Source organism: Mesitornis unicolor, unplaced genomic scaffold (assembly GCF_000695765.1).
Source record: "Mesitornis unicolor isolate BGI_N332 unplaced genomic scaffold, ASM69576v1 scaffold8503, whole genome shotgun sequence".
In the NCBI taxonomy this organism is placed as follows: Eukaryota; Metazoa; Chordata; class Aves; order Mesitornithiformes; family Mesitornithidae; genus Mesitornis; species Mesitornis unicolor.
In genome coordinates, this window is record NW_010172533.1 from 1 (window position 1) to 53,569 (window position 53,569).

The 53,569-nt window shown below is 36.7% G+C and overlaps 1 protein-coding gene across 1 annotated transcript; it reads left to right on the plus strand.

Annotated features, from left to right (window-relative positions):
* Positions 1 to 3,294: 3,294 nt before the first annotated feature.
* On the plus strand, positions 3,295 to 38,508 carry LOC104537511 (A disintegrin and metalloproteinase with thrombospondin motifs 6; the record flags this gene model as incomplete). The annotated part of the gene is made up of 11 exons (XM_010180414.1): positions 3,295 to 3,397; positions 4,538 to 4,671; positions 6,622 to 6,745; positions 8,340 to 8,420; positions 12,737 to 12,900; positions 14,615 to 14,753; positions 23,158 to 23,287; positions 26,767 to 26,971; positions 29,902 to 30,078; positions 32,372 to 32,528; positions 37,853 to 38,508. Coding segments are annotated over 11 exons (1,524 nt in total), but the record flags the coding sequence as incomplete, so codon positions are not given.
* Positions 38,509 to 53,569: the final 15,061 nt, after the last annotated feature.

Here is a 53,569-nt window from a genome sequence, read left to right on the forward strand (position 1 = left end):
CCACACATCAACCAAGCAGGTTACTTTGTCAAAGGTGGCAATCAGGTTTATCAAGCATGATTTTGAAAGCATTTCTTGAAGTCATAGGCTTTAGTTTTATTTCCTCTCAGTTACTGCTGAGATACTAAAAAAGATGGGAAAATTGTGCAACAACAACCAACAATTTACAAGTTGCATTTTATGCTTCCGATTAGAGAATGTTGTAGGTTTTAAGCTATAATTTTCTAACTGCAGTCTTCAAGACTGCCTGAAAGCTTTACTGCAGCCACCTGAAAGCTGGATTCAAACTAATGATTTGGACAAAGAACAAGATCCTGAAATGAAGCCTAGTACTTATCAGTATGAACTGAGAGGACTTAGGAACTGAAATGGAAACTTATTTTATTGCAGAGGTCACCAAATCTGCCTATGAGTTTATGGATTTGCATTTTAGAGACAAAGACACCATGTTATTGAAAAGCTTTGATATCATCGGTGTGTTAGTTTGTGAAATTAATTTAACTGTACTTGCAATATAGGAAACCAGGTCTTAATCTGCAGGACTGCCAAAACCAGATAATATATCAAGAAAGCAGAACATTTGTATGAGGGTGTTTGCTCCCACAGTTCCTTTAGCTGTTCCCAGGTATTATCTGCTGTTCTTGCCAGCGATGAGAGTGCAGGCCATGCATACTTGTGTGAAGCTGGTTTTCTGCCAGACTGCCAGAGTGGTGTTCAAGATGAAAAGAGGATACAAACCGTAATTTTAGCAGTTTAAATTATGAAAAATAATTGAATTTATATTTAATAGGGTAAAAGAAGAGCTTTGCTTTGCTTTGCTTACAAGAGGACCTCTGGATGTCACCTTGTACAGCTCCTCTTGCTCAAACCTCAGCCACGTTGCCCAGGACCATGTCTAGATGGGTTTTGAATATCATGAAGGAGGGAGATTCCACTGCCCCTTGGCAACCTGTACAAGTGCTCAGTCACCCTCACGGTAAAATAATGTTTTATGATACTCAGAAGGAACCAGTTTCCATTTGTGCCTATTGGCTCTGTTCCCATCACTGGACATGACTGCAGAGAGCCTGAGTTCATCCTTTTCACACCCTCCCTTCAAATATTCCCTTCTCTTCTCCAGGCTGAACAGTCCCAGCTCTCTCAGCCTTTCCTCATATGGGAGATGCTCCAGGCCCTTTGTGGCCCTTTGTTGGACTCTCTCCAGTATGGCCATGTCTCTCTTGTACTGAAGAGCCCAGAACTGAACACTGTAGGTGAGACCTCACCCTTGCTGAGTAGAGTAGATCACCTCCTTGGACTTGCTGTTGACACTCCTATTGCAGCCCAGAATACCATTAGCCTTCTTTGCCATAAGAGCACGTTCCTGGCTGATGTTCAATGTCATGCCTGCCAGTGCCCCCAGGGCCTTTTCTGCAAAGCTCCTTTACAGCTGCTTGGCCTTCAGAATGTATTGAGACGTGGGGTTAATCCTCCTCAGGATCAGGACCTTGCACTTCTTTTTTCATGAAGTTCTTGTGAGCCCATTTTCCGAGTCTGTCAGTGTCCCTCTGGATGACAGCACAACTCTGTGGTATATCAACCACTCCATCCTGTTTTGTTATCAGCAAAGATGTTAAGGGTCTACTCTTCCTCGTTATGCAGGTTGTTTATAAAGTGATACTGTTACCTCAAAATACATCCAAGATCACTATCAAACAGGAGAAGTAAGACTAAATTTCAAGGATCAGATTGTGAGAATTTTTTTAAGATTATAAATATGGAAGTCTTAATCTTTATTTACTAATCTTCATATTTTATTGTTTTTTCCTTGTATAACTATTTAGAAAAAGGATATTGTTAGGGCGAGTGATTTAATTAGCTAGTAAGATTAACTTGGTGCAGTTAAAATACCAGCCATGTAAATTAGTACATAAGGAAGTGGGACTGAGGAACAGGGTATCAGATTTGGACTCAGACTTTGAGAAGGGTCAAGACTGATCCTTCGACTGATTGGAAAATATGATGCAAAGAGACAAATTTAATTAAAATACTTCTTCGATTTTTTTATTGTTAATTAGAGGGCTATAATAGAGTGCTTTATAAAGAAAATTTAATTTTTAAATACTTTTTAATGTCCAGTATTGTAGTATATGTCATAGCAGCTTCAAAACTGGAGAAAAATTTTCTTGTTTCTGAATCATACCGCAATGAGCTGGCTATTATAAGGACTTGATTAATGTATACTGAGAGCCATCATTGTTATGTTAATGTTTGCATTGTGCAGTAAATTTTTATCATCTTTGTCTATAGAGACCCTGTGACTTTAATGCATTTCAGGTTCTTGAACAGTGCTAAGTGGCTTAGGTACTTAGGAAAGCAAGTAAAACTACCATAAAACAGGCTTTTCTGTTGCTCATAAATTAGTAGAATTTATTAACACCTCTGCTTTCTGTCAAACAAATTATTTTCTCTTTTAGTCTAAAAATGATTTTAATCTGTATTTCAAATACTTTGTCTGATGAAGCTTGCCATATCAGCAGGTACTTAAACGTTGATAACAGTATTTAATGTGCTGTCTAAATTCTGGATTAGCTGTCATTATTATTTTGAGCCTGCTGATGAGAAATGTGAGAAACAGCAAAGAATTCTGTTTTCCTATAATTCTTTCTGAGACTAATTTCACTGACATCTACTCTTATTCTAAGTGAAAAACTTACTTTACAGTTTTGTAATTGGTAAGGCAAAGTAATGAAAATTTAAATAAAAACAGTTTTCATTTCTTCACATTTGGATGGTGAAAATCAGAGCCAAACATGATATCTATTCTCAATCTCAGCCTTATCACAATGCATTTTTCAAGGCTACAAGTAAGCAAAGGTGATATAGCTCTCTAGAAAGTGTTTTATTTTTTTCCTGGATGTTTAATAACATATTTCAGCACAGCTGCTTAGTACAATATAACTGAGCCTATAGTTCTTACTGAAATGATTTTAATTTTTTTTCAGCTTTTTTAAAATGTGTATTTTAAGGACGTAGCTGGTAGATTGATGATGAAGCATAGTTTGACTTGAAACTGTTATGTAACACTTATCTTTGTTTAAATTACTTCAGTTATGTCATGCCAGCCTAAGATTGCAAAACAGGCACTTCAACTGTAAAGTAATAAAGCAAGTTTCACAATCAGAGCCATGAGATAAAGCAGAGAATCACTTCCTAGTCTCTTTTGCGATTATGTTCGCAATGTAAGCTTATAAGCATTTCATTTTATCTTGACATTTGGAAGAAATGAACCCTTTTTTGTCTTCATTATTTTAGCCATGTCCTTCAGGAACTCGTGACTTTCGAGAGAAGCAATGTGCAGATTTTGACAATATGCCTTTCCGGGGAAAGTATTATAACTGGAAACCCTACACTGGAGGTAATGGTTAGCTTTGGAAAAATGCTATAATATGTGAAGTCTTAAAAATTACATGAATGTTACATAGAGAGTAATGTTTGTAAATAGAATGTTTTGATTACAATATAATGAACTAAATTTGCTAAGCTTGTACTTTTTGTCAGTTGCTGAAAATGTTGCAGAAAAGCCATCTCTATTCTGGTAGAGTTTTGTTTTACTGCGAAGGGCAGTGAGCATCATTGTAGGGATTGTAGTTTAAAAAAGTGGACCCCTTCTCTACCTGCAGTTGCAATAGAATTAGAGATTGCATAGGTGATCTGTGGCTTTCATGCTACAGTGATGAGTTCAGTATGAAAAAAGTCTCACAATGATTGTTCCTTTATTAAGGTCAGAATATTAGGAAAAGGAGAAAGAAGTAAAAGCTTTTATAAAAGTCTCTAAAGACTGCTTCAGTAATTGAATTACAAATAACTGTGCTCTGCAATAAGAGGCTATTTTGCAGCAGGGAAGAGGGTGTAATTTCTTTTTCTCTTTGAGACAGTTTAATCAAGATTAGTTATGTTTCTGTTGTTCAAATTTTGTAGGTTGACCTTTTATTATTTTGGGTTTTTTTCCTGTTCTAACCCTGAGTGAGTAAGTCCATGTTTCCTCTTGTGGTTTTGTGTTTTATTGACTTGAATGGTTTTAGTCTTAGTTTTATAGATTAAAAGCCTAAGAGAGGTCATAATGATCATGTGGTCTGAGCTGTAGTGTAATTTAATAGGACTAAATTCCTAATTGAAATAGTCTGATTTTGGTTTTGAAATTTACCCTAATATACTTCTAGCACTACATTCTTTTGTTATTCTTGTTTTTCAAATGGTGAAGTGGTATCCTTATTGTTTTAAATTGTTCAATAATCATTAGGGTTGTGTTAACATAATGGAATCGTTATGGAGCCAGCCAACCTTGCCATATCTTACTATGCGAAATAATCTTTTTTGCAAGAAGGAAGCGTCAAGTAGAGAAATCAATAAAGGGAAGTTAAATAAAGTGTGTACATTATATGTGTCAGGTATGAGATAAGATTATAAATTTCAGATTGTTTATGCATATACATTTTAAACTAATTGTTAACTTTTCAAGATTTCTGTTGGTTTTTTTAAATTTGTTTTTGTTCAGGTGGGGTTAAACCATGTGCATTAAACTGCTTGGCTGAAGGTTATAATTTTTACACTGAACGTGCTCCTGCAGTGATAGATGGGACTCAGTGCAATGCTGATTCACTGGATATCTGTATCAATGGAGAATGCAAGGTTACAAATGTTTTATAAAGTACTTATGAATTATTTTTTTGTGTCTGCTGTCTCCTACATTTAGTTACAGTACTTGTTTGTTACTTATATGTAATGAAAGTGTTGACAGATTGAGTTGTTAATGAAAGAGTAAGATTGAGACAAAAAGATAAAAAAGGTATTGCATATATTAGATAAATCATTTGAATTTTGGTTGCTTCACAGACACTCACAGAATCCTTCATTTTGTCGTCTTTTTTCTTGCTTATGGTTTCTGTTGAAGAATCGGTGGAAAGGGCAACAGGAGATGAACAGATTCCTTGCACTGTTCCAAGGCCTGTTCCGTCATTCCACACTGGCTGAAAAACAGTAAATGTGAACACATTAATCTGTTTAACTAGTTCATCCTTTTGTAAACTATTCTGCTGTTAATGTAACTGAAACAGAAAGTTACTATAGAAATCTGGAGTTCTAGGAAAAAGTGTATAATGATGCAATTAGTTGCCATTTACGAAAAATCTGATTATCTTGTAAGATTTCAATAGAACTACATTACATGACTTTAGAATTGGAGGTCTGCACTTTTTTTTTATATATATACATCCCACTACTTCTTCAGTTTAGCAAAGTGTTTTATTATGTATTTAAGCCTAGACATCTGAACAGTGCTGGTGACTCTAAAATTATTTGATTTCACTAAAACCACCGACATAACTATAGCTTAATCCAGTGCTTAAGTTCAATTTGCTAAATTGAGGGCTGAAGATGTATGTTTATTGAATGAGCTCAATAAGGTATATATTACTTATGAGCTCAAAAGCGTTTTCCATGTATTAGTAAACTCACAAAGAAAAGCACACAAGAAATAACTTGTGGAATTCTAGTGTACTTTCTACATAAGATTTTAGTAGTTTTGAGAAATCTTTTAAAACTAATAATCAGAGTAAATATCAAGTTGAGAATGAGCTATGTAACAAAGTTGAGCTTCTCTCTTCTTGGTGAATCAGAAAGTTGAAATGTAACTGGTTAAAATAATACTATTTTATCAGTTGTTTAAAGTATTTTGACTTCTCTTTTGACCTATGTATTAACTGTTTACAAGATGGTAGATAATATTGCTAGACAGTAAACAAAGTTATGTAGCTGCCTCCTTTTTCCTATAAATGCCAGCAAAAATTGGCAAGCTGCAATGTTCGTTCTGTTTGCATCCTACTTTTTCATTCTCTTTTATTTTTTTAAGGATCCAGCTGTCACTATTTTCATTAGGTTTGTAATATGAATAAATCAATAAATTATAGGGAGTTATTTATTGTTCACTGTACATAGATTGCTCAAGTAGATAATCAGAAATGTACTTCTTATGGTCAGTTGTAGACACTTCTTTTTTCCAAAGGCTTTTAAAGCCTATCATGTACAGCATATAATTCAGTCTTTCACTAGGTTTCATTATGCATTCATTCTTACAATGAAGTCACTTACATTTTACAATCAAACTTGGGAAAATGATTGCAAGTTTTGCCTGGAAGATGTGGAATTATAGTCTATGAAGCTGTAAATGCCTTTGGGAACAATAATACTGTATGTATGATGTATAAATGTCTATGGAACACACAGCAAATATTTACCTTAACAAAGCAGTACCGATGGAATACATTTGGGTGTTGTAATATTAAATGAAAACATCACTTATCATTTACTGATAACTAACAATTACATTGTTTGTAAAACACTGTGAGATCCCTTCCTGAAAGTCACAGTAGAAATACAAAGTACTTATTAATCAAGATGTGGTAACAACCCAAAATGTGGGTTGTTCTCCTTTTTTTTCTTTCTCTGGTAAGTGAAAACCCACTTAGTGTAGGTAAAAAGAACTGAAGGTCTCAAACTTGAGGGAAACACTTTTAAAAACCTGTGAAGGTAGTGGTGCAAGACCATAATCTTGTCAAAATATTTGTTCTTACCTGTTCTCAGCATGTAGGTTGTGATAATATTTTGGGGTCAGATGCTAAGGAAGATAGATGCCGTGTTTGTGGAGGAGATGGAAGTACATGTGAAGCCATTGAAGGTTTCTTCAATGATTCATTGCCTAGAGGAGGTATGCACGTATGTGTTCATTCTACTGCACAGTGCATTTAGATGACTTTAACAATTTACAGTGCTGCATTGGTTTCCAACATGGTATTGTTGCTGGTCATTCACTTTGACTCCTTTTGCCTCGTTGTTTCCTTTTTCTGTATGAGTTTGGATTTATTTCTAACACAGCGTACTTCATTACTAAATATTTCATTCTCATGGTCTTTAATGCACTTTTTAAAAAGTAGGTGGGGGAGTTTATTAATAATTAGTTATGGTGGTATAGTAAGAGTAATATTGTGTATGATTTTAATGTGTATGGTAGAATCTGGTATTTCGTCATGCATGAAATTTTAGAATAGATAACCCAGAAATGTCTCTTGAGTTCATTTTACTAAGAACACAGGAAGTGTTTATGGGCAATTAGTTTAAATCTTAGCTCAAAAAAGACAGTAATAGTGTTGCAGTCTTACTGTTATCAATTTGAGGCTCCTGAATATAGGAAAAGTATTGGTGCACTGGAATGAGTTCAGAACAGTGAGGGACCACTAAGATTACTGGGATCCCTCTGTTGCAATTTGAAAGGCTGAGAGAACTGGGTTTATTCAGCCTGGAGGAAAGGAGGTTTCTAGGGGCCTAGTTGCAGCCTTCCAATAGCTATGAGGAGGTTATGGAGAAGACAGAGCCAGGCTCTTCACAGTGGTGTGCACATGGTGGGAGAAGAGACAATGACTATAAATTGAAACATGACAGGTGCTGACTCAATGGAAGAAATATTTATTTCCCTGGAAGGACAGTCCAGCAGTGGATCAGGCTGACCAGAAAGGTTGTACAATTTCCATCTTTGGAGTTTTTCACAACCCAGCAGGATAAAACAGAGTAACTTGGTCTGATCTCCTAGCAGCCCCCTAGGTGTTTGTCAGCAGCCGGCTGAACATGAGCCAGCAGTGTGCCCAGGTGGCTAAGAAGGCCAATGGCATCTTGTCTTGTATCAGAAACAGTGTGGCCAGCAGAACTAGCAAAGTGATCGTTCCCCTGTACTTGGCACTGGTGAGGCTGCACCTCGAATGCTGTGTGCAGTTTTGGGCCCCACACTACAGGAAGGACACTGAGGCACTGGAGCTTGTCCATAGAAAAGCAAGGAGGCTTGTGCAGAGTCTAGAGAACAAGTTTTATGAGGAGTAACTAAGGGAACTGGGATTGTTTAGTCTGCAGAACAGGAGGCTGAGGAGAGAGCTTACTGCTCTTTCCAGCTGCCTTAAAGGAGGTTGTAGTGAGGTGAAGGTTGATCTCTTCTTCTGAGTAACAAGTGATAGGACAAGAGGGAAAGGCCTCAAGTTGCATCAGGGGAGGTTTAAATTGGTTATTAGGAAAACTCTAAAGGATTGTGAAGCATTAGAACAGGCTTCCCAGGGAAGTGGTGGAGTCACCATCCCTTGAGGGTATTTAAAATACATGTAGATGTGGCACTTAGGGACATGGTTTAGTGGTTGACTTGGCAGTGCTAGGTTAATTGTTGGACTTGGTGATCCTAAAGTTCTTTTCCAACCCAAGCAATTCTGTGATTCTATGATTAATGCGGACAATGACAAATAAAATTTACCTTTGTCTTATAGGCTATCTGGAAGTGATTCAAATTCCAAGAGGTTCTGTGCACATTGAAATAAGAGAAGTGGCAACGTCAAAGAACTACATCGGTAAGAGCATGGTTTAAATAGCAGACTGATACTAAATCAGAGTTTATGTTGTGGTTTGAAGGTACATTTTCTGGTTTGGCTAAATAATGTACGTAGTAGATTCAGCAGAGGAAGTTGTTAGCTGTTAATATTAGGTTGTGATTGGAGAGTTGCAGCAGTTGGTTAGGATGCATTCTCTTGAATGGAGCTAAAGAAATACATCATGTGATTCCTCTTTGTCCAGTCAGTGCAAAATCAAGTCAACTTCACTATAGTTATAGTGTTAGATTTCAGCTGAAATGGATGAGGAACACTCAAATGATCTACTGTCCCATGCTGAGGTAGTGTCTTCCACCTGAGAGGTCTCTCATCTTGGAGAATTATACTGTTATAAAACAGAGTTTTATTCTTGGAATGATTATTCATCATCAGCCATAGATGCTTAAATGCTAACAATACTGTCTTCTTATCTTAAGACAGTTTAATGTATTAATTCCACAGTGCTTCTGTGTTGTAGAGACTAGATACCATCCCTGTTTTATAGATAACAGAAACAAGGTGTGGAAAAACTAGGTGCTCAATTCAGGTCATTCAGAAAACCTGTTGTAAAGCACAGAATTAAATTCAAATTCCCAGATTATTATTCTTTTCCTTAAAGACTGTGTTAAATTTGCTTTCTGATTTTTAATACTCATATGTACAAATCTGGCTTTGTCTAACTCCAGACAGCATGCATTTCTGAAAGTTTCTGTACCCTGATTTGCATAACAGACAGTTCACAGTAGTCCAAGAACACACATTTCTTAGTCAGAAATAGATTAGAGAGCTGAGTAGTTGCACAGCAAAATAATAGATTAACACAACCAAAAGCCAAAACCTGTTAGGCTCAGCAGCAGCTGACTAGACTTTTGTTAGTCTTTACTCCACGTGTTGATACATGTAATACTAACTTGTTGGAAAGGATTATGATGCCTCTAAGTCTGAGTTAAAAGGGCAATTGCCCTCCTAGGTATATTAATTCCTTAATTGATTATATTGATAATAAAGGTATCTTTTACTGTTGGATGCCTACTTTTCTTTCTGCCTGCCCCCACCCTTCTGTAATTCAGCAAATAATCAATCTCCCTCCATTCTGCAGGAATAGTAACACCTCTACTCCAGCAGGAGAGTGATTCTTGCAGCATCACACTCCCTGTGGCCCATACCCCATGTCAAAATATACTGCGGGTGAGGTTGCTCATATGTCCAATACTGACATTTCAAACAGAGGTGGTGGGAGAGAGATACATACATCCTATAATGGTCAATTTCTGCTATGAACTATTCCATGCACAGCTGAAAACCTGAATAAATAACTCTTAGCTACTACAAATAATTTTGTTATTCTGTTATTTTATATGCAGAGGAAAGTGGTCTAGAAGACCATTTAGTTTGGTACTGTCTGTATAAAATGAAAAAAAAAAGGCTATACAAGCACAATGGTAGTTAAAAATGAGTTGGTTACATTAAAATATGTACATCAAGAGTTTTGTTTTATGGATATTTCTTTAGTGACAGTGTCAGCTTCACAGCTTCTTCTCTGTTTTTATGGAGTTCCTTCTGTTGATCCAGGACAGCTGTTTGTGTGGCCACACCACAAACCAGATTAGAAAACTGATTCAGCTGAAAATAATGATTTAGACATATTACTATATTTTATATTATGTGCACTGCCAAATGTGTGACCACAGTCTAAGAAATAGATTTCTCCATCTGGAGTATACAAAAAAAGGACAACAAAAAAGCCTCTTCCTCTGTAGCTGTCACACTGGCTTCAAAGTTTCTTCTTGGTTAATTTTAATTAGCGTGCTTTCAAACTAACTTGCAACAAACTTCTCATGGTTCCTTAAAATAAGATCCAGTTCTTCTGCAAGCCATGGCCTCAAATTTAGGCTGCAATTAGACATGTGGCAATTCAGTTAGCTCAGTCAGCACCTGTCCTCCCTCCCCTCTCTGACTGATGATTTCTGCACCAATATCGCTCCTAGTGTTGTCACAGCAAAAGCACATTTCTGCAGCTGTGTAAATAATTGAGTATTTTAAACTGATCTGTCCAACAAATAACCCAGCAGCAATAAAATTGCCTGGTTTTGGAGTTGCTGAAATAAAACTGTGTTTAGTAATGCTGTTATCTTCCCTTAAATGGTTTGATTCAGGAGTACTTCTTCCCTTATTTTCCCCTTATGCAGTGGGGTGTTCTGTGCTAATTTTCTGTGGACTTCTTGCATTCTCAAGTTCTCATAAATTATTTGGTTAGAACATTAACTTGTTCCTTCTGTCTCATGTGCAAAAACATTATGTTAGTGCATCATCATTGCCATGTAATTATATTATTGGAATGCTATTCACAGCTGTGTGGCCTTCACCTATGCATAACAACTGGCATTAGGCAAATCTGTTTACAGAATGCAAAGGTACTTTTTTTTTGGCAGACAGGTAAAAAATGAACTGCTTTAATTCTGGATATACATTAGTTTAGGGATATATAGCATGCATACAATTGATAGCATATAATTCCAGAATTATTAATTATGTAAACATGTATGAGAACCTTTGTTCTGCTCATATATATTTCTTATTTGTTGTTGTTCATATGTCTCAAATAATCATTATTTGCTTTTAGTAGATAGTAGACATACTGACAAGAAAATGTTTGGGTTTGAGTGGCACAGTAAGACAGACTTTAATGTCTCCATAGCTTTTGGAGACCCTATGGCCTTCTTTTAATTAAGCTAGATTTTGTAAAAGCAGGGTGGATAGAAATTTTGGCTACGTGGAGATAGGACCACTGGTGAAACAAAATAGTGATGTTCGGTTGTACTGATGTTCAGTTACTTAATATACCCACATAAAATAGGTAAATAATAAAGTAGTGTTCCTTTCTTTTAGTAGAGTACTGCTTGCAATTTGTCTTGTTCACCGTACTCACTTCTTTTATTGTCTCTTTCTTCTACTACAAAACCTATATAGACAATAAGAAATCCGAATTACTTTGATAATTTCAGATAAGTGAATGTGTCATAGCTAGTTTCTTCACTTAAAGCGCATGAGTGTTTTCAAAGAAAATCCAGGGAAGTCAATGGAATAAGACTTATGCTATGGAAAGACATTCCTTTTCAGACATTATGATGCTGATGGAAATGGTTACAAATCCCTGTCAAATATGGCTGTCACCAGCAGAACATTACTGCCTCTTCAACTATCTCCTGCTCAAATGAATGCTCTCTGATCTGTTTTTGAAAATTTGAGCATCATTGAGACATTTTCCCCTAACTGTTTAAAGTAAACCATCTATCCACACAGATGTAGTTGAGAATAAAAGTTGATCGTAAGTTGTCTTACTCCTTATGATTGTGATCTGAGTTTGTTCCTTACCTAGTAAAGTCAGTTATTTTTCACAACAAAAAATGAAATGGCTGTTTGATCATGTATTCCCAACCATCATTTTTCCTTAAAGAACATGGTTTATTTAAAGTAAATATGAATGCTGAATAACTTGGTAATCTTCAGCTTAAGTCAAGAATCTAATTAACAAAATATTCACCTTAAAATACAAAGTAAGTTTCATGTTTAGAAACCTAAACTAAATATCAAATATAAATCCCTGAATAATATGTGTCTGTCCGGCCTAATTGGTTGGTTAGCTAAGAAATTTATTCTCTATAGTAGTTTTATGGTTTATGGCTGTAAATTAGGAATATTAAAGTATCTTATCATTTAGTAGGGTTTGTAGGAAAAATATCCTGAATTTATTCTTTAAGAAGAACAAAAAAAGCCACCAGTGGACAAAGACAACAGAGCAAGGGCTTATATGGTGATATGGTGAGCTCACCATATGTCAGGCTCAATGCTCCTTCTGTTTTTTAACTCTGCACATTATCTAAAATGCCTATCCCATGCCTCAAATTCTTCATCTTAAATTAGGCTGATAATTGATTATACATTTGAGACCTACATGTATCTTATGTAGAACAGCATATGTTGTACATGGGCTCAGTTTTAAAGTTGAAGGTACATTGCAAGTTGCATGAGGCATTCTGTTTTGTTCCATATAGAATCATACTTTGAAATCTGCAAAGTATGCCTGGACATTGAAGTTTATTGCAGAGGCAATACTGTCAAACTGCCTGAAAGGTGTTTTGACCAAGGCTGAAGAAAAGGCTTTATATTGCTTTAAAAAAATAGTGATATTTAGCTGAAGCTAACATACTTCTAACAGATTAGTAGATTAATTTGCAATGGCTTCTCCATTATAAATGCTGCTTCCAATTTTTAGGTGGCTTGTATTTTTTTTTAAGCTTTAAAATCAGAAGAGGATGACTACTATATTAATGGTGCCTGGACTATTGACTGGCCAAGAAAGTTTGATATTGCTGGAACAGCTTTCCATTACAGGAGGCCAACAGATGAACCAGAGTCTTTGGAAGCACTCGGCCCTACTTCAGAAAATCTCATAGTCATGGTAAAGTTATAATTAATATATTTCTGAATTTTGAAATATGTATTTGTGTTCTGAGAAAAGACAAGGCTTATGAATGAAATCAAAGCAGGTTTTGTTTTCAAAGAGTATAAAGCTTGCCAAGATGGGACTTTGCATTTGTGTTTTGACACAGCTTTCTTTACTTTCAAAACTGACTGGAAACATTATGATGAAACAGAATTAAAGCCAGAAGAGTCCCAGGAAATCTCACAGAAAATGCCTCATCTCTGTTAAATGTAGTTCAGAATAATAGTAATGAAAATCGTAAGTGGGGCATACATTGTATCTCTGCATATTACTGATACGTGGGAAGTGTTGGGAGATAGCATGAGTTCCTGACTGTTCTGTAGATGTCAGTGGTTTTAAGCCTGGTCTGACTGTCAAGTATACAGTTACCACAGCAAAAGTATCATGATTTGACCCATGTTAAAGTAGGTTGTTGTGACATAAGTTGCTCTGAACAGTTTGTACAAAATATGAGAGTGTAACAGGAGATGTGACCAGGATCCTGATGCCCTGTCTCTGACCACAGGCAGTAGTAAGCCTACTGTTGTGCTGCTATGTGGAGGTGGAGTGTAAGAACAAGGTGATATTTGCCCGCTATAATCTGTCAGCTATCAGATTTACAGTTCAGGCATTGCTTGAGCCATATGGGATATTTTTGTCTATAGAATATTTGCCTGAATTTTCACATTTTAGGCAGCATTTTCAAACACCTGAATCCTGGTTTTTCTGCTGTAGGTGTGGATAAGCTAGGGAGTCCATATAGAATGAGTTACACAATTATTATAGTGGCTTTTCTCATTCAGTGCCACTGATCTTCTTACTGAAAGTTCTCTGCTCTTTTGTCCTATGGTGATAGGCAGATACACCTCTGCAAAGTATCACAGAAGGTAAAAGAAGATGAGAACTAGCTCTAAGATGCGTCAGATTGCTACATCTAACATGATATATGTCATTAGCAACAGAAAGAAGTTTGATAGAGAGTCAAAGGCTAGTGTTGGAAAAGGATATGTGAAAGTGCAGTTCAACAGTGAGGGTCAACAAAAACTCATGGAGATTGTTGCACTTCTGTTTATATCACCTCCAGTGATACGGCTGCAGCAAGAGTTTTGATATTCCTTTAAAGGAATCACAGGTGTGATTCCATCAAGATAATGCAGTTGTCTGTTGCATTCGGGGAAAACAATGAACTCGGCAGCAGTGTGTTGCTGTTACTATTATTACTATTATAGTAGTCACTAGAAGTGCAAACAAGAACAGAGCTGGTTTCTTAACTGCTATGTGGGTAGCTCCTCACAAGACTTCAGTGAGGGCTGCTGCATGTTTGCACAGTAATGTCCTTAGCCAACTTTGACCTCACATAATTATTCAGCTGTCAAGTTAATTTCCATTAAGACATTAATTTTGTGAAAACCGCTTTTAAAAACATTTATGTCAAGAATAAGGAACTGACAGGAGTTATAAAGTTGCATTAAGGTGGGGGGGAAGACAAAGTTCACCGTAGACAATAATACTTTTGTGTATGTTTAAAAGTTAATCCAGATTCTTTTGGGAATACCTAAAATTAGTACTATGGCTTCCTTTATTACTTTTTTTCCTTCCACAGGACATAGCGCATACCTAGATTAAATGTCACTGTAGTTGCCCACTGCTTGCCTGTTTTAATGGTATAACCAGTTGTTTTCAACTACAGATTCTGCTACAGGAACAAAATTTGGGTATAAGGTATAAATTCAGTGTTCCCATCTCTCGCACTGGCAGTGGAGACAATGAAGCTGGCTTTGCATGGAATCATCTGCCTTGGTCAGAATGTTCTGCCACTTGTGCTGGAGGTAAGACACCATGCAGTCAAGCTACAGGCTAAACTGAATTACAAGATACACCTTATTATATAATTATCAAAGTAACTTGTTGAAAACATTTCTTTCAGATATGCCTAAAACCCTAATTTAGTGAAAGAACATTTATTTTATCAGAAAGTATTTTGTTATTTCCAAGTACATTTAATAAGTTCAGATGTTTTTGTTAAATACAGTGTGTCTTGGCACAGTGTGTCTGCTGATGCTTCTTCTGAGATCCTCTTGAAGCTGGTGTGTTTGCTTTTCACAGGAGCTTTCTTGATAAAGGACATTAGAAGTTTTAAGTAAAGAGATTAAAAACCAGAAGGCAGATAAGGAAACAGTAAATAAAGGGACGTGTCTTTGTGTGTTTGTAGGTATGCTTCGCATGGTCCTAGTCAGCCCTCCTGTCATCCAGCCGCCAAAGTTTAGGATGCATACTGGCAGCTTCTCTGTAGCAGATGATAACAACTGAATTATGCTTCCCAGCCCATAGCACTATCTAAGCATTGTTGCCCTTTGGCAGCGGTGGGGGATTTGTAGGTTGTCCCATGTGGATTGACATGGGTGCCTTTTGCCCACAGTTTACTATATTCCTAATCCTCCCTCTAGTGGCCACCAATGCAATTCTTTACCTCTGGCTGGGAGAGCAGGACAGTTGGCTTCCTTCAAAGCCAGCACCATTGCTGCTGCAAGGACTGGTGAGTAGGAGTGCTGTGTGAACAGCATCTTTCTTCTCTCTGGAGACTGAATGCACCGTCTCCCCAGCATACCTCACTTTCAGAAGCTATGAGAGAGCATTTTAAATCTACCACAGAATTTCAGCTTTCTACTGCACTGTGCACTGCCCATAGCAAGAGGAAGACACCATATTTAAAAAAAAACAACACCTTTGGACAAAATATTTGTCCTTTTTCTCTTTTTTCCTGGCAAATGGAGATTTTAATGTTTAGAACCATCTTGACTCATCTTTCTGCTGAGACCTGCTGTGGCTGTTACTAGTTGTTTGCTCTTTAAATACAGCTGTTTGCTTAGCCATATGTAATACACAAAGGGCAGCACAAATTCTCTTCTGTGCTGCTAGATAAAGAAAGTCTTGAAACAAAACAAAGATAGGTGCCAACTTTCTCCAATGTTTTTATTGTACATTCATTGGATTCCTGGGTGACAGGTTGCTTTTTTAACTACTGTCTTAGTAATGGTGAGTCTGGTAGGAAAAGGAAGAATTCAAGTAAGAAGTATAAAGAGGGGAAGTGCCTAGCTCATAGCAGAAGACAGTTCCAAGTATCAGAACCTTAGAAGTACTGCCAAATCCTATCTTTATGATGGGAATGAGTTAATGATCTTTTTGAAGTCTTGAGAGAACACCTATTAATTCAGGTAGAGACATGATTTTAGCCATGGATATTCTGTCTTGCAAGTCATTGTCATTTCACAGATTCAACAATATACAAAGGAAAAATTAATGAAGGAGTAGGCAATTGTCTAGATTTATTTTGATTTATTTAATTAACTTTAAAGGAAAGATTTGTGAATCCCTGAAAACTGCACACATTTATTAATTTGAAACTTTGTGGGTAAAGATTTTCTTAAGTAGCTTATGGTGGCTAAACCAGTCACTTTTCTCTCCTTTTTTTCAGCTTGAAAAATATGAGGATATACTATGGTTACTCATTTCGTGGAGCTCTATGCTATGAGAATAAATATTTCATTGTAGCTATAATTCATGTTTAAAAAACTGTATCTGCTTTCTCCACATGAGTACCTGCTATTTACCCCCAGTTTATGAAACACCTTTTACCATATGCCAAAAGAAGACACAACTCTAAAAGGGACCTGAGTCTGCAAAAATGAAAAGAGAGACAATGGTTGTAGAGACAGAGACTGTAACTGGAAAATTTGACTTAGAAATTAAACCACTTCATGGCTTTGCTTATTTCTATAGGTTTCATTATGAAGCCTGTTACTGAAGTTCTGTTTATATGAACTCTGTCTTTAGAAGAGACATTTTGCTCTACATCAAATGATAAAATATTAGACAGTTAAAATAATTTCTCACTGAAAATAAAAAAGGACCGTATGCGTGTGTGAGGAGTATTAGTACAGAAATGTGTTTTATTTCTAAAGCTAAAAAAAATTATATAGTGACTTTGGGACACACTGTGAACAAGTTAAAGGCTTCAACATTTTCCTACTTCTTATTTTAGTTGCTGTAGCTCACCTGTAATGCATGGACTGATCAAGGTTTGATTATATGATATTCCATCTTGATCCAGGAAGGCTCTAGATGACTTAAAGCCAGGCATACTTTTATATCAAAACATAGGCTTTATATCAAAACTGTAGGAAAATCTAAATTCTAATCAACACATTTAATGTGTGTCCATCTCTGAACATGTCTGTATTTTAATGTTATATCTTTTTGTCTAGGTATATGTAACACTTAAGAAGCTGTCTTAAGAGAACATAAAATTTGCAAGTATTTAGGAGCTAGGAAATGACAGAATTAAGTATGACTATGAAATCTTAAATTGTTTTCTGTAGTTGTGGCTGTTTTGTGAAACAGGGACCAGGTGAGCAGAGACCATGCTTTGCGGCTGTATTTCAGGCTAGCTCATGTTCACTCCACACTACTTAAGCCTAGTTTTCTCTAAATCTGACTGACTGTATCTGCATTACATACAATTTGACGAAGTCTGTGACTCATAAAACATAGTTATTACTTGATACATGTTTTTATTTCAAAGGATGTAAAAAAATAAAAAGTGAGAATTGCATTATAACCCACCAAAGTGACGCTTCTGTATTGTGAACTTGAGGATATGTATTAAATGTCATAAAGTAGAGCGCAAAGGCTAGAGAAACATTTTGTCAGTGCAGAGTTTAACTAGTTTTGGAGTATTGTATATTGCAGAAGTGTCTGATCTTTGTGCTATCTCTTCTTTGTAGTATTTTGAGAACAATCCACTGCATTCAGCTATTCCTAGAGCTGCTTGTAGGCCTTGTCTTGGAGAAGGATAACTAGAACTGTCAGGAGCCAAGGAACAAGCTAACAGCAAGCTAGAAGCAACGTACAATCTTTAATTAGATGGTAACATGCTGGTTTTTCCACTGAACTTCTATATTACTTTCATTTCTGCTGTGCTGATGAGTCACATCTGAACAGTATAAGCACTTTAACTTTTCAAAGAGGGCCTGTCTCATTTTGGCAGAAGAGGAAGAGCATGTTAAATGGAATGGTAGGAAGGAGAAGGCAAGTTTTCTACTTATGGCAGCTCAGTGCAGTGCCATAGTCTGGATTCCATTCCTGCCTTTCTTATGTGGTTCTCATATGATACTGAGCAGCTCAAAGCATACATTACAGTCTCACTTGCTAATGGTCAGTTCAACATTATATGGAAGATAATGGATTGAATGTCTGACTTCTGAAGCATGCAGTGAATTTCATTACTGCATGAAGTGTGTTTAAAGCAAAGTATTCTGAAAACTCAGCCAGGCATCTGAAATCAGCGGACCCTTTCCACAGCAGACATTGTACCTCCTGTCCCCCTGTGTTCCTCATAGAATGGTCTAGGAGATAAATTAGTTTGTGAAGCAGTTACATGTTTATTTAGATTGCCTCTAAAATGCAGAATGAAGTTAATCTTTCTTTCATGAGAGATAATAAACTGTGTATTTAGTAGTGTCATTCATGTTAATGAAGAAAAGAACAAAGTATTCCATAGTTTCTCTGCCAGTGAGCATTGTGTTCTTTGCAGTGAACCAAGCAGAAACCAACCTTCCAAAGTCTGAGGTTTATTTTAGCGTTTTTTTAAGTTCTTCAGATTTACCAGGTAGTTCATAAAGCTTGCCTGGTAACAGACAACTCTTTTATTTTCCTGGACTCATATACTTATTTTCAGATTGAGAATATAATTTCCTTAATTTTTAATATCTCATAGTATCTGGTCTTAGGCTTGGAAATCCAGAATTGCAGCTTTTATTTTTGTACACTATGTAAGTGTTCAATAAGTGCATACCCACCTTTTAAAAATTTCTTCTATGCTTAGTAAATTCTAACAGTAAATGGAAACAAATGACAGCATTTATTATTTGGAATTTACCGTTTATCCTAAGCATTGTTTTTTGTTTCATTCATTCTATTAGAGTTCATCTCCAGATGAATTAAATGTCTTAGATATTAATGTTTTTTATGAAATAGTCAGCATAGTGATATAAGTAAATTGATTGCTGTCCGGATTTCTTTGCTGCTCACCACTCTAGTAGAGTGGTGCCTACTATATTTTCCTTTCATGCCCTCAGATGAATTATGAAACTATCTTTGGACAAATACAACATACTTGTCCTCATCAAGGAAAATGTTTGGCTTGGTGCTGAACATCTTGTGATCTGATGGGGGAGCTCAGAAAGTATGTCTGAGTTAACCAGCATGCACCAGTTTTAGTGATGCAGGATTCACTAGGTATCACTACTGAAATATTTATAATTAACTGTTGCAATCACAAACCACAATTTTTGGGGTTGCTTTTAAAAATACATATAGAATCTACATGCCAGCAATTTTGATTTAAGAATAAAATGTGATCCATGTAATTTAAAATTTGGCTGCTGAAAGTCATGCAGACTATTTACGAATTGAAAACTACAAAACATCTCAGTTCTCTGGAGATTACGGTCACTAAACCACTGGAGTTTTGTTTTCTATTAGAATTGCATTGACCAACTGTGAGGACATTTTATGCCTTTTATTATAAACTATAAATGTAGATTTGAAAGCAGAGTGTTTCTGTTTAACTACTTGTAATTATTCCCTCAAGACTTGAAATGAATTTGTTTAGCTGTGCTTTTTAGATTAAGAGAGACCATATACTCAGGGAAGAGTTGATAATTTGAAAGGAATTTTTCAAGGCCCACAAGGCATAACAAAGTTGTAGCTCTTGTCTGGGTAAAAACCTCACTTCTACCTTTTTCCATTATGATGGCAGCTTAAAAAGTAGAAAGCTCTGATGAAATTTGCTAGTAAAATCCCTGTGGAGTACAAGGCACGGATTTTATTGTGGCAGTAATTAACTTGGGTGTGAGCAGATGCACAAAAGCATTGTGAGGTTGACCAACGGAATGGTGTATCTAACAACACAGAGTCTGCAAAAGTTGTCTTGGTTGACACAGTGAAATTACTAAAACTGAAAGACTATGTTTTATTTTAAAAAATAAATTTGCAATTAATGCATCTAGAACGGAAATTGGAATGCTTATAACAGTCACAAGTGTGAATTTCAGAGAAGAAAAGTGTACCTGGACTTAAAGTGGAGCTTGATCTGTTTATGAAACAGGTTATATACATTGGTTCCCAGCAATAAAAGGATATTGCTTCTAGTTGTATGTTCCAAGTTCCTGTGTTCCAAGGTTATTTAATAGCTCTTACAGTGCAAGATCTCACTAAATTTCAGCTTGATATATATTTTTATATATATCGCTTCATATAATTGAAATATTAGGTCCTGAGAATGCTATAAATGGAACATCTTTATGTGAAGCTCTAAAATCTTTGATTCCTGATGGATGAATATCTGTATGGTGATACAGTGAACCAAGAGCTGTGGAGGCATGTACTTCTGGCCCTTGAGGGTCTCCATGCTAATGATTTGAGTTGTTTCTAAGTTCTAACTGGACCTATCTATCTATCAAAATTCCTTTTTCCAACATGTAAAGCACATAAATTGAAAATTAGAAAAAAATATGGAAGTTGAATACTGTTCAAGAATGGTACTTTCTTTTTAGCTTCTTCATGTAGATTTGTGTATGTAGGATACACTTGGAAAACATTCTGACAGCCTTCTGCACTGTTTATTGGTACTTACTGATGTTGTAATGTGGCATCCAGATACATGTAGAAAGAAGTCAAAATGGAAGAAGTTGATTGGTTTACCTGGCTCATATGTAAGATATATGTCTCATATTGAACAGTATCTTTTTCATAAATACAGATTACTTTAAAAAGATTGTGATGTTTATGGATAACCTGAGATGTCAGACATGTATGAAATTATTCATAACCTGATTTAAAGTGCCTACTTTGTGAAGGTTATGTGTAGCTGTAATCAAAAATGAGCTATCTCAGCAGCAAATCTCCAGTTTCTCAATTTAGGTACTACAGTAGAGTGAAGACTTCAGCATTAAACATCTTTGGTCTCATCATGGTTAAAGATTTTGAGTGAGGTGAGGATGCAATTGATTTTGAAGGCTGATACAAAGTTCTCACCTTTTCAGCAGACATCCTGTCAGAAATGTTATGTTGAGTGATGAATCTAAGTCATCTCCTGCTTGCCAGGGATACGGACATAACAGTTGAGGACACAGAAAATTTTATGTGCTTAGGATCCAGACTGCTGGATTTTCCTGACAAGATTTGAAAAGAAGGCTCTATTTTCATGTGAGGGATAATACCCGTATTTTGCAGGATGCCATGACAGTTATCTATTAAATAGCAATTCCCTATTGCAGAATGAAGAGATTTCAGCTGGGAGTACATCTACAGAAGAGTACTCTTAAATGTGTGCTGTAGAAAGTTGAGGAGTATAAGAGGGTAGGAAAGGGGAAGATTTTTTTATTAAGCATTCTGGACCACAGTGCAGCCACAGGATTCATGGACCCCAGAGCAGGAAGAAAAGAAAAGGGTTTAATCTGTAGCCAGAAAATAAGACGTTCATCTAGCGCAGGCAAATATGGGTGTTCATCCTTGCTTTCAAGACGGTTTAGATATTTTACATCATACTGTAATTGATCAAAACCTAGAAGTAATCTAGAGACTTGAAACCACAGTCTTGCCACCTTAGCTAAATTAACTCCTATTTCACAGACGTTACAGTGAGCTTATGGAAATTAGGAATCCCCTCAGGGTGACAAGGGATCATACTTTCTCCTGCATCTGCAGCCTTATGGGGGAGTGCATGCCATCCTCAAGACTCATGAAAAAGGAGGTTACCATTTTCCCCCATGTCCTTTGTACATAATGTCATGAGGACATTGCACATGCCTCTGTCTGTGGACTGGGAGACTTACGTTTCATAGCCAAGCAGGATGCTTTGTGGGCCAAACATCAGGCATCTCAAGGCTAGGCTTGACTTACTGTTGGAATTAAATACCTGAATTCTGTGTAGGTCACATTTTAGTAACCAAAGTAGGAGATTTTATTCTTGTTGATAATGAATAATAAAAGAAGCAATTGCAAGGTAAGTTCTTTAGCTTGTTTAAAGTGAGTATTTGGTGAAAGAAATCTCATGTTTTCAGTTATAGTGTGGTTAGTGTCTGAAAAGCATATTTATATAATTATTTTTATTACTGCATGTCTACCTTCTATAAAAAGCTTGTCTTAAAATGAAGAGAGGGCTGTAAAGTAAAGTTGGCAGATATTTGAAGCCAAGATGCTTTAAACCCTGTTTAATTGTATGCATTTCACATTTTGGAAGAAGTTAAATAATTGCTTCTGTTTTTAAAAATATTCAGTGCTTTTTGCAAATTTTATCATACAAACAGTCATATTATTTCAGTGTTATGACTACTCGTGTTCAGTAAGAACTGCATATGAATGGCAGATCCACGGTCTTTTTATGCTAGCAAACATCATACAGCTTGTTCTAAAAAGTGAAGAGGAGGCTACGCGTACTACTCCTTACAATATTTTGAGCTGTACTGTTGTCATATGAATGGTTCTTTAATGCCTTTCTTTAGATCCTGTCTTTTAAAAATCAGAAAATCTGCTTAATAAGTTACCTTGTAATGTTGCCTTGGCAGTGACACATCATTATGTTTTGGGAATAATAATAAATTCTAAACGGCCCTGTTGATGTTTACCAGTGAAAGAGGAGCTGGGAGTGCCAGACAAAATGAGCATAATACTTCTATTATTTTAATGAAGAAAATGTTTATAAGATGACATGTATAAAAATGCAACACTGTTTCCCAGTATTGCTGATTTATTTTAAACCAGGACACATAAACAATAATTCTGCATTGAAGTGTAACCACATTCTATTTGTTAATGTTTTCTTTGGAAATCTAAGTGTCTTTTGCTAGGAGAGGAGGGTAGACAGAAAATTGATTTTGTGCAATATGCAAATAAAAATACTCTGTTAGCAAATCTATAAATATATTCCCTTTATTTTAGAAAACAACAGCAGTTTAAAATCCTCTCTTAGTGGGGTGGCCTAAAATTAAGGGAAAATGAAAGAATTATTGTGGTCAGGGGTCATTCAGTAAATTGGAATTCATACCTCTGCAGCATTTAGCCAAATAAAGTGGAATGGTAGGATTAATAATCAATAGGTGAAAATACACTTTTACTCAACAAGTGGAAGAGCAAAAACAATTAATTAATGGTGTTTCATTTCATCCCAAGGTGTGCAGAAACAAGAGGTGGTGTGTAAAAGGCTGGATGACAGCTCCATTGTACAAAACAATTACTGTGACCCTGACAGTAAGCCTCCAGAAAACCAAAGAGCCTGCAACACTGAGCCTTGCCCACCTGAGTAAGTAATTAATCACTAAGATGGATGTGTGTTTTACATAGATAGAAAAGACTTTGTAATCTATAATAAATCCTGTTGACCAAATATGTATAAAATTCTTATCTAGTATTGATCATATATATCTTGTCAGACAGGATATTTGGTTTGGGGTTTTTTTGTTATGGTTTCTTGCTCCTCTGAAATCTGTTGTGGAAAATACATACTTTGACCTAGAGGAGGCCTTGAGGAACAGTGGTGTTCTAACTATACAAAACAACTCAGACATTGTAAGTAAAAGGATACTAGCAAAGCAGTTTCTTACAGTGTATAAGACCTGGTGAATAGTGCTCAGAGTAGAACTGGGGACTGTTCTTAAGGCAGCAATGACAGAAGAATCTTGAGGTGAGACTAACTTTGCCGTAGTTATTTATATTATATACTAAATGTTTGCCCTATATTCAAGTAAATTATATTAAAGTTTGTGTTGAAGTGTTCACATGAGAAATTGCAAACATAGAAACTGTTTAGTAGACCAAACCATTTACTGATAATGGTTTTGTCAAACAGCTTTATCTCCAGAATACTCAGTATGGTACAGTAATGCTGTGTGCCTTTAGGATTAGGTGCCTAGTTGCATCTATTTAGTTTTATTTTTAAAAATAGCTGCATGTTATATATTGAAAAGATAATTTAAAACACAACAGCTCATTTGTTCACAATGAGATTTGGCAAGAACCTATAGCAGTTTTACTACAAAAGCTGTTTAGAAACAGTTGTGATATTTTGCACTAGAAAATAATTTCAGCATATGCACAACAATTCCTTCTTATGTTTTGAGACAAATAAAACTTTTGGAAAAAATGGAAGAGATACGATAGTTTATTGATTCACAAGCTCTGGTAAGTTTAAGTTTATTGATAATCTGTAGCTATGTTCTAATTTGGCATGAAAATAATTCATGCTCTTTGAATGTAGATACTGCACAATGAAGAAATATTGTGGGCTCTTTTAAATGTCTCTTAGAAACTGTAAAATTGTAGCATGATAGACAGTAGAAGGAATGAAACAAAGACTACAACGCATTAAAATCCCAACATGTCTTCATGAAGCCAGTTTCTTCCTAGAGTATTAGTTGCTTCCCTGCTGTGTTGACTGGTACAAGATGGCAGAGCAGTGTCTTCTACACTTAATTCCCATGTGCCATATACTATACTCATTTGACATGAACGGAAGTGAAGCCACTACATTGCTGTCACCTTCGGTGTGTTTGAATGTGGAAGTGCTGTCTCACAAACAGGTCTAAAGTAGGTGCAAATCATTGTCACCACAGTCTATGTGTAAATATATGTTTACCCTGCAAGGCTGTGCACTTGGATTCTGTTTGGATGACACTATTTAGCATGTTTATAAGTGTACTAACTGAACTCTTACACCATGCATCTTGAGAGCAGAACTTGGGAAGTGGTCATGTTTGGTCAGTTCCTTTTTGCCAAACGCATCCCTGTCGCTTCCTTTGTGTGGCTTAACTATTGAAAAATTAGCACTTTAAAAAGTAGTGTTAACATAGTTATTTCAAACTAGTTAATTTGGGGGTTTTAGCTCTGATGTTACTTGAAAAACAAAACCAAGAAAATACCCCAGCCCACTAAGCAGGATAGTTCTGCCTTCTCCATCCAGTACAGGAGGGACTTTGATGAAAACAGTGAAACTCATGTTGTCAGAATTCAGAAAGTAGTTCATGTGTATTAATCAGCATCTGCTTGAATATGTCAGAGCAGTCCAGTCCCTATCTGCCTGCATTCTAATGTTCCCCATGGAGTGAATGCAGGGTGTCAAACTCCCAAGGAAGGGTTCTTGACTCCTGATCCTGTAAGCAGTCTAGAAGAAGGCTGTTCAAATAACAGATAGTTACCCAAAGAAATTGGACCTTTTTGTTGAGAGATTTATCACCCAGTAAGACTTAGTCTTTACAAAGAGTGGCCAAATATTTCCTTTTTTAATGAACACAATTCTGCTTTCGTTGTGGTGTATACCAAAAGTTATGAAAACATTACTCTAACTGAATGCCATTTACATTATACTTGATGTCCCTGAACAGCAACAAGGACTATATTCACAGTATTTCATTTGTTATTACAACAAGTAATGGATTTCAAGAATTGATACAGGCAACTCTCATAGTTGTACAAATTAGGAACATTACTATCATGTCATACAGTATAGACATAAAAGGTACCTGAGAATATGCTTGAGCAAATCATAGTACCAACAAAAAATTGGTAGCCTCTCCAAAGCTCTGAAGAGCTTCTAATTCTCCCTACCATTGTAAATGCATAAGTTTGGTGGCGAAGAATCACAAATTAATTCTCTTTTGCTGGGAAATTAATGACAGAATACGGCTTACTTATTTGCATCTCTGCATAGATCTAGGTACATATTAGAATATATTACACATTCTATAACACAAGACTGGATAGTAGCCCATGATTTTTGTCAGAGGCTTCAGAAAATGACAAATCTTGTGAGTCAGCTTGAAATGTACCTCCAGGAACATCCACAGTGACTGATGTGCTTGGCATTTTTGGCATGTTGGCAACATGTCATAGCATACTAGGCTTCATCTTCATCCTTTGCAATCAACTTGTAAAATACTGGAGACCGAATGCGCTTGACAATGTGATGAAATTTCCAGCTAATTGATCTGCATTAACCATTAATCAGTAGAAACAACAACAAATTACAGCCAGATTAGCAGATACTTTAATCTCTGTGGAAACACAGAGTAATCTAAATACACAAGACAACTGACTTTTACTATGTACATGCAAACACTCAAAAGATCCTTCTAGCAGTCTGCATGTAATGCTTTAAATTTTTAAAATATTTGTTGAGGTCTTTTTTTATGTGATGAATTAATGTTTTACTAGTGTTTGCTTTACTTAGTATAATAAGTATTTTGTGTTTCAGTGTAGCCTTTTATAAAAAAATTTAGAAATTTGTATTCTCTGATTCTATGTTTTGTAATCAGATGAGAATTAACTGTCTCAATTTTGAGATCAGGTTATGTTACTGTAATGATACAGAGAGACAACCATCTTTCCTTTTAGCTTGTGATGTAACCTTCAGCAGTGATTCTCAAGCATTTCTAGTTGCAAACTGCTTTCAGAGAAGTAATTTCAGGCAGGTCCAGTACAAATCTACCTAAATAGCTGCAGTTTGTCAGGCTCAACACTCCTTTCTATCTACTACAGCCTAGGCTGGAATTTGCTGCTCTAGAAAAATACAGAGTAGTATTATTATTGGAAGGTATGATTGCAGTGAGGCATGAATTAAAATGCTCAATAAAAAGACTCTTAAGTTTCTACTTTATTTCTCTGTCAATATGTGTATTGTTAACAATGATTTGAGTTTAGTAATTTAAACTATTTGGATTCCAGGTTTGTGCAATTATCCACTGTTTCTGAAGTGCATTAACTGAGTATCCTAACTTTTTCTTGCAGGTGGTTTATAGGGGATTGGTCAGAATGCAGTAAGACCTGTGATGGAGGAACACGTTCACGAACTGTTCTCTGTATCAGAAAGATTGGACCTTCTGAGGAGGAGACACTGGACAATACCAACTGTTTAACACACCAACCTGTTGAAAAAGAGCCCTGTAACAATCAGTCCTGTCCCCCACAATGGGTCGCCTTGGACTGGTCAGAAGTAAGGAAATTTTGTTTTGTTATATCATTGTTAATAGTGGAGGCAGGAGCTCTGACCACTGAACATTAGTACATTTTCTAGTGTTGCTACATAAGTGAAAGTTTAGTAAGAATTCAAAACCTTACAGATGTAGTATTGAAACAGTTCTTTTTTCTTCTGTGTTGTCAGTTCTGGTTTTTTGTCAAACAATTATGACCTGACTTTATTAATCATAGTAGAAAAATAGTAAAATGCATGAAATAGTCAAATACTTTACTGAAGCCCAGCTAGGTTAAAACTGTTCCACTTCCTTTGTCTAGAAAAATGAAAGAAGACTATTAGAATAAATAGGAATGATCTACCATTGATATACCCATGATTCATTGTATCCTATTTTCTGATTTTTTGAAAAGAGTCTTATCAGACAAGCACATTTACTTTGCATTCATGTTACCATTAGTCATGACTTCCACTGTGTGAGTCAAAAATTCCAGAACCGTGTAGTAATGGAAGACACTTTTTCCTGTTTTTGTTTGACTGGGTATTTTGTCTTCTGTTTGTTTTGGACATACACATTTTTGTTAAAGTCTACTGATGCTTTTTATTTTTAGTGATTCAGTATTATTGTAGGCAACCTATTTTCTTACTTCACTTACATTTCAGTTAACAGGGTGTAGTTAATTTAGTGGAATTTTGACTATGGCTCCAAAGAAGTGGTTTTTTAAGGGATGTTGTTTTCTTCTTGAAGCAGTAGCTGAAAGAAGATTTTTCTCAGATGACAGTTCAGACAAAAAGAATGAATCTTCAAGGACTAGAAAAGGGATGCACCTAAACTCAAGTTTTGATCCTCAAACTCTTGCTTATTTGCTAACACATTCTAGAGATTATGAAAATGCACAGGCATGTTGGGTTTTGATGTTTTTGACAAGATCCTTTCAAGCTTGTCTCTTTTCCGTTTGTTTTTGACAGAATGCTTAGTCACAGAGCAAAAGTGATTTTTAAGCACTCAGCTAGGAAGGGGCGCTTGCTTGTAGTTTCTCCTTAGAAGTCATACATTTTGCAGGAAATATTTGTGGGAGAAAATACACATAACATTCCATGGAATTTGAACCAGAACTGAGCAGTAATGATCATGATGCTGAAGACCTCACATATTCATGGTCCTTTTTTTTGGTCTCTATTTCGCATTAATATTATGTTTCTGCAGTTTAGACAGAGAGATGGAGATCTTTCTTCTATTCCTTCCTTACCCTAGTTTTCTAGTAGGCAGGTACTTAGGGTACACAGGACTTGGGGTTAAGCCCTCTTCAGGGTGATTGAACCTGGCTACTCTGCATCAAATTCTGAACACTGAACTACTGCAGTACTTTAATAGGAAAGGATACAATAGGATAGGAAAGGTTGAATTTTAAGAAAAGTTATTATATACCCATTTTGCAGTTCTGGATTATAAACTCCAAATGGAGGACCCATCTCTTTGCAGCCCAGTTTAATGTGAGATTTAGAATAAATGTGTGCATTCTGCACTGACTAGTTTAGGTGAATCCCAATGAGAGATTTTCTTTAAGGTCTTGTTTGGAGGTTTTTATATACACACCTTAGTGTGTACCACACCATATGTGGTGTAGTACCTTACATACCTTACATACCGATACCTATCGATACATAGTGCTGTGGAACTGTTTTAAAATTCAAGTTAGGCAATGATGCTTCAGAATCAGGCATGCAACAGTAAAGTTTGGATCACTCAAGTCTTCTTTTTGAAAATTAACGTTAGAGGTTTTTCTTTTTTCCCCAATTATGTACTGACCTGTTTTGGATATGTGGAAGGCCTTTGGTGTGTGAACTCTTGAGTATCACTTCTGTTCCACATAGTATTATTCCCAGATAATGTTTTGTCTCTACAGATGCTTTCATATGAAAGGCAGTTCCATTCTTGACATGTTTAGCATAATCTGTATGTAAGGTTTATGCTATCAGAAACCGGTTCTGTTCCAAATACAGCAGATATGCTTATGGGATAAAGGTTAACATGCCAATAGGGAATTCTAAAACTATGCTTACAAAATCTCCTGGTCAGATGTTAAAGAAACTATTTGGGGAAGTTATTGAGTTTTAAGTTTGTTAGCACTTCACACTTACCCGTTCTGCAGTTGTGCTAATGTAAATGACAGTAGCAAAAAGAAAGAAGTGGGGAACCAGTATGAAGAAAAAGGAGGAAAAGTAGAGGTCATCAACCTGCCTCTTTTCAAATTACTGTTTTATTATCTGCTTGCTGTTAGAATGAGCAGAGGATTGATAAAAGGAGGAAAAGCAAAATATTAAAAATAGAGTTAAAAAATAGAATTAAGATTTAAATTGGAAAGGAGAGAAAAGCATGCATTATAGGAGAGGGTACCGTATTTCTATCTGAAGAGTCTGGCTGCTATGGAGACCAGTAAAGCATTTTTTCCCCATACATTTATTGAGGAAGTGTGCGTTCATTGTAGCTCAGCAATCTGTAAGTGGAGAGCAGTCTGTAAGGAGAAAGACTGTACTAAGGTCATGTTAAGAATAGAAAGTTCTACTTTTAATTTCTGAAATGCACACTCAACTTTGTTCCACGATAGTGTTACATGTGTCAGACCTTTCTAATTTGCAGCAAAGTGCTTTTCTTAAACCTAATCTAAAGACTCTTACATATAAAAGTAAATAGTAACACCACAGCCTAAATGTAAATAGCAAAGGAAATCTACTTCTATGACATTAAAACTTACAAAAACTTGAACTTAATAAAGCAGTCATAAGTCTGCTTGTTTGTGTTTCTAAATATTTTTAAATTATCATCTTGGGAAAATTGTAATTATAGTTTAATTATAAGACTATAAATATATTATCCTCTTTTCCATAATAACATTTCTGAAATTTTTATTGACTTTTTATTGAGATTATTAATATCAATATTTTTTCAGTGCACACCAAAGTGTGGCCCAGGGTTCAAACACCGAATTGTTCTGTGCAAAAGCAGCGATCTTTTAAAAACTTTTCCAGCTGTACAATGCCAAGAGGAAAGCAAGCCGCCAGTCCGCATCCGCTGTAGTTTAGGCCGATGTCCTCCTCCTCGCTGGGTTACTGGAGACTGGGGACAGGTAAGATAGTTAATATATTTATTGCTGTTAGGCTCCTGCACATCAGCACGTTCTAAGGATAAGATGTTGCTGGAAATGGAGGTATTGGTTCCCATGACTGAAGAAAAAAGCTTCTCCCTTGTTTGCCTCAGACTGACAGCAATCTAGTTTCTACTGGAAAAGTTTATGTATTTTTTAAATAAAAATAAATAGTCCTTATTACAGTTTTTTTGAAATGGGATTTTGGGATAAAGTAATGTTGCATGGTTTAGTATTTTTAAAACACATTTAGCTTCCTTGAGAAACATGATGGAAATACGAAGCCAATTCCTATTTTAGTAAGAGATATCTGCCAAAAAAACTTTCAGATTTGTATAGTTTCACGTAAAATATTGGGCTGGCCAAAAGTAATTGTGGGGGTTTTTTAATAAATGGACATACATGTCTTGAAATATAACTAAATTAATTTTTAACTGCAAATTCATTATGTAACTTGACAGCTGACAGTTCAAACTTGTCTTAGAAAAAGAAAGTGCATGATTTTGCTAACATTTATTTGGTATTGATTTCAAAATGGAAAATCAAAAGGAACATTTTTGTCATACTTTGCTGTATTACTTCCAGAAAGGAAAAAATGCAGTGCAAGCTCATCAAAAGTTATGTGATGTATATGGTGAAGATGCCTTAAAACTATGGCAGCGTCAGAATTGGTTTGCTAAATTTCTGTCTGGAGATTGTGATGTTAAAGATGCACCACACTCAGGAAGGCCAATCAAAGTTGGTAACAACAAAATAAAGGCATTGATTGAATCCAGTCAGCGTTTAACAACACAAGAGATTGCTGATAATGTTAACATATCAAAATTGAGCATTGAAAACCATTTAAAACAATTTGGCTGTGTTAGGAAGCTCAGTATTTCTGTACCACATGAGCTTGAAGAAGTTAATCTCACTAAGCTTGCTGACATCTGTGATTCCCTCTTGAAACGTGAAGAAAATTATCCATTTTTGAAATGTATGATAACAGAGGGTGAAAAATGGGTCGTCTACAACAACAATGAACAAAAAATACCATAGAGCAAGCGTGATGAACAAGCTCAAAGCACTTCGAAAGCAGATATTCACCAAAAGAAGGTGATGCTGTCAGTGTGGTGGTGATTTCACAGGTATTGTGTATTTTGCATTGCTTTCAATGAACCAGACTAATAATTTGGACATGTACTGTCGTCAACTGGGTAAATTGAATGATGCCATCAAACAGAAGCACCCAGAATTGGTGAATCACAAAGGTATTGTGTTTCTCCATGATAACTCTCCATAAAAAGTTTGGTCACTTGTCAAAAATAGTTGCAGCTTGGATGGGATGTGTTACCACATCCACCAGACTCACCAGACCCAGCACCGTCAGACTGCCATTTGTTTTGTTCTTTACAAAATGCCTTGAATGGTAAAACCTTCACAGCTAGTGAGGATATCAAATTGTTCTTGGAACTGTTTTTTGCTGAAAAAGTTAGGAGCATTTGTTAGTGTGGAATCATGAAGTTGCCTGAAAGATGGCAAAAGGTAATTTAACAAAATTGACACTATATTGTTTAATACAGTTTTTGTTTTCCATTAAAAATTCACCTTTCATTTGCTCAGGAAAAAAAATAATGCAATTACTTTTTGGCCAACCCAGTATACACTGAATTACAAGACAGGGAACTAAATTGTTACAGGACAGGCTGAATGGTGCTGCCATTATGCAGTGTTTCTAAATATGATATACTGAATTTCCTTCTTTCTTTATGTTTTTGCATCTCAATTATGACCAGTGTCCTGTTTTAGAAATAAAAAATGGATATTTAATGGATAACTTCTAAGTTTCCTGAGTAATTTGCCACTAATGAAAATATAACACATTACCTTAACTAACTAGGGGACTATAATTTGTGGCTAAGTCTAATTGGCTTTTGTTTTTATTTTCTTCAGGTGTGCATTTATCTTAAATTGAAATTTTACCAAAAGCCAATGTCTATTATAGAAATTTTAGGGTTTTTTTTCTTAAAAAAGTCCTGTAACAAATTTGAATTCTTGTTTGCCTTATTTCTTCTTTATTCTAAAGTGATTATTTCTCTCTTGAAAGCATGCACTTAAACTCAGACATGATATATGAAATAGTGTAAATTATGTTCTTATACCTGAAATCTCTTTAGTTGCCTGTCTTTAAAATTTGTGGATGTGTACTGTTCCTAATTGCTTTCCTGTTATCTTGTTTTATATTTAAAAATTGAATCCAAGTTGTTTTACTTTTTTTATCTTTCTTTTTTTTTAGTGTTCTGCACAGTGTGGTCTTGGGCAACAGATGAGAACGGTACAATGCCTCTCATACACTGGACAAGCATCCAGTGAATGTCCAGAAACGCTTAGACCTCCATCAATGCAGCAGTGTGAAAGTAAATGTGACAGTACTCCTATTTCAAACACGGAAGGTAAGTTTGCCATCTTAATATAACTTATTCTGGAAAGAGTAACGTGACATGGTCAGTATTACTGCATTAATGTATTAGTAAAAGTCTAAGTGACATCATCTCTCGGACTGTAAATGAATTTTTTACTATTATTTTCTAATTAGTTGTAGTTCAATGGTGAAGTCAATAAAAACCTTAATACAGGTTCTTTGTTTAAAAAAACACCCTCAAAATATGTGGCATAAGTTACAGAGAAAATGCTATTTGTTTGTGTCATTAATTTTCCAGTTTCTTTATTGATTCAATGGAATGAAAATGTTCATAATAGCAGGGGTAGCATGGTATCCTTCTCATCCACTAACCTACCTGCTCTAACAGTGGTTAACATAACAGCGTAATGGCAAAAATAGTTAATTACGTGTCCCTTGAAAGACTAGGACCACAGATTTAATGCTACACAGTGCTACAAGCCTGTTCTTATACTCTGACATATTTGTCAGCTTCTTCTAATTAACTTCTAATTTCTTGGATTTATGGTGCCTGTTTGAAATAATTACAGTATTTTCTACATGATACAGTATAATTTAATCATAGTATTACATAGCTTCATCATAACATACTTTTGCTAGAGGATAGATTAGATAATAATGTCAAAATAAGCTTATTAATGTGTATAAAAGGCTGTAGATTTGAACTCATAAATTGTCCAATGAAAAATTAGGAATTGTCCAATGAACTATTAGGAAATTGTGCTTTCAAAGTAGAATTGGAGTGCTAGGCAGTAAAAAAAGTTTCCTCATTGATTGTCAAAATTTAGGATAGCTGCTCACCAGATGAGTACTTTTCATTTTGTGTGGAAGGGGAAAAGAAATAAAAAATTACCAAATGCACAATGTCCAAAAATCAAGAAAGATTGCACAGCTGTAGCAATTATCTTAAAACAGATATTCCCTAAATTTTGAGTACCTGACCTGAAAGTCACTAATACTGCTCTTTTTATCATAGAATCACAGAATGGTTTGGGTTGAAAGGAACCTTAAAGCTCATCCAATCCAACCCCCCTGCTATGGTCAGGGATACCTCCCAACAGACCAAGTTGCCCAAAGCCCTGTCCAACCTGGCCTTTTAGCATAACTAATCTATCAGCAGTATAAAATTGAGTATCTTTTACATGGATTCTCCAACTACATTGGAGGTAATTATCCTATTTATATGGAACAAATACTCTGCTTTACATTTTTTTAAAAGGCAAATTTATGCTACAGTCTACCCTCATTTGGTGTTCATTCAATACCTACTGTATCCATTCAGGTTCCTGTCAAATGGAGATGTGTGTGATGAAAGGACAGCATACTGAAATCTTCCCAGAAATACACTGATAATTCGGTTTTAGTGTTAGAGGCTTATCATCTCATGTTCTCATTTGAAAAACCTCTTCAGTATAGAATTTTCCTTGATTATTTTAATTCCCATTTTTATGTTAAGTACTCTCAAGTACTCTTTATGCAGTAATTATCAATCTAGGAAACTTTCTGCTCTTTAAACCTGAAAGGTTAAATGATATTTTATTTCCAAACACAGGTGTTGACTTTTTCCAAAGCAAGGAAGGTAATAAATTACTTCTAAGTACGCATGATTTAATCTCAGTATCCTCTTAATTTCAAGATGACAAGGTCATGTTATTTATAGTCATTATGTTATTTGTTCTTTAATACTATAATAATAATAATAATAATGTCCTATAGATGAATGCAATCAGGCATTTTCTCTGTGTGATCTGTATACATTGCGTGGCCATGAAATTCTTTACAGTGGAACTATGCAGAATAACTATGAAAAGTAAAACTGTTGGTAATAGTATTTTTCAGAGACCTACACCACTATCCCAAAATTAGACCAGAAAATTTGTCTTCAAGGTATTTTTTCAGTACTTCTGCAAGTATTTCTTAAATATGTATTCAAATTTATGTGCATTTCAGAGCTCCTGTTAAATACTGAATATAAGAAGCACAAACTCTGGATTTGCAGAATCCTGTACATGTATTGCACAATTTCTGCCTTAAAAATAATCTTTGACACAGGAGAAGCTGACCTCTCTGTGTTAGTAAAGTGTTAGTTTTTAAACAGAGAGGTGTATGTTTTTCAGCATTTTGAAGATAACAGAAAGCCAAGAACTGACATCCTAAAAAACACAACAATTTTTGGAAAGATAATACTTTCTAAGAAAGAAATATTTGAGTTCTGGTATTTCCTTGTGAATGTGTTTGTGCTTTGGATTACAGTGTGGGGCAAAAGCAACTTCAGCAACAGGTCATTCATTGGTTTGCAGCAGGGTCAGACTACCTGAGGGGATTCCCTTCCCATTTCAAATCCCAGCAAATCTCCCGATTCTCCTCATTTGCCAATTTAATTTTGTAAGCCAAGATAAGAGCATACATGTTTTTGAGGAAGCTTGAGCCACTCTGCAGTATAATGATGTTGGTAAAGTTTGGAAGCACTTTCTTGGGGAAAGTAGAGGTTGTTTACATAAAATAATAGTCAAAATTTTGAAGATACAGAAATAGTAAAGGAAAGTTGTTATATGTCTTATCACATTTTACGTAAGTGATTTCAAATGTTGCAGATGGGGTTTTGACAGGCTGCCACTGATGAGGCTAACATGACACTTTTTGCTGAAAGTGAACTACAGACAGCATGTACCACGTGATTTGAAATATGTTCAGAATTACTATTTTATTCTTTAAGTTTGTATATATCTGTGGAATCTAGACTGCTAAAGGCCACCTGAGACTTTACCTGAAAAGCTATTTTGTCTATTTTTATGTAATTTCAGAAATTTTCCTTGTATTTTGTGTGGTATGTCTTTGGAGTCTCTTTAGCCGAAGGCACAGTGACATTCTGTGATTCTATTACTGTAACATACTTAATATCATAATATTGTCTGATCTAGCCACAAAGTTCAGGAAAGGAGAGTTTAATACTTGCAGTTTACTGAAAGTTGCTAACAGTAGTTACTTAGGAAAGAAAGGCTCTGCTAAACCTCTTCCATTCAACCACCGTCCTATGAAGAATGAGCTACTTCATAAGCTACCATATCTATTTCAAAACTGATTTTAAAAACAGAAGCTGTGGGCAACTTCCAGAATATTATAATTCACCATCTGTCTCTCCTATATTCCCAGTCTCAACAAACACAAGGACCTGAAATATTTCTGGAAGATATTTGACCTCTTTTGGGAAGAGTTTTTGAAACTCAGTGAAACACAATGACCATGTGCAATTGCTGATAGAGAAATATGTCTGTTTCAACCAGCTGCCCCCAGTGTCTTTTCTCCTAGCATCCAGATCTGTTTCCAAATTGAGAATTAAACAATTAGAAAACTAATACATAAAACATTGGGTAGGTGGAGTAAAAAAAATTACAATGAAAGCTATCTGTGTTAATGAAATTAATCTCAGTCATTTCATGACCTCTACTTGTATAGCTAAAAGCACACATATTACCATTATCAGAAATACCATTCAGCAGAGTCTGAAGTTCAGCCTCACCAAGGCTTTCCTAGGTTCAAATACTAAAAATTCTCATCTGCGCTTAACTTGCTACTACGTTATACTTGCAGCAAGTACGCACTGTCCATAACTACCTGTTGCAGAGCAAAAGTCATGAACTAAGAAACTGAATGTGGAAGGAAGACAAATACGAATAGCTGAATGATTGTATATGCTGACAGTGTTTGTTTCACTATTACTTTTTTCTTTCTTGCCTGTTTGGTGTGTCTGTTGTCTCGTATTTGGCTTACAGAGTTCACAGAGTCAAGGACTGTTGTTCTCAGCCCTTGGAGCAGCAGCATCCTGGCCACCAGTCTTCACTTCTAGATACTAAATCAATATAAAATATGATAATGCTCAAAGTACTACTAGTTCATCTCCTTTTAATTCACCTTTTCTTTATAGCTGTTGTAATTTGAGAAAGATTATAGGAGGAAGCCCATATCTAATGCAGCCTTAAACGAGTTTTTGAGACAAATTATTTTCTGAGAAATTAATGTAATTTTATTCTTCCTATCACTTAATTTTTGTAATTAAAACTTGTGGGGTTTTCTTTTTCTCCATATATATCTCTTTCATCTTCATACACATGAAGCAAGAGTCCTTGCTAAAGTCCTATTTCAGTATCAGTCTGGCAGGAATTGTGCAAATGCTTTTCACTAAAAGTCACCTATCAGGCATCTATTGCAGTATTCACTTCATTGCAAAGGAGATCTGCAGGAGCAACATCTGACCTGTAGAACTTGATTGTACTCCTGAGGTCTCAGATACAGTGCTATTTCCAGCTTTATCAGAATAAGAACTCAGCATGGACCAACCTATTTCATTCCCTGTTCCTACCTTGTTTCTACAGAAAGGAAACTGAGCTAGAGGAAAACCACAGCATACTCCAGCAGTGCTCCTGTAATGTACCCCCACAAGTCACTTCAGATAGTACCTGTGAGGGACAGAAAAGAAGGAATCCTTCCTCTGCATGGTTGAGCTCTTGTTCTCCTTTCCTGAGGGAGTTACCTGCTGCAATGGCAAGGGATGTTGAGGCAGTAAGCCCAGCATACAGGGAAAACAGAACTATGAAAAATCACCAAATCACAGAATGGTTTAGGTTGGAGGGGACCTTAAAGATCATCCAGTCCAACTCCCTGCCATGGGCAGGGACACCTCCCACCAGATCAGGTTTCTCAAAGCCCTGTCCAACCTGGCCTTGAACAATTCTAGGGAGGCATGTCTATTACTGGCATAAAAATGGATTTTCCTCCTGCATAAAAGAAATTGTGAATGTGTGGAACCAAGCCTAAAGTATGACCCACCATTCAGTCCAGTCACTGAACTCAAACTGTCGGTGCCTTTATTCATAAGACTTCACAATTTCTCCATCCCTATTAGCTGCAATGCACTTTCTATTTCAAGGATTCTTACAAATGCAGAGGCATGGTACCAAATAGTGCGAATCATGTTAGATTTTTGGATAATCTGTTATGGATGGATGAAGTAACTCTTGAGAAAGATGCTATAAAAGTACTGTAAGAAAAATGACTCACATTTCCTAGCTGTCTAAAGTGATAATTTACCCCAATAAATTATTATTCTTCTGAGACAAAGTCATCACACTTCTAAATGAAGCCCTGCAAACTTTTTGATGGCTTTTTAAAATGTATTGTGTGCACTAGGCTGAACTGGAAAGAAAAGAGAACAAGGTGGATGGATAGAAGAACAGCATGTTAAATGTCAAATATTCTTTGTGCTTTTAATTTTTGTGCTTTGTGATTTTTTTTCTCTTCATTGATTTTAATTATTAGAGTGCAAAGATGTGAACAAAGTGGCATATTGCCCACTGGTGCTGAAGTTCAAGTTCTGCAGTCGAGCATACTTCAGACAGATGTGCTGCAAGACGTGCCAAGGACACTGACCCAAAGAAAGCACAAGAATGTGCCTTGTTGTTATCATTGTGGAAGAGTGTCCATTGAAGACAGCCACACAGCGGAATGAGATTGACGTCCTTGCAAATGCATTACCCTGTGGAAAACGTAACCACTGGTCAGCCCCAGCTGACAGGATTTCAATATTATTTTAACTTCTGTGAAGTGGGATTTATTAATCCAAAGTGCTGGACACAGTATAAGGAGGGCATGCCAAATTGGAAAGATCCACGCAACACATATAGAATAGCTTACTGTGGAACATTTGTGTTCTTTTGACTAAATCCAATAGTCTGTTTACCTCCTTGGACCATTAAAATAATTTTTATTATGGACTTAGCAATGACACTGAATCCATTTGTATTTAAAACTGTTTAAAATGTAGCTGTTATGACTTGGTCTACTATGGAAGTAAAGAAGAATCAAAAAATGTTAAGTCATAGCTTAAAAATGTTGACTATTTTATCTCACAACACAGCACCACAATTTAAATTATAAAATGAGGTTGGAAATGTTATTTAAGGAGCAGAAATTTTTTTTTAAAGAGTGTTTTTCCTTCATTCCACCTAGTTCCCATTGGAGTAGTCCATATTTCCTGAACACTGCTGTGAGCCGTATGTAAAGCTATACTAAATAGAACAACCATGAAGGACTTGGTTTAAAGATGTGCAACAGTTGTTGCAGTGGTGCATGAAATACAAGTGTGCTATGAAATGAAATGAAATCATTGTTGCAGGTTTATAGTCATCTTACTATTGTACAAGTGAAGCTGAGATTTCCACTGAAAGGGAACATAATTGCAATATCATGGAGGAGGCAGACTCCAACAGTGGTGAAGACTGTATTGCTAGCTTCTTCACTACTACCATACAGGTTGCTTAGAACTTACACTTTGACTCCAGCTCACTTTTGTTTACAACATCAGCCACAAAGTAGATACATCTTTGTGGGCATCTAGATCTGGCTTACATGTTACTTTTGATTCTCCGAAACTAAGGAATTCCAGTGCAAAAGATAAGCCTACTGTGTAATAGCAACAATTCTTCACAAAGCTGAAAGTTAAAATGAATTCCAGATGTTTCCTTCTTTTGTACTGTAGCAGAAGGACATTTCTTTATGAGAAAGAATATGTAAATGTGCAGTTCAGGAGACCACATTCAAGTGGGCAACAATTGCAACCAAAGAGTCAACAATTTGTGGAGGTATCTAGGTTATGTTTAAATGAGAAGTCAAAAGTGTGCTTGAGCCAGGAAGCCTGTTTGACTATCGGAATTAAGGCACACTGGAAAAAGGGTGGCTAGAATGAAGTCTGACCACCATCACCTAAATGGCCAGGTACATATTTAAAGCTGGACCATATTTAAAGCTAGGAGCAGCTTTCAGCATGAGACTGGAACAAATTCATGCCTCTGGATTAGTAGCTACGTGGCTTAACTATTCTGCTGCCTTACTCCACTTATTTCATATTACCATATTTTTAATATTAACCAAATACTTGGCATTTTTAAAATGTGAAACCAAACTACTTAGGCAAGTCACATTCAAGAATCTACCATAAAAAGTTAAAATGTGCTCCTCTTCACTTTTCAATAACAGACTCAACAAGGAGAAAAGGAAAGTAGGTACTTGTTTATATTAATATATCGTACTTGAACACTTGCATTTTGCAGCAGGTACTTGATGAATGTGCTTTTGTGTCCAACTATGCCTCCTTTGTTGTAGTGCAATTAAAATTACATGAACAGTAATGTGTCGAGAATTCTGACTTAAATAGCACTTTTTTTAAAAAAGTACTCTTTTCAGTGAAAAATAATTTCAAAATGTCATGAAATTGAAGTGTACCAGTGTATTTTACCAATAACAAGCCAAATGTGTTGCTTGCTATTACTATTAATATGGAAGAGTTATTGTTAACAGGACTCATACTATGAAGTCCTCCCAACATATTGACAATCTCTCTGTGTGGTTTCATGTGACCCACATATTAATGATCATCAAATTCCTGTCGTCTGCTACCTCTTGCAGTATTTCCACTTCTGTATGCCTATGACCAGTGGAATTAATTTTCAGCTGGCTTGTGTGTATTCACATGTGCTTTTCTGCTGCTCTTATCACCATGTAAACAACTTCTGTTAAAACTGACACCAGTAGATTAAAAAAAAACCAATTTTTGGGAGTTGCACATAGGGATTAAGGGCAGCATGTAGCCCTTCTCTGTTAAGTGAATTGACTTTCTATATCCTTTTGACAAAACACCTTGGTGCTAGCATGCCCTGGCAAGGTCAAAATTACAATAAAAGGGAAAGGGGTTGCTATTGCATTCCCTAAGCAAGAGGCCTCTTTTTATCAGGGTCCGATTTTCTCAAGGGGATGATTTTGTTTATCAGTTAATGTGTCTTTTCAGCTAACAAGAAAAGAGTGTTCTATGTGTTCAAAAGAAACCTTTTGTTTTTACCTCACTTAGGACCTTAAAATTGTAAGGACTGTTTCCAAAGACACATTTTGCTCTCTTACTGGTGCTAGAACACTAGGGAGTCCGATGTTTACTCTGCATCATAACAGCACTGAGGTTGAAATTTAAAGAACTCCCTAGAGCAATGTGTAATTGTATTGTTAAAGGGAACAAAACATAGAATGTATGTGGATTTACAAACTAAGCAATGCTTCAGACTAAGACTGAAAAATGAAACCTAATTCAAAGAAAAATAATTGGTTTCCAGAGCACAGTTCATTGCTGCTGCTACACTGTAGCCATCTATATAATCTAAGCTAAATAGTGTTATATTCCTAAATAGTGACAATAGGACTATTTGTATAGGCTATAAATATGGCAGGCCTAGAATCAGATAGTAGAATACAAAATGCAGAAATCAATCTGATGCCAGTACTTCCACTGAGCAATACTATCAGCTGAAGAAGATCAAAACAGAAAGAAAAATCTAGAGATTAACCCCTCAAGGTGTATACACCCAGAAATAGTCCATTTTGTTAGGAACTTTGTAATGGAGTGAATGTCACATAGATATCCTTAATAATACAGACTGAAATTACCTTTGTATTATTGTGATTAGTTGCTTATTATTTTATACTCAATATTAATGTGGTACACTGTTACTTTATTATTATTTTTGCTTTTGTAAATTATATTCTAATTTATTGTCATGTTTCTTAACACTTGTTCTACATGCATTCTCCTGCTTGTAATGAAAACAAGAATATTGTAACACTTGATGCAGTGAAATTCTACACCAGGCACAGATTTGTTTTTAACATAGATAATTTAGTAAAATAAAACTGCAGCTTTTAAGAATTATATCCATCATATGGTTGTCTGTTCTCTGACTTATAGTTACTAGAATTCTGTATGCTTAGAGTTTGCTTCGTCACATGCATCAAAATATATAATATATATGATGTTTTCTTTCAAATAACATCTATATTTTGTGCCAGAATCCTGTCCTTGGCAGCAGCAATGTTTGTCATATATAAGCAAAACAATAAGGGAAAGGAAAAGTTAAGAACATGATCATGTACATTACTAGATAACATTTTAGCCTAAGCAATAATGTAGATCAAGAGTGAAATTAATGGCAGCAAAATATCCTGTACTTCTTGGAATGATTTCATTAACAACCAGTCAATAATAACAATAACAATAAAATGTCCTTCTTGCATTGAGCTTTTACGGTTTTATCTGAAGTTTATCTGAAGCCATAGTGTTTTTAAATATAAAGAAAGTAGTTTTGGAAGACTTGGTTGCTGAGAGATGATACTTTTCTTACTTAGTACAGTCAAAATATCCTGTATTGAAATCTCTGAACAAAGTCCTATGAAATATTTCTTGTTTCTCTAGGGTACCTGTTAAAATCTATTTTCTGGTTTAATGGAAATAATCACTCTGCTATTATGAGTAAGATCTTAAAGGAAGTACAGAGAACCTTAAGTATTTTGATATGGCTTTTACTAATTTTGGTTATTCTTTTTATTGTATTTGCAAATGAGGATTCAAAAAACAATTACCTGTTTTAAAGGTACAAGTTTATTTCAACTCTGCTATATCACAAAGATTTATTGTCCTACAAATCAGAAGTTAAAGAAGAAGTAGTCTTAGTAAATAACAGGGTCTAATAACGTCTTTTTCTGTTAGTCCAAAACTATGTTGACTTTCCTCCCATACATCCACACTACAAGTTATTACCTGATAGGTTTTCCACTATTGTTCAGTTTTGATTATTATTCTTCCCCCCTCATGCCCCCCAATGGAGTGTTCGTGTTTTGGATTATAATGACAAGCTGTGTACACTGAAACAGATGCTGTTGTGTTTCCCTCTCCTTTCCTTCTCCTGCTACCTTAAACCTAACATCACCCATGCTGACTATAGAATTCTTGGCACACAAAATTCCCTTCGGTCTTCTTAAAATGCACTCTTCCTGTGCCTGAACTTCCTTCTGGAGCCAATCCTGTTACTATAATTCTCTATTACACCTTTTCAGTTTATTTCTGAGGAAATGGACACCATTTTTACCATTGAGATACTTGCTGAGCTCCCTCGCTATACCGCACAACTGTTCCTTCATCACTTAACTCCCTGTTCTCTCTAAAGCTACCTGATCTACAAGAAGGACTTTTAAATATCCTCTGTAGAATGCTGAACAGGCCTTGGTTATTTTGCTGACTTTTTAATTATATTTTTATTACTAGCAACTAAGATCCAGGTCTCTTCTGTGGAGGCTTACTGCAATAGACTTTGAATGAGTCCTGTGAGCCTCATCTGGATTCAGTCAGTCATCAATCTAAGAGTCTTAAGAGAAGGCCATTACTAAGCTGAAGCTGTCATTCTGCAAGAAGTGACACCCTATCTGGCTGTCTTCTCTTCACCACAAACAACAATTAGGTGGAAGGGATGGATCATTACTTCTGTGTGGTCCTTCCAATCTTTGTCCTAGACAGAATGGTGTAAGAGCATTTGCATGTAGTCAGGATGGAATCCCAAGCAGATTTATAAGGGCTCAGTCAGTCACAGAACAAGGTTCACCACAGTTCTAACAACTTGGTAATTTCCCAAGTACATTTGGCTCAGCTGAAGGGAGAGTTCATGTCCAGTTTAGGAAACCAAGCCACTCAGAATACAGTATAGTGTGCATGTAAGGATACTGTGTCCCTTAAACTGGCACATCACATAATTTATTTTCTTCTTTCTGCACAGGACTGACAGTTTCATTGAGCTGGACAGGCTACAGGACACATAGCTTATGCTCAGAGGTCGTATAGCTGCCAGTCAGAAAATTACTGAAATCTGACCTGGAAAGGATATAGCTGTATTTCTGGATCAAGAGTAGGAAGATGACATTTCTATAAAGTGGAAGGCCTTTTCAGAGAATGTCTAGCAAGATCACTAGATAAATAATCTCACTTCTTTAGTAGTCCTGTTTGGAATAAATTCGTCAGATCACAGTTGGAGATAGAAAAGGAGGTGTTCTGGAACCTTGAAGTGAAGGCTCAGCCAAAGCCTCCAGGCTTTGGTTGCTATGACCACCCAGAGCGATCAGATTTGGCCTGTCTGATAAGGGATAAGCCATGGCCTTTAGAAACTCAGTTTCTTCAATGCTAAGCACATCAAAATCAGTGTATTTGTTTATTCTTCTCCCTGCACTCCTTTGACATCAAAGTTTTTGTAACTGTACACACTCTTGCAATGTTTATAACATAAAATTATCGTTCATCTTGTTCGAAAAACCCACCTCGCAATATGATTTATCTTTTGCAGTGAAGATCAGTCTTCTGTGCAGGATTCAAGATATCCCTCCTCTTGGAAGCAGATTGGTACTGAGTAACAGTTCTCCACAAGTGGAAACACCTTCAAGTTATAACTTTGTGGAAAGACACGGACCCTCCTCGAGTTAACTGGAATTTCAGGAGATAACTTGAGAGTGCCTTTTAAGTTACTATTGTCACATTTGTTCTCAAGTCAGCTATGCTTTATAAAGCAAATGATTTTACAGAAATGTGTAATTAATAGGGTCTCTGCCTTCTAACATCTTTAAATACTGATCAGAGACAGGGTCAGGGTCTTAGGCATGCATGATGACTTGTGTTTGAAAACATTGCGGTTCATTTCAAAGACACTCTCTTTCATTCCTCAGAATCCACACACTGGGACAACACCTCCTTCTGTCATACCTTCTGTCATCAGTGACTGCTTCTCCTCTTTCTTACTGCTTTCACACATCTGTGAAGGCTCATATTTGGTGTACAGTACTGCTGTCTTTGAGCTGATATTTTAATGTGAACATTATTAAGTGTTTTTACATCAGTAATTTAACACTGTTGTATGTTAAAATGCTAATTTTAGGTTGGTTTTGTGAATTATTTATTGAAGTGTAAAATTGAATATAAAATCTAAATAAGAATTTAAAGAAACAAATGCTAGAAATGCATTAATCTTTTTTTCAGAGAAGACACCAGATAAAAAAAATTTTTCACTTTTTTTTTTTTACTCCAATAATTAAATTCCCCTCAAGTTTCTTTTTCCTGTTATGAAAAAACACTGAGTTAGGAGCAAATATAAACAGGGATTGAGCCTCTCTTTTGGTGTCTCAGATTCTCTTTCACATTTAGCCCTTGCTATTGAAATCCACTATCAAAACAAGACCTTCTGCTGCAAAAAAGAATCTCAAACATCTCATTTGGCTTTTCTGCCTCAAAGTTTCCTTAGAAGTTTATTTACTTAAGATAAAGTTACATTGTTGAAGCCACCCTGTCAATTAGCAGATAAGGTTTGACTTTGGGTGTGTTATTCTTAACAAGCATTTTGTCAAGAATAGAGCTGGTAACTGAGTTTCTAGGGAGCAGGGAAGGTTTGATGGCTATAATTATACGTATCAATTAACTATAGCTTGCACAGAGTCTTTGGGAAATAGAGTGCAAAACAGCCTATTTAAATAAAAAGAGGAAAGAGTTTAAGTTGCATTTTGCATGAGCTGCAAAGGGAAAATACAAGGGAAGAGCATTCCATCTCGGGATTTTCAGCAAAGATTAAGAAGTTGTCTCAGCTTTGGTTGCTCACTGCAATCATTGGTAAAATGTTTGTAGAGCTAAGGGAGGATGGCCTGAATTCTGTTAACATGGATTTGTTTTTTTAACTTTCTTATCCTAATCAGCCAAAGAAATCTATCAGGCACCAAGACAAACATCCTTCTGTAAAGTATCCCCCCACCAAATTTCTGAAGTTGCTTTGCTGTTTTTGCTCCTTCTTGCAGTTGTGATGATCACAGATTTTAATGAAAGAAAATCTGCTGAGACCTATGGGCTTGGGGCCTTGGTTTCATGACTGTGGATGTGTCCCCTCACTCCATTTCTCCTCTAGAAGGAAAACTCTGCCATGTGGCCCACTTTGAGCAAAACATGTCTCTGACAACACAGACTTGCTGACTGCTCCTTGGCACTACCAGGCTGTGGGCAGATGCTCAGTAAATGGGTGGATGTGGCTTAAGCCATTGCAGGTGCCTCTGCTTGTGGCACCTGGGGCAGCACTGCATCAAATTGCTTTTCATGGGAGGTGACTTTCACCTGGCATGCGTGGTGAGGACAGGCTACACTGAAGAAGCATGCTCTTTCAAGGGCATCTTTCAAATTCAACCAGCACCCTCCTCTTAGCCTTCCTGCCTACAGCACAGGTTGTCCCTTGGCCCTTTCTTGAAGCTCAGCTGTGGACTGTGGCAGCTCCGAACCACTGCCAGGACAGGGTGCTGTTGTGTCTAGCCTGTCATGGGGCCTGGCTAGGGCTGGGGTCACTTGTGTGTGGTGTGAAGAGCTGCTGAGCTCCAAGGTGTGATGGGTCTCCTATGCCAGCACCTAGCACCTGAGGGGAAGCCAAGGGCTGGATGTGGGTTGGCTTCACACTGGGAAGCCCCAGGTTTGAGGAATGCCCTGAGTAATTGCATCCATGGCCCTTGCTGGCTGAGCAGCAACTGTGGCCTGGCTGAGCAGCAACTGCTGCCTGGCCTCCAGCTCATGGCAGCTTTCTCCTCCCCTGCAAAATGAAGGGGACACCGCAGTGAGCAGCTGCACAGCCCTGAAGGGACAAGTCCCCCTGTGTGAGTGGGAGGTTTCAGGCTGAGGTTGAAGGCTGACAGTGGGGCTGTGGGAGCCACAGTGGGGCCATGTGTCCTGGGCTTGCACATTGGCAGTGCTGCTCGGTGAGAGAGGGGTGGTGCTGGGCTAGGAAAGGTGCAGAGAGGCCAGGGAGTGAGAAGGGAGCACGGAGCCATGAGATGCAGTAGGAGGGCATGAGGCGCTAAGGAGATCTAAGGTAATGAGGCGATCCTGAGATAGGGGTTATGAATTGGTGAAGGCCATAGGTCCCCCTACAGTGGAAAGGAGATGGCTCCTCTGGGTAGATGGAGTGTGTAAGAAACTTGTAGAAAAGCCTTGAGCTCAGAGAGACCAAGGGGACTTCCCTTGCAGAAGCTCAGTCTTCTGCTGAACTGAGAGTCCTCCATCTCCTGGGCTACGGAGGCACTGCAGACAGAGAGGCCCTTAGTCAATTTAATCCCTTCAGTGAACTCCTGAAATGCTACATACACTACTGAAAGGAAGACGCTGTGACTTTCGCAGTGACTTGCAGCAGTGTGCTGAAGTCTATACGTCTTTGGATAGCCTGTTTTAATTGGCTATGCTGTATTTAGCAGATGAGTGAACTGCAAACGATCACGAATTGTAGTTGTTGCAAAAATGATGTTCATAAATCTGCATGCCACAAAGACAGCAGCATTCTTGAATGCCAGATGCTTGCTGAGTCCTGTATAATTCTGCTGAGCTGATGAACAAACACTTACAGCGTGTGCGGACTCTCAGCTGGTCATCAGCATAGTGAATAGCTGCCAAGAGGTATTTTGCTTGTTAACAGTCTGAGACCTAAAGCCTTCAAAACAGTAAACCTTGAATCTCATTTAAAAATAAAAGGGTGAGAGAGCAGTAACATGTTTTGGTAAACTTTAGGCTGAAATTTTGATAATTCCTCTGTGGCTTGAGCAAATTGATTACAAAAGCAGTCACCTTGCATAGGGTGTCCAGATTTGTGCAATGGAGTGCTGTAGTTATATGTAAAAATGTCAGCTTGGTTTTGCTTATGTTTTCCTTATACTGTGTGTGTGTCATTCAACAATATAAGTTTTTCTATCTTAATTTTGATCAAGTTCATGCTCATCTTAGAGTTTGCTTTTAATGGCCTGTACATAGACTTAGTCTATGGAAATTTGGAAAAGGATGCACAGATGCATAGGCAGCCCAACTGCTTAAAAAATCTTGAGCCAGGGTTTGAAAAAGCCCATGAAACTGGCTTTGGACACCCCATCCCCACACCAAAACCCAACTTCTGAGTTACTATTTCTTAAGGTTTACTTGTTTCACACTTCCCTCCCTCTATATACGGAGGAAAGCTAGAAAATTACTTTTTTAAGGGTGAGAGGAAGGGTAGAAAACACAACAGCTGGATTTATGTCATTGCACTAGTCTTTCAGTAGAAAACACAAATACTTTCAGATGTTACAGAATTACAAGGGCTGGTGGTATAAATACCCCATTCTGATTAATAATGGAATGCTCACTACACTTTTTAGGAAGTGTGAGTTATACTTATCTTTCTTAGTGAAGGCAGCTGTTTTATAAAATTTTAAGCTTTGATCCCCATTTAATAAAAATAATGACCTGACTTATTGAAATGCTGCTTCCTCCTGGGTCATTTCAAGGGATTATTTTCCAGCTGGAAACTGCCAGAGCCCAGGGGTATTCTGCCCACATTCTCTTTGTCTCTAACATCTGTGATCTGCTAGGAAAGATAAGGCTGCAATAGCAGCTCTATACTAATTAGTAAACCTTCAACAGCGATCTAGCAGCATCGTGTCTTGCATTACTTCTTTCATGAAGATGCCCAGCAAACCTAAACTTGTGGTCTGCTGAAGGATTGCTCAGAGAGTAATGTTCTAATGTCTTCACACTACATCAGTCTTGCTCTGAAGAGAATTAGAATCCAGCGCAAAGTCAGAAAGCTGGTAATTCGTATCTTTGAGTGCACATACATAAACCAGTGGCTTTGGCTTCCTGATGTTGTCTCTATTGATACTAGCCAAAGCTGCTTGGACAGTCAATTTTATGAATTCCTGTTTGGGCTGTCTTTTTTTTCTTGTCCAGATACTTACTTTTGGAAATGATGCAAAAGGTAGCTGCCTTTGTCTTGGTATCACAGTACCAGAATAAATTATGTAAAATTTAATAATCCCCACAGACTCATTCTCAGTCAAGGGCTCAGTTAATTATACCATAGAAATTTGCCCATCTAATGTAAATACTTGCAGAGCAGCATGAAACAGATATAGCATTGTTCCAAATCAATTTTTATTCTGAAAAATGTACTTTTTATTAAAAGAATGAGAAACGGTGAATTGGACATCAGTAAATGTAATAAGTAAAGGATGCATAACTAATTATAGTAGAATATTTATTACAATGCAACTGCTAAAAATCTTGAGAAAATTTAAAAAAAAACCCACAAAGACGCAACTTAAAACATTTCTGGTAAATAAGCATGGAAAAAGCCCCTCAAACTAAAACATCTTTTGCTGTTTAGAGGCAGATAATCCATTTTTAGTCCAGTGCACAAATTTGATTTACAGTGCATTTCAAAATATTTATCTTCTTTTTAGCATTTCCATCACTGCGTAAGCCAATAACCTGCTGTGTTTGAAAATGTCTGGGTAGTAATTGTCACTGTTTGCAAAGCTATTTTGGAAAATCATGAGCTTCATGGCATTTTGTAGATTTAAAGAATGCAATTACCAACTTTGTATATATAATCCAAGTGACCTTCTGGCTTCAGAAGCTCAAACCCACAGAAAAAAAAGGTTTAACAAGAGGAAAATGTTTGTTTAATTTTTCTTTTGTGTTGATCAGTCATAGGTGGATTATGTTATAGCCAGTTTGGCAAAAATATGATTAGTTTAACAATTCCGTATAAGTACATAACAACATTGAAGTCAACATACAAGGAGGAGTGTTTTTTAATTTTTCTGGGTGGATAGTCTGACTGGTTTTTCATGTGCAAGTATTTGATGAAGGACAATGCTGATATGATGGTATCTGGTTGCTCCAGGGATTCAGCCAAAATTATTCACAAGTAGATATTTGGAAATGAGAGACTCCAAAATGTTTGTGCAATGGAATTAGAGTTAGAATTTCTTCCCCTTGAGGTACTGTAGTTGCTTCCTCTGCTAATTCGGGTGTACTGGGGAATTGACTTCTTCATCGTTTCTCATCCTCCAGCTAGGCATTGGAAACACAGAAGGGTTTGAAAGACTTTGGAAATTGTCTGTGAATTCTTTGCTGAGGGTTTTGAGAAAGCATTAGTCCCTGGCTTATTCTAAAACTCATAGAAGTAGCTGTCAGACGGTGAAGTGGGTTGATCCACGGCTGTTATAGTTCCTATCAAAACTGCCTTTAGTTGGCTGTCCCTGTTGGGAGGCTTCTGAAGAGGAGGTTAAGGACAGTTTTCGATAGGGTCTTTGATGCTTCCTTTGTAGTTTGGAAGGATGTTTTTGGAATTGCTGCTGAAGCAATTCTGCCTAAAGGAAAGCTGAACCTCTTCAACGTGTTCCCGTGACTTGGGACTGACACATAGAATTCTAGTGAATCAGAAGTTGCTCCCAAATGTGGTTTTTTTTGGTAAGTATTTTTACTGCTCGCATGAGTTGATTTCTTGAAGTGATAAAGTGGTCCATAGTGATGCTTGGATTTCCCAGGAACACCTGATAACCTGGAGCTGTGAAGAGCAGGAAATCCATGGAGTTTATGGGGATTCGTGTGGAGCAAGTGACCATGGTTTAGTCAATTCCAGACATTCTGTATTACTCTGTGAAGTTATACATACATACATATATACATACATACCTATATATACACACACACACATACATATATATATATGTGTGTGTGTGTATGTATGTATATACACACACACAATTTTAACAAATTATCTCTTACCCTGTGGGGAATTCATAAAGAGTTAAGATATATGGGATGGTTACTGTTTGTAATCACTTTCAAGAGTCAGAAGAAAAAGTACTTTATCACTGAAAAAGTGTAACACTTTTTCCCTAGGTAGTTAATTGTTTCTTAGATCTCTGCTTAGGACAAAGAGGTAGCAAAACAGGCCTGGTCTGATAATCCCCTAGTACTGGGAACTCATTACTAAGCCTGCCAGGAGTCAGAAGACCTTCAATGCTGAAGGTGCCAAAGCAGTCAGAGCCAACAAGTCCTTTAGCACTACAGTGATTAGAGCTGAGATACTCTTGGTTTTGAGGTAGCACAGTTTTACTGGTGTTGCTTTGCAGGGTGGTAAAGGAGGTCATGTCACTGATGTGACAGGCAACAAGTATGTGGTATCTGGCAATTTGGTGAGAATGTACCTTTCAGACACTGTAGCTTAGGCAGACACTAGCAGGGTACAAATAATTAGAGATTTGGTCTCTTGACCTGGCTAACTAGGTCTGATGATGCATGCCTGCTTTCAGAAAACAGTGTCAATCTGACTGAGTCTTTGCTTTGAAACCAAGCAGTGCTCTGGCATGTGTGGACATTAAGAGGCAATTCAAATGGTGATCACTGAGCTTTGTTACAATCTAGGAGAGTTAGATCCTGCACTCATGTGATTAGCTATTTTGAGCCCTGTTAGCAGGAACAGAGAGACAGGAACTCTATTAATACTGCTTTCATATGAATATTAAATGACTTTTTTTAAAACTGCTGATAATGAACTGAAATAGTAGCAGCTTGAATATTGCTAGGTTTAACCTCAGTTATTGGATTCTTGATGGTCAAAGAATTATAGATGCTGCAAGCCTAGGTGGTAAAAAGAAACTGATAAATATTTAAAGCTGCTGTCTTGCTGAGTAACCAATCACTTGAAAAGCAGGACATGATAAAAAAGAGGATCTAGTGATCTTAGTAAGCGTTGCTACCAGTCAAGCTTATGTTATGTTGGTTAGAAAAAACCAGTTATGAATTCTCTTTTCCCACTCTCAGGGAATCTTAGACCAAAGTTAGTAAAGTGAGATTCTCCTTCTTGCCTCTTCATAGTCTGTTTATTGGCCTCCCTATTAACATGAAGCCAAAAATCCTTTGGTATTATATTTACTGAATTTATACTGTGTTACTGAATTTTGTCTTATTCTAAAAGCAGTAGAAGAAGCTAAGGTACCTGCTGTTTGTGCCAGAACTTGTGAGCTACAGAAAAAAATATTAAACACTTGAATCTAATCAGACTCTCTGTGTCCAAGTGTGGTTTCACAATGGCAGTATTTGAAACCCACAGTCAGAATGTGTATTTATCCCATCTAACACTAGTACTTATCACCGTGTATCTATCACTTGCTATGAGATGTTGAAACAGGCAGTTTTATGGAACTATGAAGCTAAGCATAAGATAAGCTCAGGAGAAATATAGAGACAAAAAAAAAACCAACAAAGTTGCAAATCCAGATTCAACTTTCATCTTTAAGTACTACTTTAACTTCACTTTACTTCCTTTGATTCCACCAGTGCTTTTGTAACTGTCAGTCATTACAGCTTGAGACTGTAAGGATAAATGGAAAGTTTAAATTATAAATAGCCATTTTCTAGATGTCTTATCACTCTGAATAACATCCTTTATTTTTTTTTTCAAAATTATTTGCTTATTTTTTATTTTCTAAATCTAAGTTGTAGGTTATGTGATAAAACACCCACAAAGGAGCTCAAAGAGACAACAACAGGAGGGGGAGACCAAATAATATCCTGCCAAACCCATCACAGGAGCCAGCAGCTCACTAAAAGCCCATCTGCACAAGCCCAGAGGAGCTCAGGGATGCACAATGGCAGGCAGGAACCCAACTCAAGGACTCCTGAGGAATGACCACCTTGTCCAGTTTCCTCCCAAAAAATGGAAAAAATTAAGTAGAAGGCAGGGTATCAGAACTATGTAAGGAGTAGTCTCAAATGTGGTTTGGCTTGATATAACTTCCCATGTTCAGACATGACAGAGAAAAACAGGACTTTTCTGGGTAATTCCTGATGAAGTGGAAATCTGCGCTCGTGATAAGCTTCTGCTAAACTGAAATTCTCTTAAACTGGAGGGGAAGTTTTTTATTTCAGAGCTGTGACAATTAGGTAAAGCTACATTTTCAGCAGCTGCCTCATAAAAAGATGGCTCCCTTGCAAGATGAGGTCTGTTTGAGTGTGATTCTTGGCACAGATTCATTTAAACTCTACCTAAGTGCTTACATGCCTAGTTAATGTTCCTAGTGTTCATCAGTCTCCATTTGAACACTGAGCCATTGACCAGTACTCTCTGGATGCAACCATCCAGCCAATTCCTTATCCACTGAGCAGTCCACCCGCCAAATCCATATCTCTCCAATATACAGAGAAGGATGTTGTGGGGGACCATGTCAAAGACCTTGCAGGAGTCCAGATAGATGACATCTGTAGCTCTTCCCTTGTCCACTGATGTGGTAATCCCCTTGTAGAAAGCCACTGGATTGGTCAGGCAGGACTTGCCCCTAGTAAAGCCATGCTGGCTGTCTCAAATAATCTGCCTGTCCTCCATGGACCTCAGCAGAGCTTCTAGAAGGATTTGTCCCATGATATTCCCAGGCACAGAGGTGGGGCTGACAGGTTGGTAGTTCCCAGGGTCCTCCTTTCTACCCTTTTTAAAAATAGGTGTGATGTTTCCCTTCTTCCAGTCACCAGGGACTTCACCTGATTGCCGTGACTTTTCAAATAGCATGGAGAGTGTCTTAGTAACTACACCAGCCAATTCCTTCAGAACTCTGGGATGCATCTCATCAGGTACCATGGACTTGTGTATGTTCAGGTTCCTCAGGTGGTCGTGAACTTGATGTTCTCTTACAGTGGGAGGAACTTTGCTCCCCTAGTCCCTGTCTTGTGGTCCATCCACTCGAGAAGTGTGGGAAGAGAGACTGCAAGCTGTAGCTGTTCTAATCATCCATCACAAAGTGAACTCCTTTCAGGCTTCTTTTTCCTTTTGATGTTTCATTTGATTTGTCAGTAATTCTTTAAGGGATCAGTACCAATAACCAGGACAGTATTCTGCCTAAGACATTAAAAATTGCATTTCCTTTCCATTTTCAACAGTCACAGAAGTACATGTGTGTGATCAGCTGCTAGTTAGTGACAGACTCTTCTCAAGACTTTAGGAAAACATAACAGATTGAATAACACTTTATGAAAATTTTAAATATACTTTTAGTGTGCAAAGTTATTCTATGCAGTTGTTCATGCTATCAGGAATTATCTGATTTTTAATGACTATGTATTTCAGTGAAATAGCTTAGCACTGTAAACTTGATGCCCAGAGGGATGCTCATTTCTTCTTCTTTCAGTAACTTCCGCTGCTTTCCTTGACGGCCGTAAGGGTGATTACTTCAGTCAATAGATGACAATGAGCCATTTTTGCCTTTCTGTTAATCACTTATGGAATTGTAGCCTCAGGGTATGTCCATCAAAATGTAACTACACGGGTTACATTATTGAATTCCTGACTA